This window comes from Schistocerca cancellata, chromosome 1 (genome assembly GCF_023864275.1).
Source record: "Schistocerca cancellata isolate TAMUIC-IGC-003103 chromosome 1, iqSchCanc2.1, whole genome shotgun sequence".
NCBI lineage: Eukaryota > Metazoa > Arthropoda > Insecta > Orthoptera > Acrididae > Schistocerca > Schistocerca cancellata.
Genome location: NC_064626.1, coordinates 895,878,135 through 895,950,223, shown reverse-complemented (window position 1 = coordinate 895,950,223; position 72,089 = coordinate 895,878,135).

Genomic DNA, 72,089 nt, shown 5'->3' with positions numbered 1-72,089 from the left:
ATTAAGGAAAGGCAAACCTACGTTTTGACAATGTTGACTGGAATACTCTCTTTCAAATTCTGAAGGTGGCAGGGGTAAAATACAGGGAGCGAAAGGCTATTTACAATTTGTACAGATACCAGATGGCAGTTATAAGAATCGAGGGACATGAAAGCAGTGGTTGGGACGGGAGTGATACGGGGTTGTAGCCACTCCCCAACGTTATTCAATCTCGATATTGAGCATGCAGTAAAGGAAACAAAAGAAAAATTAGGAGTAGGTATTAATATACATGGAGAAGAAATAAAAACTTTGTGGTTCGCCGATGACATCGTAAATCTGTCAGAGACTGCAAAGGACTTGTAAGAGCAGTTAAACGGAATGGACAGTGTCTTGAAAGGAGGATATAAGATGAACATCAACAAAAGCAAAACGAGGATAATGGAATGCAGTCGAATTAAATCGGGTTATGCTGAGGGAATTAGATTAGGAAATGAGACACTTAAAGTAGCAAAGGTGTTTTGCTATTTGGGGAGCAAAACTGATGATGGTCGAAGTAAAGAGAATATAAAATGTAGACTGGCAATGGCAAGTAAAGCGTTTCAAAAGAAGAGAAATTTGTTAAAATAGAGTATAGATTCAAGCGTCAGGAAGTCGTTTCTGAAAGTATTTATATTTAGTGTAGACAAATATGGAAGTGAAACATAGACGATAAATACTTTGGGCAAGAAGAGAATAGATGCTTTCCAAATGTGGTGCTACAGAAGAATGCTGAAGATTAGAAGGGTAGATCACATAACTAATGAGGAGGTATTAAATAGAATTGGGGAGAAGAAGAGTTTGTGACACAACTTGACCAGAAGAAGGGATCGGTTGGTAGGCCATGTTATAAGGCATAAAAGGATCACCAAATTAGTATTGGAGGGTAGCGTGGAGGGTAAAAATCGTAGAGGTAGACGAAGAGATGAATACTCTAAGCAGTTTCAGAAGAATTTATGTCGCAGTGGGTTCTGGGAGATGAAGAAGCTTGCACTGGATAGAGTAGCATGGAGAGCTGCATCAAACCAGACCTCAACAACAACAACCACCCATACTAACTCATAGGAGCTATCTACTTCAATTTCGCTATAAGTTAAACTACTTCTAATAGCAACAAACACGCTGCCGCCAACTGCATGTACCATATCCTTTCGTAACAGCGTTGGGTCTTTCAAAAAATTTTGGCATTATTTATTTCCGGCTTTAGTGTCTAACTTGAGCATCAGTGCCTTATATTAGCGCTTGTAGCCCTGGTACTTTCCCAACATAGTTACGATATTTTGTAACCGTTAAAACGTCCCCTTAGAACATTTGTACACGACTGTGGTTAAACTGACACCCAATATTTTTAGCGCAACGCAATCTGACTTTCAAAAATCCCTACAAAAGAGTGGCCCTGACCTTCCAACGGAAAGACAGTGCTGACTCTTGACATGCTGACAGGTAATGGGCCACAACAGAGCAAACCCACAGCAGAGTCAGTCGAAGTTTTGAAGAATATTGGTAGGTAGATCATCACAGAGCAGACCCACTGTAGTCCTGGTAGAGATTGTGGTGTTGGTGGGCCACCAGAGGTGCAGACCCACTGCAGTCCTTGTAGAGATAATGGTATTGATGGGTCATCAAAGGTGTAGACCCACTGTAGTCCTGGTAGAGATTGTGGTATTGGTGGGCCACCAGAGGTGCAGACCCACTGCAGTCCTTGTAGAGATGGCCAGCAGCCATCTGCTGCGACTGTGCAGGTGCACAATCACCATCGAAGAGTCTTGCAGAGAAGATAGCAAGTCCACAAACCACCACTTGTACACTCACGAAATTTTTGGATTTGTCCTTAGAACCAGCAATGCTGTTATCCAGTCCCTTGCTGAATTAGTAACACACGTGCAAACACTAACAGTCCCAACTTCTCACATATTGTGCATTACTATGACCAACAGAAATGTGTGCAGTGAAATGAATGCTTACAAGTTACTTAATTTGATGAACTGGTGTCAATTACAATATTATAACATGAGAATACAATTACAAATGTACAAAATACACCATTAAAAACATAACAATACAGATAACATTTGTAGAAATACAGGCTTTACAAAAGAATAGAAATATACATATACATCAGTGTTACAGGAATTATGACATGAGTACATACATAAAAGATCAGAATAACTTTCTAAACATCAACTTCACACATGAGCATTAAAACAGAACAGAATAAATAATGTCTAAACATCTTTACAAAGTAAATAACATATTATTAATGCCAACTATATTTGCGGATAACAGTATTCCTCATCATAGTGAATGTAGCTTAGTATTAGAAGAAAAAAAATTCTATGAAACTACACAGAGACAGGAAGAAAACAAATACACAAGGGTACACAAACACATAGTGGGATAACACAAAAGGAAAGGACAGGGTTTGTTTTCAGTGTAACATTTGGTATTGCAGTCTAACCCAAAACTTCATTCCATAGATCTTTCGTCTTATTTCAACCTTTGCTTCCACCAAAAAAATCCTATCCAAGCATGCTTTCTGTATTTTTCTCGTATAAGCTCTCAGTGCATTTCTTCAAATTCATCGCAACTCATTCTCTTATATAGTCTACCCCTTATTAAGCTAACTTAAATCTACTGAGCTCAGATGCTAAACTAAGGGACGAGGCAATGCACCAGCACAAAACAATTAACACGAACAGCAATGACAAAAAATTCAAATTGGCAAAGTAAGCAACAATATTACAACTAATATGCAATAAGCAGCAAACAAGAAAAATAAATCAGTAATAAACTGGCTTAGCAGAGTAACACAAAGTCAAATTCAGTAACACTATGCCTGGCAGTAACTTATACCTAAACATGACATAGCTCAAGCAGAAAAAATATTACAGTAAAAACAACAATGCAGATAAGGGAAATGTATATTCACATCTTAATGTCTATGTAATTAAAGTGGTGCACCACAACTTATTCTACGAAAAATATTACCAAGTAGTTGAAAAGAAAATTATGTATGCAAGTCCTGTGAAGGGAAATGTCTTTTTGTGCTCCTTGGTTTTTTTTAAAGTTATTATTTACTGGATCTGTAGGCATAAAATATGTATATTACTACATTCATAAAATTTTATTTTAAACAATGCTGCAGTGCGGCTAGAAACTAGATATTAAACAAAATGTGTAAATAAATACATAAAGCAAGCCATATGGCATTTTTCTCAACTAGCAAGACAATAGCCGTGAAATGTATCTCATCGTTTCATTAGGCATTTCAGTCAATATCATAAATTACGAGCTCCACAGTACGCTTTCAACAAGGAAATGTCAATAGCGAGGATAATGGCCTCCCTTTTTTTTTCTACCTGTGCTTCCGAAAAGGCACACCCTAATGGCTTGTTCTCCAGGCGTCTGACACAGCCGGGTGCCCACGATGCATTACGTGCAGGTGGTCACTTAACTTTCTTACGGAAATATTTACGACAGCAGTTTCCGCTACAGTGACAGTCTCATATACAAAATTTCACGGGTCGAGAATTTGCGTTGCAAATGTGTAGAAACAAAATCTTATCAATATAAATTTTCGTCGCCATTGTAATACATTCACGCATTTACATACATTTCATAACTCTTAAAGTACGATTCTTGGTTTCCAACATCCTTATTCACAAACCAGAGTCCCTAACCACTACTCATTATTCCTTACCTCATTATACGTATACATATTCGTCGACACTTCTTCAATATTTCATCATAAGAGAAATGTAGCATAATCAAATAACTCATATAGCATCAGCCTATTAATCATAAACATACCTCAGCAGCATAATACACATCGTTGTCGTAATAATAACATCATAACACCTCAGTCAAATCTCAAAAACGTCGTAGCTTTCTGCAATAATTTCAAAACCTAAAGAAAATTCTCTGCTCATTTCAGTAGTGTCATCTACCTCAAACGTACTTTAAAAATCATGATCTCATACCAAATACATCAATCAAAGCTCTCATAGTATCACAATGGGTCCGAAAAAATATGAACAGTTCACAAAGTACAGACAAAATACAATTTCATAAGTCTGAAGTAATCCAACTCTGTAATTGCGTAAACATGTGTCACTGACGTAATAAAAAAGTTTGTCTCTCTCAGTTAAATGATCAGATAGCTGTGTAATTTGTGTTAGAGAAATATGGTATCGATATGTAAAGTTGTATAAGCAAATACCATATTAGCTAGGGCTCCTTGTGCTTGCCAGACACATGGTACACAAAGTAAGCGTGTACCCCCCTGAGGATTAATGTAATTATACCCTCAGGTGTTATAGATTACAGCAATGGAATGAAATGTGTTACAGAAAACCTTTGTATCATTGTACTTCAAATATCTTTAAAAATAAATGTTTTAAGTACAAAATTAATCACTCAAATACGTGTCCTGTAGCGCTAAATGTGCGTCTTGCTGTAAGATAATCTCTGTGGAAGTGTCGTAGTTATTGTCCTCCGAAAGCTAAGTTCTGCAGAAGTCAATGTACTTACCTCATGATAAACAAAAGTGAAATGCTTTGCGTATAGATTTCTTAGTTATTACGCTTATTGTTGTGATGAAGAAATTACTGTGCTGTAACGTATTGTTGTGCTACGGAAAAGGCTGTCTTATTGTAGCTATACCACAAAAGTTACTATTAAACATGTTTTACTTTCCAGAAGAAGTCAGAAAAACTGTGCAGATATAAAACAGATACACCGCTAAAGCAACATTGTAAATTGTCACTCATTAGTAACGTCGTGATATAATCGTGTAGCTGTCACATAAACGAACCACTGTGTCATCTGGTATTATAACAATGCATTCGCAATTACTTTTCTAAGTTACCTATGCTCTTGACTGGATAGTTAGTTAGCTTTAAAACATAGTTGCATATTAACAGTTTGTAAGTGTGACAAAGGGTACTATTAACGTGAAGTGAAAAATTTTATAGCAAAGACTAAGTTAAAAAGCAGATTATCTCTCAATAAATGGTTTTACATGTGAAATGTGGTGTAAACCTTTACTCTTCCTAGTACGCAGTTTCAACTTTAACGCAATTATCATGCGGTATACGTCGGTGAGGAGTGCTAAAATTTTTCTCAAGGTTAGCGTCTATGTTATTTTTCTCTGAGCCAGCCGGCGCACCCGGCAGACCTAACTTCAACAAATTCACCGTGATGAGACGGCTCTGCCCTGTTTGAAGCTCGCCAGTTCTGATGAAATTCAGGTCTGTCGTTATGTCGGTAGTTGACATAGTTTCTTGTTTGTCGGTCATGTGGTGGAGAATTTCTCCTGGAATCGTAAATGCGTGGTGGACCGTTGCGTCAGAAGTTATTCTGTCTCCCTTGATAATAATTATTTTGGTTCCCATATTGTCTGTTTCTATGGTTGTCTCTGTCACATTCATTACTATGGAAAAGCGATCTTTCTCTGTAACTATTATTCTGCCAACGGTTGTCATATGGGTGGTGTCTGTTTTGTTCACGATTTGCGTTGTAAGAATAGCCTTGTCGTGTCCAGTTATTATTTCTGTCATCGCGGAATTGTGACAGATGTGACCTGTAATTGTAGTGTTCCTGTTTTCGCGTTCCGCGATTGTCAGTGTCAATTTCTAATTCTTGTAAGAGTCCCTGAAAAGCTTCAATGTCGTCTTTGCAACGTCCTGCCAAAATAATATGTCGTAAATGTTCAGGTAATTTGATTAAGCAAATGCGTATGAGTTCTGAGGGGCTGTATGGGTTTGACAGGTACTGATTCTTGTGCAACATGTCTTCAAAATATTTCACAAGACTGGAAAATTCAGATTGTTCGAAATGTTTCATCATTATGATGCTATGTTTTACTCGGTCTTGTGTAGCTTGAGACCAATATGCTGAGAGGAACGCATGGTAAAATTCTCCTTCACTGTGACAATCGCGAATGACCGATCGCATTCTTACAGCTGGTTCATTCTCCAAGTAGCCACACATAAATTCTAACCTATGCTCCAATGACCAGTTGGGAGGAAAACAATGAGAGAATTGATGGAGCCACGCTTGTGGATGAATGTCGTTGGCAGAATTCTTAAACGTTTTGAATTTACGTGTAGTAATAAACAGCTTATAGTCAAAATCATCGTGTCGGCGAGTAGCATATCGGTCATTGTTACGCCGTGTCGGCGGTTCCATCTCAAAATTCGGTGCACATTGCCAATTTCTTTCATAACTTCCGAAATGCCTGGGTTATTATTTTGTGGCTGTTCCGTATTTCTATGTCCCTCTTCCCGTATTGGGGCGCGAGTGTCCTCTGAAATACGTAATTCTTGTATTACCTGTGTCAGCTGATCTTGTACTTCCTGGATTTCTCTTTGGTGTTGCGTATTAATTTGATTCTGATTTTGTTTGAATTTCCTAATTTGTTCGCACTCTTCTGTGTCATTAAGGACTACTGGTTTTGTGTCATTCAGATTATCATCCACCTTCGTAGATAAATTACACTGTTCGACATGGGTTCTATTTCTGATATTAAAGAATGTGCTTCCAGACCATTTTACCATGGGAAATTCAAATATGTAAACAAAATTTCGTTGTCAGGGATACTTTTTATGTAATATGTATATATATGTATATTCACAATTCATGGCAAACACAGAGACGTTATAGAGAAATACGGGTATGTTGCCGCATCATGTAGTGATAGAACGTGATAATTTCTTGTGCAACAGCAGGTGGGAAGAATCAGACATCATTAGGTTATCCCCCGCCACACCTATGTCATTAAGACCACCTGAAACATCTCATTAACTCGAACGGCGACAGCCGGTCGCTGCCTCGGCAGTAAAGCTTCACGCCTCCTAGGGGCAGGTGCATCGAGTTTACAACAGTGGTGTTAGCCGCAATTTGTGTCAGTCTTAACGAGTGGGTGTTTTGGCTGACAAGTAACTGTCTGTCATATTTCCGAGCACGATTGAATTTTTTAGTTCCTGTGTGTAAATTGATTGAGTCTGGTGCTGAAGGTAAAACGACTGCTTGTCTTTACACATCAGCATTCCTCTAGTTCCCTACTATTAATTTGATACAGGTGTATTACCAAAGTGGTATTTTTAAATTTGCAGAAATGCCACGTCGTCGTGGATGTCGATATAAGCCGGACAACTTCTGCTACATCTGAGGGGAAGTTCACTTTTGCTAGAAATAGGAAGAAAATTTCTTCAGTCATAAAGAAAGCATACAAACATTACTTTGGAGTAGAGGTAGAAGACCAAGATAAAGAATGGGCACCACATTTCTGTTGTGCTACATGTTACTGCAAACTAATTCAGTGGTGGAAAAGTAAAGGGAATGTGGCGTTGTTTGCTGTTCCCATGGTTTGGAGGGAGCCTAAGGACCATGTTACTGATTGTTATTTCTGTCTTAAAAAATTCAGGGTTTTACAAACAAAAAGTCGAAGAGGCACATTGTTTACCCAGGTCTGCCTTCAGCGAGAATGCCAGTGCAGCATTCCGACAATCTTCCAATACCTTCAAGAGCTCGAGGTCAAATTCCGAGTGACAGTGAAATAAGTAGTACTGAAGAAATCACAGATGATGATCCTTTATATCACTGCACAAGTGAGTCATCGCCACATTTGTTAACACAGGCAGATTTAAATGATTTAGTACGTGATCTAGGACTAAGTAAACAAAAGGCACAGCTGCTTGGTTCAAGATTACAAGAGTATAATCTACTGCACCAAAGTACTAAAATCAGTGTGTTCAGGCACAGAGAACATGCCTTTCTTTCTTATTTTTCAACTGACGAAGCAATGACATTTTGCAATGACGTTGCTGGCCTGATGAAAGTGCTGAACTTCACTTATATCTCACAGGAGTGGAGACTTTTCATAGATGCATCGAAAACAAGTCTGAAGGGTGTTTTGCTCCATAACGGAAATAAAATATCCTCTGTTCCAGTAGCTTACGCTAGTTTGACAAAAGAGAATTACGAATTCGTACAAAGGATGCTAAATTCATTAAAATACAATGAACACAAATGGTAAATATGTGCAGATTTCAAGGTAATTGCTATGGTACTGGGAATGCAACAAGGCTACACAAAGTATGCCTGTTTTCTTTGCGAGTGGGATAGTCGAGACCGAAATTCTCTCTACGTAAAAAAGAAATGGCCTAGGCGAAGATGGAAAGTTGGCGAAAAGAATGTACAACGTGAAAGTCTGGTAGCTCCTGAATATATACTACTTCCATCGCTTCACATCAAACTTGGCCTGATGAAACAATTCGTGAAGGCCATGGATCCAACAGGCTGTGGGTTTGCATATCTAGCTACCAAATTCTTCGTCTTTCAGCTGCAAAAATAAAGGAAGGTGTATTTGTGGGCCCACAAATCAGGGAGCTGCAGGAAGATGCAAATTTTGAAGCATGTTTAACTGATAAAGAAAAAACCGCATGGGACTGTTTCGAGATGGTGTCGGAAAACTTCCTCGGAAGAAGAAGAGCTACTAACTACAAAGCAATGGTGAAGGATATGATCAAAGCATATCAGGATTTGAGGTGCAATATGTCTTTGAAAGTACATATGATGGACTCTCATCTGGACTACATCACAGAGAGTTGTAGTGACGTATCGGATGAACATGGGGAAAGATTCCATAAAGACATTTCTACCATAGAAAGGCGCTATGAAGGGAAGTTGGTACCTTCTATGTTAGCAGATTATTGCTGGAATATCATTCGAGAGAAGAAAGATTCACAATACAAGAGAAAAAAGTGATGTGCATTACAAGGCAATGGCTCATTGTTTGTCAATTTTCTGTAATTTCTCATGTCAAATAAATGCTTCAAAGTGTATACACAAAGGTTACTGTGTTATATGTTAGATTCCACCCTCCATTAATGTGATGAACTTATAACATCATAAAGGTGTGCATTTGTTTGTCGAATTTCACCTCACGTTTGCTGCACTATATCAGAAACTGAAAAGAGTAATAAAATTGCGATTACTTATAAACTATCCCTGACAGAAAAAAACCAAAAACAGTTTTCAATTCAGCACTCAAAATACAACTAGGATCACAATATTTTTTATCAGAAATAGAAAAAAAAGGTTTTTTTTGTAGAACAGTGTTATTTACCTGATCCGAAAGTTCAACTACTTTCTCTGATAATGAACTAATTTCCTCCGTGTGTTTTTCTGAACCAAGTTTCAGAGTGTCCATTTGTGTTGAAATCGTATCTACTGTGTCCTTTAAGTTTTCTTGAGTTTTTGCAAGTTGCATAACCAAATCGGCAGATGCAACTGAGTCAATTTTAGCTTGCAAGGTGTCGTGATTTTCATGAACAATTGTTTGGAGTTCTTTTATGGCTGCTTCGTGATTCTGTAATGCATTTTTATGCCGCGAAAAAATAGGTTGAAAATGCTCACAAATTTGTGTTTTTACATCATTACAGACTTTTTGACATTTCGATTCAATGTTATGTAACTCAGTAGTTAAATCTTCACGTGTTTGTTCAAGCTTATGTTCCACTGAGTCTAACTTTTGAAGCTTTTGTTCCATTGTGTCTAACTTTTGAAGATTTTGTTCCATTGTGTCTAACTGTTGCTGTGTTTGTCTCTGGTGTTGTTCCATTGTCTCTAGCTTTTGAAGATTTTGTTCCATTGTGTCTAACTTTTGAAGCTTTTGCTGTGTTTGTCTCTGGTGTTGTTCCATTGTCTCTAACTTTTGAAGATTTTGTTCCATTGTGTCTAACTTTTGAAGCTTTTGTCCCATTTGTTGCATTAATTGTAATAACAATGCACTGGTGTCTGAAACATGTTCCTCAGTGCTATTCGGCAATACATTTGAACCGGCAATATTCGCAGTTTGAAAAGCAGAAAATGTATCTTGACTTATTTGAGAAAAGGGTGAGGACGCAAAACCTGAATCTACAGTATTTGCAAGATTGTGTCCTGTCATTTCGGATTCCTGAGGCAAGCTGTTGCCGACCGATCGATCGATAATGCTTCCCTGTTCACTAATTGTTTCACTGTCTACACCATTGTTTGCAGCCCGCTCCATTTCCCTATGTACAATTACCAAATTACTACTTTGAACATTAGTTAATTCATTACTCGGTGGCGCTAACACACTGCTTTCGTCTTCACTGTCATTTCTCAGTTTACTTTGGAGCCTAGTATTACGTTTTTCACACGCCATTATTGTCACAATATTTCACACGACAACACAGAAAACACAATTTGAAGAGCAAAAATAGGGGTACACATTAACATAGCACTGAAAATAATATCTAGTTAATTGCAAGCGCAGCTGCGAAATACTTGGTGCAAATCTACATGCATGCCACAACTGTTTTACTGTACAATAATGAAAGACTGCAACTACAAAGGGGATTCTCAATACAATTACACACTAGCAATAAACAAAATCTACACTAATTACACAAACTACATGAAAAAATCAGAAGATTCCAGTGAGGTATCCTCGGCTAAGGGTCGACATATGAAACGTCCCCTTAGAACAATTGTATACGACTGTGCTTAAACTGACACCCAATATTTTAAGCGCAACGCAATCTGACTTTCAAAAATCCCTACAAAAGAGTGGCCCTGACTAACATTAACCTATACCTTTCACAAATCACTTACCTCACAAAAATCTTCGTTACTCGAACTACTGCAATACAGCGAGCGCCACTACTGCCAGCTAAATAAAAGATTCAAACTACTGAAGGCACTAACTACAGATAGGGATAGTTAGCAAATGAAAGATTTTAATAGAGAACAAACAATGTATTTACCTTAATAGTCATAATATATATAGCAGTTCATAATATCCAGTATAACAAATTTCAAAACTCCGCCATCTCTCTCCCCACATCCACCACTGCTGGCGGCTCACCTCCAACTGCGCAACGCTACGCGCTGTTCACATCCAGCTGCCCAACACTACAATGGCAAGTATTACAACAATGCAAAGCAACCACAGACTGCACACAGCACAGCCAGTGATTTTCATACAGAGGTGGCGTTACCAATAAAAAAACCTAAACAGCCTACTTACACCGTTATGCAGACGTTTCCTATAGCTATGTTCTTCCTGTGTTCGACGTTAACCCATTGAGACTGAAGCCCATACTTTGTTTCCCCAGGGCCTTCTAACCTAAAAAACCGCCCAGTCCACACCAAACAGCTCCCGCCACTTACGTGTAAAAGACTCCTGATCTGTTTAGAGGAAACCGAAACCCCACCACCCTATGGCGCTAGTCTATGAATCTGTAGCCTTCATTGACCCAGAACCATCTGAGCCTCTGATTCAGAACCTCCACTCAGCACTATACCAGAGGTATGCAATCAGTGCTGTCGACTATTCTGCAAATGGCGTGCTCTGCTTTCAATTCACAAGCAGGACTGGCAGCTTTTACCATCTCTGATAGCCGCTCTAAACCCGTGAGAATCTGTTCCAAGCCAAAGCAACACATATCATTGGTACCAACATGGGCCACCACCTGCAGTTAGCTACACCCTCTGCTCTTCATGGCATCCGGGAGGACCATTTCCATGTCTGGAGTGACTCCACCCAGTATGCACATGGAGTGCACATTCACTTTGATGCTCTCCTTGGCAGCCATATCCCTTAGGGGCACCATAACGTGCCTAACATTGTAGCTCTCAGCTACCAATAACCCCATCCCCTGCCAAGATCTTGCAGGCTGAGAGGCTTTCTCTGAAAGAGGATCAACGACTGCATCTGACTGAAGGACATTGTCAGTCACAAACAGCACCTGGAACGTATTTGTCAGAGTAATAAGTGAGGCCTTATGTTCGCCACGCCAGGAAGTCTTATGAAGCCTGCCACAGTCTGAGAAACCTCTCACTCGACCACAAGTGAGGGATCAACCTCAGTGCGAGCACTAACTGGGCTGGTCACCAGTGCGGACCAATCAGTGGAATCGTGAGACCTGATTGGAGTCCATTGGACCTCAACGACTGATCCACAGCTATGATGCCTTTCTACTGCAGCCTCAAACTGTGTAACTGAAGCCATCACAGCCTGGAGTTAGAGCGAAGTGTCACACCAACTCAGCTCGCATCCGAGGACAGTAATCATAGTCTATCAGTACTCTCCCATACTGGAAAACTACACAACACAGACAAACAAACGACTATCGAAACATGCTGCGGAACACTACTGCAAATACTGATGAGAACACAAGAACTGTGTCTAGTAAATTAGATTAACACACAGAGATTAAAAAACTAAACTACCAAAGCACACATGCAAAACTAAACAGTTCGCTCTTGGTTAGGAACTCGTAAAATATCACAATAGGTTACTTCCTTGTTGTTGCTGTGTCTAGACTGGCAGTTGCTAATGACATGGGCACCATGTCCACCCCAACATGCAGTTTGTTTTTCCTTGACACGATGACATCTTTCAGCAGGACAGTGCAACGTGTCATACAGCTACAGTGTTTCAAAGGGCACGAAGAAAAGTTTACCGTTCTCCCCTGGACACCAAACTCCATGGATTTAAACCTAATCAAGAATGTGTGTGAACAACTCGATGTTCACTCCATAGGTCCTCGGCCGAGAAACCTAGCGCAGCTGGCCGCAGCAATGGAGACGGCACAGCCCCACATCCCTGTCGGTACCTTCTGTCCCTCATTTACCATCTTTCTGCACATCTCGCAGCGATTCGCTCTGCAAAAGTTCTTTATTCAGGCTTCGGAACTTCATCACATTAATGTGGATGGACAGTGTATTTCTGAAGGGCACAACTGCCCTATAGGATCATGTACGTAGCAGCGTGTAACTTTCTGTCATGCTGTTTGGAGCTGATGAAGAACGTTTGTGAACGGTATGTTATTCTACCTTTCCATCATATTTTATCATTTGATGCACAGCAACCCTGGCGACGTGTAGAAAAGTGTAGAAAAGTCTCCTTCACTGTCATGTCAACGTATACAGCCCCTGATATACCTCCTCGACCTTCGCGCTGTTGTATGAACAAGACTGCGGAAACATATTCCCATCAGACCAAAATCCCTTCTCTCCCACTCCATCTCACAGCTGCCTTTTCTGTTTTCCAGTAGCAGGAACTTGACTCTGCAGTGATCTCCCTAACTATATCATAGAACTGAATAACATCTCTGGCTTCAAAAGACCGTAATCACATATCTACTGAAACAAGAATAACGAGTGCCTTCGTTCTGTACTCACACGCTACCCCATTATAAGTAAGTACCCCACTTTCCCAATAGACCTTACCCATTTCTCGGAGCTCCTCAGTAGTGCCGTCTGTCTTTCTTTCCCAGAGAACTTTCTGAGCCGTAAAACCTCACACACAAATACATTCTGTATATTCCATTCTCACTATTATTATCGTCCGTAGCTGGTGGTCTAGTGGCTAGACTTGCTGCCTCTGGGTCATAGGGCCCCGTATTCAATTCCCGGCCGGGTTGGAGATTTATTCTGCCCGGGGACTGGGTGTTTGTGTTGTCCTCATTATTTCATCATCGTCATCATCGTTCGTGACAGTGGCTAGATTGGACTGTGTAAGAATTGGAATTTCGTACGGGCGCTGATGACCCCGCAGTTGAATGCCCACACACCAAACATCATCATCACTATTATTATCGTTATTAGCAGTACAGCTACTCAATGCTGTTATTTCAGGTAATGTTAAATACATTCAAATGTTATTTTAAATAAGTTTTAGTTGTATTACTACCGTTTATTACTATTAAAATATGAAAATAAATAATTATCGTCAATTAACTGTGATTTTACTTAGACAATCGATAAATACATAAACCACAGATACTAGTCGATCAGAGGCCACCCAAAAACACAGCACCAGTAAATGGTACATAGAGTATAAATGACCCCATTTGATGACACAGAAGTGAATACCATTTGACAAAAAGATACAGATAATTCATGTCATCCCACAGTTAGTCACAAATTATACAAGAAAGAAAAAAAATTGGAGACGAAAAAATCTAGTAATAAGCAGACTGACAAGTACACCGATTGTACCACACATTTCGGTAATATTTCCCACATAATTTCAAACAAATTTTAAGACACCATTTCCCACGAAAAATTAATGCCATTTTACTGACTAATAGTAAAACATTGTCCAAGAAATATTTAACGTCTGGCTTTCGCAGAACTGCCTGAAGTGACTATCCTAATCTGTGAAATAGTGCTGATACATTTGTGTTGACTGACAGTTACTGCTGACAGGTGATTCAGTAATTCAAGATGATGGTTTAAGGGTTTTACGAAATAATTCTGTGCATTGTCTCGTTTTTTGATAATATTTATTTTGATAATAGTGGTGATGCTGATGAAAAAATTGGTGATTCAGCTTGGTTAATCTTTTGCAACAAACAACAGGTCCGTCGCAAAAACGTTAAATCAAAAATAATGGGTAATTCGAATCACCTCCTAATGTTTACTCGTTCGAATACGTCATGGAATTTCTGGCACTAATATTGTAGACGTGCCTGTGCAGATTGTCGTAAGCGAAGCTCGGCATTTACCGCACATTAACCGCAAGCCGCGAGCAACTGGCAGCTTTTGTGCTGTCCTGTTTCTTCCAATTCTACTTTCCTCGTGTCATGTGCCTTCCCTTTACGTTTAGGAATATAGTGGGATGCATTGCCAAATATGCACTGCGTTCTTTGCGAATAGGTTCACGTAATTTAATCCCTTCATGCGGTCCTATTTAGAGAAAGTTCATTCAAATTGCATACAACTATGTCTGAATGTCCCCCTGAAATATTATCCTAGGAAGGTAAGAGCCAAAGCATACTTAACACCTTTCGGCCTGTTCTGGATCAGGTTTCTCTCTCTCTCTCGTCGCTATATTATATTGTAAGAAGTGCTTTTTAATCATATCCCATTACTGTTGTCAGTTAGTGAGAATACTTCCATTTAAAATATCCCAGAAAAACTCTTCAACCTCCGTCATCGTTAACTGAACTTGAAATAATTTTCCAGGAAGGATTGTACAAGACTCCCTAGAAAATCATAGAGGACCTGTATTTATACATTCCGAGTGAGAGCTGTTTTCAATGCCAATGGTTCTCCTTCACAGTATTAGGCATGACATTATGTTGTATTTTTAATGTTTCCATATTTTTCCCACCTTCTATATCTCAAACTGACGCTGGCTAGCCCGGATAGAAGTTTCTCGGAACTGCTACAAATACAGCAGAAACAAGTAAGCCCTGTAGCGATTCCGCAAGAATGCTATACTCGCAATATCACTGCGTAGTAATGAACGAGTGAGAAATTTAAGAAATGGTTAAACTTCGTCCATCTCTAATTTTTATGTGTGGCTGTTCGTGATTATGCTGTTGTACTCAATCAATACGAATAGAACATAAGCTTCGTCTTGTAACGCTCTTGGTCCCCTGGGTGGACGCCTATTCCGACGCTTCCTAACTGTTCTAATCGGGAACTGCCGTGTAGCCGAAATGCGTATAAGCCGTCACGGAGGCGTCGGTGCAGCTTGGGACGCCGTCTCCGGAGTAATTAGCCCAGAACGTGGCGGCTGTCGGAGGCACATTCCTCGCTCCCTGGCGTTTATTAGCGGCGTCACTCAGCGGCTCGACACGGCAGCAGGGCTGTCGGCGCAGCGGATTTCGCTTCACAAACGTCCCTACTGCGTGACCGGCGTGGGCGCCGGGGCCCGTCTGTGCCGCGTGTCACCGGCACAACGAGTACTGCCCACATCCTAGAGAGGGGCCTCGGGGACTTTTATGTCAGCATCTAGCTACTTACTGATGTCTTAGAACGAGAGTCCAGATATACATCACTATAGCCCAAAAAAAGTGTGCTCCAGATAGCGGGAACAGCAACTGAAAGAGTTGAAAACAAGTAAGTCGCCAGATCCGGAAGAAATCCCATTTCGGTTTTACAGAGATTACTCGACAGCCTTGGCCCCTCTACCATTTATCGCAAAACTCTCGCCCAGTGCAATGGCCCAGGCGAATGAAAACACGCGGACGTGACTCCTGTATGTAAGAAGGGTAAAAGCACCCGCAAAATTACAGACCATTACACCTAATATCGATTTACTGCAGATTTATTGAACACATTCTCAGTTTATATATACTCGTAACAAATTGCCTTGAGGTAGGGAAGCTTGTTTCCCTAAATTCGCACAGTTTTAGAATATGGTTCAAATGGCTCTAAGCACTATTGGACTTAACATCTGAGGTCACCAGGCCCCTAGACTTAGAACTACTTAAACCTAACTAACATAAGGAAGTCACACACAACCATGCACGAGGCAGGATTCGAACCTGCGACCGTAGCAGCAGCGTGGTTCCAGACTGAAGCGCCTAGAATCGCTCGGCAACAGACAGTTTTAGAAATCACTCAGCTTGCCCTTTTCTCACATGATATCCTGCGAAATGTTGAAGAATGGCAGCAGGCAGATTCCATGTTCCTAGACTTCCGGAAAGCCTTTGACACGGTGCCTCACTGCCGGCTGCTAACGAAGGTAAGAGTATACCGAATAGATTCCTAGATATGTGCGTGGCTTGAACCCCGTTAAGTAACAGGATACAGTACGTTGTCGTCGGCGGCGAGTGTTCGTCAGAGACATGGGTATCATCAGGAGCGACCCAGCATAGTGTGACTGGACCGCTATTATTTTCAGTATACATAAATTATGTGACAGACAAGATGAGCAGCAATCTGCAGCGTTTGCTGGTAATGCATTGGTGTACGGGTACGAGGCGTCGTTGATTGACTGCATGAGGATACAGGATGACTTAGACAATGTTTGTGATTGGTTGAATGAACGGCAGTTAGATCTAAATGTATAAAAATGTAAGCTAACGCAGATGAGTACGAAAAACAGCCCCGTAATGTGCTATTTGATAAAATCACTCCGGTATCTAGCAGTATCGTTGCTCAGCGATATGAAATGGAATGAGTATATAAAGATGGTAGTGGGAATGCCAATAGTCGATTTCGGTTAATGGGGAGAGTCTTACGAAAGTTTGTTGAATTATAAAGGAGACCGCATAATGTACGGTAGTGCGACGCGTTTTTGAGTGCTGCTCGAATGTCTGAGACACCGACCACGGCAAATTAGAGGAAGACACTGAAGCAGTCAGGTGCGGGCTGCTAGATTTGATTCAGCAGTATTACGGAGACATTTCACGAACTCAAATGGTAATTCTTGCAGAGAAGATGACGTTGTTTTTGAGCAATGGTATTGAGAAACCTTAAGGAACCGGCATCTGAAACTGACTGCAGAGCTATCGTACTTCCGCCAGCGTGCATTTCGCGTAAGAACCAGGAACATAAGAAAAGAGGAATTAGGGCTCGTCTGGTGGCATGCAGATAATCGTGTTTCCCAAGCTGTGTTTGCGTGCGGAACAAGAAGAGAAGCAACTAGTAGTGGTGCAAAGTATCCTCTGCTACGCACCGGATGGTGGCTTGCAGCGATGTGTGTAGATGTAACTCTAATCTTAAGCTGCTGGTAATATGCACATTGGAAAAAATGTTCAAATGTGTGTGAAGTCTTATGGGACTTAACTGCTAAGGTCATCAGTCCCTAAGCTTACACACTACTTAACCTAAATTATCCTAAGGATAAACACTCACACCCATGCCCGAGGGAGGACTCGAACCTCCGCCGGGACCACCGCACGGTCCGTGACAGCAGCGCCCTAGACCGCTCGGCTAATCTCGCGCGGCTGCACATTGGACAAAACATTTGTGACCCCTAGTAGACATCACGCTTTACGCCTTACGACACCAGCTTTATCCTCAGTTCATCGAGAAAGAACGTTCACAAGTTTCTTCAGGTATACCATATCCACCCAAATCAAGTAACATGATTACACCTCTTAGAACTACCATCCTGCTGGGAAGATGACTGTCATGTTCCAACTGCTGGTCCAAATAGCTGCAAATATTTTCGTTGGTATTAAGGTCGGGTAATGTAGCGAGCCAATAGAGGCGAGATAGGCTGCCTAAGTGTTCGGAAAACTAGGAACGTTTGCGTGCAGCGCTGTGAACACTGCTGTTGTGCCCTTGGAAGACCAGAAAGCCACATTACACACATCACGATGTCGAAGAGGAAAAGGCCAATCTCTGTCACCGAGAATACTGAATAAATATCACGGATCACGTTCGCTGTAACCTAAATGCGTAGGTGAAAATCATGAACGACAGCCATAACACTTCGCGTAGCCATAACCACACTGATCTACACCCACCACACGCCTCCTTGGACCGTGCGTCGGTTGAAAAGGGGCGAAACGGAGACACGTCGGGACGCACTACGCGCCTCAGATTAGGTACCGTCGAGGTTCTGTGTGGTTTATCCCACTGAAGACGTGCCCCGTGCTCCATTATGTATTGCTGAGAGTAAATGGCCTATTGCAAAGTCCCCCACTCCAAATGTCTAGTACACGCAACTACCTATGCAATATTCGCTTGAAAATTGGTTGATATGGAGCTGTATTCATTCACAGCAATAATTATAGTCGGGAAAGAATTGATTGGTGAGGACATCTGCAACTAAATAACATCTTCTTAAAGTAGGGTTGCAACAACAATTTATTTGTTTAACTTCACGACTGGTTTCACGGCATTAAAGCTCCATCCTCAGGTGCTGTCAATTAATTAAAAACAATGATACATGCGTGGCCGTCAGACCAGTGAGTATTTGGAGTCATGATTACGCCCTTCTATGTGTAAGACTGTTACGACCAGCTAGAGGAGAACGTGACCAAGACTAGTAAGTTCGTGAAACCGATCGGGCAGTTAAGCGAATGAATTTTTATCACAATTGAAACGGACTCTTACTTTACAAATGCTGTCGGGCTTAAAACTGGTTGTCGTGACAAGTTCCTCGTCTCCGGTCGTTGCCAGTTTGGATATTTTTACGGCCACTTGTCTTACACTGCGAGTGGTACACCATCCCGCGTAGACATTTTAGAGAGCTCTCAAGATCCGTCATAAATTGGGAAACTTTGCTCACAATATCGACATGGGCAAGTCCATAAAGAAAGCTTTCTTTCTGCCATTCTGTCACTCCTGTAAGTCTACTTAGGATTTTTGGAGAACGATGAGCACACGCAGCCTGATCCACCAAGAGCTGTTCAACACTAAAAATAAATATTTTCCTTACATTTATTTCTATTTGAATTCATTTTAAGGAAACACTTTACAAACTCACGTAGTTTGTAATACCATGATCGCCAAATGAGGGCTGATGCAGTTGTTTCCCTATTGTTTTAAGTTTTCCCAATTTATTTTTATTTCTCTATTTACTGTTACTAAAGACTGAAGTGAAGCATACCACATGCATGTACTATTTAGTGCGACCTGGGTTCATAAGTAAGACAAAGTAGACACATCACGAAGGAATTATCGGAATGGATTGGAAACCGATAGATGTGTTGTACATGTAGAGGCAAGTAAATGATTTCAGAAAAATTGGTATTGATATTTAATTCAGGAGAAAGAGATTCAGAAATTTAGTAAGTCAATAACGCGTTCGTCCACCTCTGGCCCTTATGCAAACAGTTACTCGGCTTGGCATTGATCGATAATGTTGTAAGATGTCGTTCTGAAGGATATCGTGCCTCTGTGTGTATGTGTATGTGTGTGTGTGTGTGTGTGTGTGTGTGCGAATGTATGAGTGAATGAGTACTATATCTCTCTTTACTACCTTTGAACTAAAGATTGCGGCGAAGCATAGTCCTGTATTGATGTCTTATCGACCTAAAACTTGAGGCTGCTGAAAGCCAAGCGACGGCACTCGAAGACAGGAAACCAGACGCACAACATAGGTAGGACACCATAGATGGCAGCGCTTGGGTTACAAGAGGTAAACAATAACTGTAAAACCTTGTTAAATTCAAAAGCTCCTGCTAACTTTCCCGAGGTAGAAGTTTCAGTTCAGAGAATTATTGGTAACTCCATGCACTGCCTAGACGTCGTTGTAAAGTATCATAGTAGATGATGGTTGGGAACAGGCACGTCTTAGCTTGTGCAGCAAACTTGAAACTTGCTCCCTAGAACAGCAACGTTAGTATCTTCACACAGGTTAGAGGGAGATGGGAAATTAACATAAGAGTTGGAACTACAGCCTCACTCCAGAGGAAGGAGTCCACCCATCGGAGGGGGCAAAGCGACGTAAAAGACTGTTGTTACTAGTCACATTAGGATGGGTATAACATAAATGTTCAGGGAGTGCCTTCTATTGGGCTACAATGATTACAGACAACATTCTTCTGACTATCCTCTGTTTGACTTGTCTATTGACGTTTAACCTTAATGCTTGGGATACATGCTGATTTGACATGCATCTGTCTGTCCGCCAATTAACTTTGCAACCTTAATACCTGTGACGTATATTGACAGTGTATTACCGATAGCCTCTTTATGTGGTTACGCAAGTTGCCCAGAGACTGATGTAAGTGGTTGTCTTGCACCGTTCACCTCTTTGCCACATTAGCCGTAGTGTATGTATGTACCATACAGGTAATCCACGCTTTGTTTTACGACTTAAGTATTGTCATCATGTTCTTCCATGCAGGTTTATGTTTTGTTTTATTACATAAGTACTATCCTCTCATCTCCAGACCATATTTGACGGTATTCGATGGAAGATATATGGCTAGGTCACACATATTTTTTGTGTTTTGTTGTTGTTGACCGATTCGTCTGGCTAGGATTAGTGGATTACATACGTATTATTAGGTATGATACGATTTTTAATCGTTACCTAATTCTTCGGTACAACGATGGATATATATAAAGTTATATTTTCCACCTTTGATGTCACTGATACCTTATCATACGGTCTACGAATACTATATGTTATGTGGATGTATGTCATTAGTTCCTGGCATTGACTAGAGTTAAATAGCAGTTGTCATTTGATATTTGTTCTTCTGCGGTATGTGATATATGGATGTATTCACACATGAATGTTGTTCACCCTGAACAGTATCTTGTGCTTTTTTTCACATATTCTGTATATGTTATGACACAGGTGATTTTTGAAATATTTTCGACGCTCAATTAACGCTTCTGACGTAAGCATGCCCATCTAAGATTCGCGCTTCAACATTCTATAACTTTGACATGACATATAGATAGATATATTTATACTGTCATTTTCATAGCTCTATCTATATTGACACTTAGATTGTTCTGATGCTGTCCTTTATCAAGGCCTAAACTGAATATCTCGGGTTTTGTACATTCTGTGTATGGTATGACGCAGATAGTTTGCAGTCTTTTGATACGCTCTTGGACATTCGTTTTATGCATATGACATAAATATTCCCATATACGTTTTTCACCTGAGTATTTTATAACTCCGACATGAATATATTTGTACTGTCATTTTGAGAGCTTTACCTGTGTTGAAACTTAGATATTGTTGCTGCTGTTCTTTTGCATGTACTACTTGCACATAGATGAATATTTCTTTAGTTTACTTATTTCTGATGTTTTTCTTTCACACATCTATCATTTTCTACAGTTGTTTTGGTAGACTTGTAGGTTTCTTCAGGATTTTGCAGTTTAATGTGTCATCTAACTGGCCAATTTTTATTAATAAATTTACTTTAGTAATATTTTTAATAATTAGTATTAATGTTATTTTATTAATAAATAGTACATTTGTACAACGTATAGAGTAGAAACCCGTTATGGTGTGCTATACACAATTCTGTGTTAGGTACTGATAATGGATGTATTTGTAGGTTTTTACGAGTGTCATATGAGTATTGTTAATTCACTTATACAGTGTTGTATTTTATTCATATTCTGTTTTTAAAATATCTTTATATTTGCATGACTGGTCGATGGATGATCTTATCATTATTGTTTACACTCATTAGCCTGAAAATTGTGTAATAAGTCAACGAAACTGGTTGCAATATAACAAAATAAAATCAGAATGACGGCTGGAGGCGTTTGATTTTATTATGTATATTAGGAAAGGTAGTGACGTTTAGCTTTCAGCTTTTGCTAATACAATTGGGATTTGTTATGGTGTAAAAGCCAGGAGCATCCCTGCCTACAGAGCAGGAGAAGAGGCAGGAGCCGTACGTGATTGGATAGAGGCACCTGGTAGAGGCAGAGCCTCACGCCAGATTGGCCGAAGCCTGTTGTGTGCCTGCGGGTTGGCGGGCCGACTACAAACAGGGAGAAGCCGTTCCCTGCCACAGCACTTTAAAAATTCTGGATTTTCGTGTTTGAACGAGTTCTCAGTCAGATCGCTGGAATGCCACCCACTGGGTGTCACTCGACACCAGCCTCGGGTATGTTCCAGTGTATGTCTGTTGTCTCACCTGGAGTGCTACTCAAGTGTTTGCACTTTGTGATGCTGCTACTGAATATTACTTCTGTTAGCTCTTACCCCACGGTCTCGGAAACACTTCTGTTGTGCCAAAAGTCGAATTCTTTTATTTTTCTAGTGCTCAGAAATAGCCTTCCGTCTAGTAGTTAGTGTAAACGCAATAAGCAAGAGTTTCTTGAGTATCGCTGCGCTGGAATAGCCGTGCGGTCTAAGGCGCTGCAGTCGTGGACTGTGCGTCTGGTCCTGGCGGAGGTTCGAGTCCTCCCTCGGACATGGGTGTGTGTGTTTGTCCTTAGGTTAATTTAGGTTAAGTAGTGTGTAAGCTTAGGGACTGATGACCTTAGCAGTTAAGTCCCATAAGATTTCACTCACATTTGAACATTTTTTTTTCTTGAGTATCATGCAAGTACCCTTATCGAGTCATAAAATCCGGACCTGTCGTATGTTCCCTGTGACGGCGTTTGGCTCTGATCGAATCAATCCCCTGCCCTCGCTGATAGTTTTTCTTTCTGCATTTGCCTGAAACCTATCAGAAATTGCAGACTGGCCGAACACCGACACCCTCCCCTAAGCCTTAGGATCAAGTACGCACTCTTTATCCTGTGCCAGGACACGGCAGTACCACGTGCTTGAACTCTCCCGCATGACCTTCCTGCACACCGGCGTCTCAGCTTCTTTCCCTAAATCTCGTACCCGCGGAAACCACGGTCAGATCTCAGAAACATCAGGTAATTTCACTTACAGATACCACTGTTCAAGATCACCATTGGCTACTGTCTTTACTGAGTATATATACTACAGATCATACGAATTTAGCTCAGATTCGGGCTCAATTTACCGGAAAACTGCGTTCGACTTGAGGCATACTTTCTATGCTCGAGTGTTTTCCATGACCACTGCGCTTTCCAACAGAAACTGATATTGGTTTCGTCGTCCTGTCAGCTACATATAATACCGTGTTGAATGAAAGACTACCCTTACAACAAACTAGACACTCTTTCCAAAACATGCTTACCAGCTTAAAACATCGCACAAAAGAAAAGCATATGGACATTCCCGACGATGATTTGCTAAAAAAAGTATCGTCGCATTTTATTTATTTTTTTCCCGACAACAAATATTCTTGTGCTTTCATCTTGGAAGTCGCAGGTCACAGGCTATATTGCAATTCCATAACACAGTAGAAACTTCAAGGAGTCTGTCGGGGAACTGAAAAGACTCAAAACAAATCACATAAACAGTTCAACAAATGAATAAACTTGTTGTAGCTGGGATTCATAGTCATAAAAATTTTTTTGAAGGAGACCATCTTCACGGCAGTGCCTGTTATAAGTTTTTATTACACTATTGCAATTTCGGCCTAATGTCTTGTATAATCTACACAACGTTGAGATACATAATGAACCTGTAAAATAATTTTTTAAACATTCTGTATTTTTCAGTAGCACTCGATAATGGCCAAAGGCCGAAATTGCAGTAGTGTAATAACAACTTATAACAGTCACTGGCGTGAAGATGATGTGCTTCACAAAAGTTCAACAAATGGTAACTAAACGTAAGTATCACTAAAGTGGAAATGTGCTGTTTCCGTCCAGAAGACGGATCAGCGTCTCATGAGATAAAAATTTCTATTAATGAGGTCACAAATTACCTGGAAAACAATTTGAATAACACGCTGAAGAACATGCAGCTGGTGATTAACCTTGACAAGAAGTATCATAGAACCTCATCCGAAGTAGCGTCTTTGTTTCCCTTGTTCTGGTTTTTTTTTCGATCTGTCAGAAATCGGTGTGAAATGTTTACGCGAGGATTCGTTTTCCAGAGAATAACTTAGCATTATGAGTCTCTCAGGTTTAATGACGACGGCCTGCAACACCTACAGCCATGTTTAACGATCCTATCAGGGAGAAGGTGTGTTTGTAAACTCTTTCCCGTCGGCAGCGCCGCGTTTCAGGCTGCCAGCCGCAGCCCGCGTATCGCGTGGCTTGTGTGAGAGGCGTCGTCTCCTGTTGCAAGGCAAAGGCGAACAAGCGCGTAAGCGACACCTCAGGATCGGAGGAGCTGTGTACCCTCTTCACGATGCAGCAAATAATGGTTTTGTGTGACAACTTTGAGCGCCTACGCTTACTGGTAGACTGATAGCAAGGACCAAGTGTTGCTCATATTTTGAAACAAAGTTGTAATCCATTTTCTAAATATTTTCGTTAACATGTAAGTCGCGTAACTCAAAATGTAGCATAAAACAACGATAAAAGGAAGCTCATCTTGAGATCTTGTCAGTGAGGGCTAAGAGCGATCGGCTTCTAAGATCAGTTCTGCAAAGTGCAGTGATAGGTAACCGGCTGACACGAGAGTGGTTGGGTAAAGTTTTCATTGATGAAAATTCCTTACTGAGAAATAGAAGGTTACCACAATATAGATCCACATTTGACACAGAATTGCGGGTAACTGAGTGAAAGAAGGTATGTAGGGTCGTCGTGCCAATGTATAAAATCTACGTCTACATTCACACTTCACAATTCATCTTATGATGCATGGCAGAGGGAACCTTGTACAACTGCTACTCATTTCCTTTCCAATTTCTCTCGAAAATGAAGCCAGGGAAACGCGATAGTCTGTATGCCTTCGTCCGAGCCGTAATTTCTGTTCTCTTGTCTGCGAGGTCGTTAAAGGAACTGTATCCTGGCGCCACGCGAAAATGACACTAAACTAAATTATCTATACAATCAGCCTACAAACGATGAGCTGCTGCTATTGCTGATCTCGGCTTTGTTCTAGGACTCGAGCTCTACTGCATAGTTATTATTTGCAGACGGCATGGAAGCAATTATAGAAAGCAACACTAGCGACTACTGCAATGGAAACTGCAAGGTTCAAAAAAATGTTCAAATGTGTGTGAAATCTTATGGGACTTAACTGCTAAGGTCATCGGTCCATAAGCTTACACACTATTTAACCTAAATTATCGTAAGGACAAACACACACACCTATGACCGAGGGAGGACTCGAACTGCAAGGTTAACTTTTAACATGAGTATACCCTAGCGTGTATGGGACGTTTTATTGTGACATTTGCGTGTAATGGTAACAGGGCATCGAATCGGAATATCAATGCTTACCTACAAATACACTGCGTACAGCCTGACCGCCATCGCACGGGTATTTGTTACTCGCACAACAACGACTGAAATGTAAAAGTATGGTAATAAATTAAAATCTAACTATAGTTATCCATAATGTAGAATTCCAGAATTCCAGTCATAGAAAATGAATTTCAGTTAAATAACTTTTAATTTAAGCTGATTTTCTGCAGTAATAATTCGATACTATCTCAACCACTGCAGTTACTACTGCTTTTGAGCACAATAAGAACTTGATTTAAAAATCAACAGTAAATTGAACTAGCTCTGCTTTCTTTTAACTATTAATTTTACTTTTTACTTCTCGGAATTTATGGTGAAAGGACAGAACCCGACGGATGGTTAACGACTCAGGCAATGAAGTTTCTCTCGACATGTTTATTCTTTGATTAAACACGCTATAATGTTCCAAAAACTTACTAAGACTCTGGCGTACCTATCACACAGTTGCAAAATACCGGCTGGATCTTATTTAGAGATTCGTTGCTAATGGTGCGAAGTAGTATCCATCTAGTATTTGAGAACTTAGTGACTTGCAACAAACTTTACACGTAATTTCAAACCTTTACGAAATTTTTCCTCGCTTATAACGCTCATAAAATGATAAAAGGAAAAAAGTTTTTCGCTTACTACATTTTTGCTGTTTATAAAGAAGAACTGTCAAATCAGGCATTACGTGGTTTCAATTTGCTACTTCTTTGCTACTAATTCTATTCACAACACATTTAGCAGACAGTATTCACATACGCCACTGAGGTTCCCTAAAAATTATATCACTGTACGACACAGGGGGGGGGGGGAGGGGACGAAGAGATGGACACAGAAAGAGAAGAGGAGAAAATGGACAGGGAGAGGTGAGAGAGGAGAGTGTGCTCCCTGCCGCCGTTGGATAAGCAGCTGCAGCAGCAAGTCGTATACTCCTAGCTCACTCATTTGTTACATAGTTTAATTCTTAATTTCTTTGCGTGTTTTTGGTACTTGCATTGTTTAATTCATAAATTTCTGGCGTATTATAGTATTTGAGAGTTGTAGCATCGCGTTTTAGTACCTGAATAGTGTAAATTCGCGTAGTCGTCTGTCATCTGTTTTTGTTTTGAACGGCCAGTGTCGGTTGGTCACAGTCAGTGTGCTCCCTGCCGCCGTTGGATAAGCAGCTGCAGCAGCAAGTCGTATACTCCTAGCTCACTCATTTGTTACATAGTTTAATTCTTAATTTCTTTGCGTGTTTTTGGTACTTGCATTGTTTAATTCATAAATTTCTGGCGTATTATAGTATTTGAGAGTTGTAGCATCGCGTTTTAGTACCTGAATAGTGTAAATTCGCGTAGTCGTCTGTCATCTGTTTTTGTTTTGAACGGCCAGTGTCGGTTGGTCACAGTCAGTGTGCTCCCTGCCGCCGTTGGATAAGCAGCTGCAGCAGCAAGTCGTATACTCCTAGCTCACTCATTTGTTACATAGTTTAATTCTTAATTTCTTTGCGTGTTTTTGGTACTTGCATTGTTTAATTCATAAATTTCGGGCGTATTATAGTATTTGAGAGTTGTAGCATCGCGTTTTAGTACTCGAATAGTGTTAAATCGCGTAGTCTCCTTCCGCCGTCGAGCAGTGTGTCAGCAGTGCACAAGCGGCAGCATTACTGCATTTACTAGGCAATCTTGTATTTTAATAACCGTTTCAATTTTGTGTCGTTTTGTTTGCGCTCTCTGTAGATTAGTTCAGACGTTCTTTGCACAACAGTTTTTAGCATGGATAGGGACTGCAACTGCTGTGTTCGGATGCAGCCTGAGTTGGCATCCCTTCGCTCCCAGCGTCAGGCAGTGTTGGCTTCGGTCACACAGCTTGAGGCTGTTGCCAATGGGCATCACTGTGGGGGTCCGGATGGTGGTTTGTCGGGGACGGCCAGCTCGTCCCACGCATCCCCCGATCGGACTACGACTGTGGTTGCCCGGGATACTGCCCGCATTGAGGCTGATCCCTCACCTGTGGTACAGTGGGAGGTCGTCTCAAGGTGTGGCAGGGGGCGAAAGACATTCCGGAGGGCTGAACGGAAGGCCTCTCCAGTTTGTCTGACGAACCGGTTTCAGGCTCTGTCTCAGGCTGATACTGATCTTCGGCCTGACATGGCTGCCTGTCCTGTTCCAGAGGTTGCCCCTCAGTCTGCAAGATCCGGGCAGTCGCAGAGGGTGGGCTTACTGGTAGTTGGGAGCTCCAACGTCAGGCGTGTAATGGGGCCCCTTAGGGATATGGCAGCAAGGGAGGGGAAGAAAACCAAAGTGCACTCCGTGTGCATACCGGGGGGAGTCATTCCAGATGTGGAAAGGGTCCTTCCGGATGCCATGAAGGGTACAGGGTGCACCCATCTGCAGGTGGTCGCTCATGTCGGCACCAATGATGTGTGTCGGTATGGATCGGAGGAAATCCTCTCTGGCTTCCGGCGGCTATCTGATTTGGTGAAGACTGCCAGTCTCGCTAGCGGGATGAAAGCAGAGCTCACCATCTGCAGCATCGTCGACAGGACTGACTGCGGACCTTTGGTACAGAGCCGAGTGGAGGGTCTGAATCAGAGGCTGAGACGGTTCTGCGACCATGTGGGCTGCAGATTCCTCGACTTGCGCCATAGGGTGGTGGGGTTTCGGGTTCCGCTGAATAGGTCAGGAGTCCACTACACGCAACAAGCGGCTACACGGGTAGCAGGGGTTGTGTGGCGTGGGCTGGGCGGTTTTTTAGGTTAGATGGCCTCGGGCAAGTGCAGAAAGGGCAACAGCCTCAACGGGTGCGGGGCAAAGTCAGGACATGCGGGGACCAAGCAGCAATCGGTATTGTAATTGTAAACTGTCGAAGCTGCGTTGGTAAAGTACCGGAACTTCAAGCGCTGATAGAAAGCACCGAAGCTGAAATCGTTATAGGTACAGAAAGCTGGCTGAAGCCAGAGATAAATTCTGCCGAAATTTTTACAAAGGCACAGACGGTGTTTAGAAAGGATAGATTGCATGCAACCGGTGGTGGAGTGTTCGTCGCTGTTAGTAGTAGTTTATCCTGTAGTGAAGTAGAAGTGGATAGTTCCTGTGAATTATTATGGGTGGAGGTTACACTCAACAACCGAGCTAGGTTAATAATTGGCTCCTTTTACCGACCCCCCGACTCAGCAGCATTAGTGGCAGAATAACTGAGAGAAAATTTGGAATACATTTCACATAAATTTTCTCAGCATGTTATGGTCTTAGGTGGAGATTTCAATTTACCAGATATAGACTGGGACACTCAGATGTTTAGGACGGGTGGTAGGGACAGAGCATCGAGTGACATTATACTGAGTGCACTATCCGAAAATTACCTCGAGCAATTAAACAGAGAACCGACTAGTGGAGATAACATCTTGGACCTACTGATAACAAACAGACCCGAACTTTTCGACTCTGTAAGTGCAGAACAGGGAATCAGTGATCATAAGGCCGTTGCAGCATCCCTGAATATGGAAGTTAATAGGAATATAAAAAAAGGGAGGAAGGTTTATCTGTTTAGCAAGAGTAATAGAAGGCAGATTTCAGACTACCTAACAGATCAAAACGAAAATTTCTGTTCCGACACTGACAATGTTGAGTGTTTATGGAAAAAGTTCAAGGCAATCGTAAAATGCGTTTTAGACAGGTACGTGCCGAGTAAAACTGTGAAGGACGGGAGAAACCCACCGTGGTACAACAACAAAGTTAGGAAACTACTGCGAAAGCAAAGAGAGCTTCACTCCAAGTTTAAACGCAGCCAAAACCTCTCAGACAAACAGAAGCTAAACGATGTCAAAGTTAGCGTAAGGAGGGCTATGCGTGAAGCGTTCAGTCAATTCGAAAGTAAAATACTAGGTACCGACTTGACAGAAAATCCTAGGAAGTTCTGGTCTTACGTTAAATCAGTAAGTGGCTCGAAACATCATGTCCAGACACTCCGGGATGATGATGGCATTGAAACAGAGGATGACAAGCGTAAAGCTGAAATACTAAACACCTTTTTCCAAAGCTGTTTCACAGAGGAAGACCGCACTGCAGTTCTTTCTCTAAATCCTCGCACCAACGAAAAAATGGCTGACATCGAAATAAGTGTCCAAGGAATAGAAAAGCAACTGGAATCACTCAACAGAGGAAAGTCCACTGGACCTGACGGGATACCAATTCGATTCTACACAGAGTACGCGAAAGAACTTGCCCCCCTTCTAACAGCCGTGTACCGCAAGTCTCTAGAGGAACAGAAGGTTCCAAATGATTGGAAAAGAGCACAGGTAGTCCCAGTCTTCAAGAAGGGTCGTCGAGCAGATGCGCAAAACTATAGACCTATATCTCTGACGTCGATCTGTTGTAGAATTTTAGAACATGTTTTTTGCTCGAATATCATGTCGTTTTTGGAAACTCAGAATCTACTATGTAGGAATCAACATGGATTCCGGAAACAACGATCGTGTGAGACCCAACTCGCTTTATTTGTTCATGAGACCCAGAAAATATTAGATACAGGCTCCCAGGTAGATGCTATTTTTCTTGACTTCCGGAAGGCGTTCGATACAGTTCCGCACTGTCGCCTGATAAACAAAGTAAGAGCCTACGGAATATCAGACGAGCTGTGTGGCTGGATTGAAGAGTTTTTAGCAAACAGAACACAGCATGTTGTTATCAACGGAGAGACGTCTACAGACGTTAAAGTAACCTCTGGCGTGCCACAGGGGAGTGTTATGGGACCATTGCTTTTCACAATATATATAAATGACCTAGTAGATAGTGTCGGAAGTTCCATGCGGCTTTTCGCGGATGATGCTGTAGTATACAGAGAAGTTGCAGCATTAGAAAATTGTAGCGAAATGCAGGAAGATCTGCAGCGGATAGGCACTTGGTGCAGGGAGTGGCAACTGACCCTTAATATAGACAAATGTAATGTATTGCGAATACATAGAAAGAAGGATCCTTTATTGTATGATTATATGATAGCGGAACAAACACTGGTAGCAGTTACTTCTGTAAAATATCTGGGAGTATGCGTGCGGAACGATTTGAAGTGGAATGATCATATAAAATTAATTGTTGGTAAGGCGGGTACCAGGTTGAGATTCATTGGGAGAGTCCTTAGAAAATGTAGTCCATCAACAAAGGAGGTGGCTTACAAAACACTCGTTCGACCTATACTTGAGTATTGCTCATCAGTGTGGGATCCGTACCAGATTGGGATGACGGAGGAGATAGAGAAGATCCAAAGAAGAGCGGCGCGTTTCGTCACAGGGTTATTTGGTAACCGTGATAGCGTTACGGAGATGTTTAACAAACTCAAGTGGCAGACTCTGCAAGAGAGGCGCTCTGCATCGCGGTGTAGCTTGCTCGCCAGGTTTCGAGAGGGTGCGTTTCTGGATGAGGTATCGAATATATTGCTTCCCCCTACTTATACCTCCCGAGGAGATCACGAACGTAAAATTAGAGAGATTAGAGCGCGCACAGAGGCTTTCAGACAGTCGTTCTTCCCGCGAACCATACGCGACTGGAACAGGAAAGGGAGGTAATGACAGTGGCACGTAAAGTGCCCTCCGCCACACACCGTTGGGTGGCTTGCGGAGTATAAATGTAGATGTAGATGTAGAGATGGCCATAGGAAATGGACAGAGAGGGAAGAGGAGGAGATAGACAAAGAGAAGTAGGAGTAGCAGATGAAGAGAGCGGCGGGAGGAGATGGACCGAAAGTGGGGGTGGAGTAGGTGGACAGAGAGAGGGGGGGGGGAGGATGAGACGAGAAAAGGTGTTGGCAGAGGAGATGGACAGCGAGGAGAAAAGCGTAGATGAAGTACTAGAATTGGAATAAATATGTACCGTTGCAACTCCGGATACTCAGCTAGTACATAAATACGATCCACTATCATCTGTGGAATTTACAGATCTTTATGCTGTTTCTAGATCCTTATTGATGTACAGGCTCTTCTAATGTGCATTATCGTTGCATCAGGTAGTTTTCTCTGTATGAGACAAAGATGACTCAGTGAGCATCAGTAAAATGAACTGTATCTCCAACTGGTCGTTGCGAAGCCTTCCTTCTGGGCTGATTAGTTGCTTTTTTTGCTGTTCTCCATAGGTTTGCGATGGCGCCTCGATTCGCCACACTGACACCAGCCTCTGGTGCTATGGCAGATCTCGAGCTCTGCACAACAATATCTTGTAATGCCTAACCCACACAGCAAGTGGTAGTAGTTATTACAAATTTAAAATATATAATACATAACAATAAATATAATTTTATAGTTAAAGCTTCACGTTACTCCAAACATTGTTGATATTACCTGTAAATTAACTGACAATTAGGAACAACATCTCTCTTGATTTGAGGAATTTCCCGATGTAAGGTTGACAATTTGGTTACATCGGTAAATCCCAAAAGCAATGGTGGTTACTTAAGCCTGAAATACCGTAGGATGCTTCTCGATTACGCTTTATTTTCGTAACTGAACTACCAAAGAAAAAAGAATTGCAACTACAACTACACGTATTGTTATCAGTTTCTACAACAATAAAGATATGCTATAAAGCATCACTGTATATCAAGTCGAGTATTCGTCGATGGTAGATTCGACTTGTCTATGGAAGCCCGCGCAGTTGCTAAAGTCAACGTAGTGTGGATACCAAGTTACAGCCCCTGCAGAGCTTGTAGTTTCTTTTCCTTTTTGTTCATTTATTCAACCTACATGACTAATTCCATTTGTATATCGCAAATCAGTGCCCACTAGCTACTCTCTAGCGGGATCTGTCAACCAGAACTACAGAAATACACAGTGATACATCACACTGTCAACTGAGATGACGTAATGAAGCAACAACCCAGAATAAGTGAAATACGAGGTTTCTTTTCTTTTGAATACATTACGGGAAAGGCAGTGATCAATGTCTTATAAATATTTACTATTAAAAACAGTCTTGATCACGATTTATTTATCAAGGTGACCGGTTTCGACCAATACTGAGTGATTCTCCAACAGAAAGAGGTTCCTACTCAATGGTCTGAAGATGACCACAGTAGTGGTCGAAATCGGTCACCTTGATAAATAAATCGTGATCAAGACTGTTTTTAATAGTAAATATTTCTTTTCTTTTCTTTTTTTTAAAGTAAATACTCATCACTGAATGGAAAGAAAAGTGTGTATATACTGAAATCCCTAGGTTAGCAGGACAGAGCGGATGCAGTTATACACTCCTGGAAATGGAAAAAATAACACATTGACACCGGTGTGTCAGACCCACCATACTTGCTCCGGACACTGCGAGAGGGCTGTACAAGCAATGATCACACGCACGGCACAGCGGACACACCAGGAACCGCGGTGTTGGCCGTCGAATGGCGCTAGCTGCGCAGCATTTGTGCACCGCCGCCGTCAGTGTCAGCCAGTTTGCCGTGGCATACGGAGCTCCATCGCAGTCTTTAACACTGGTAGCATGCCGCGACAGCGTGGACGTGAACCGTATGTGCAGCTGACGGACTTTGAGCGAGGGCGTATAGTGGGCATGCGGGAGGCCGGGTGGACGTACCGCCGAATTGCTCAACACGTGGGGCGTGAGGTCTCCACAGTACATCGATGTTGTCGCCAGTGGTCGGCGGAAGGTGCACGTGCCCGTCGACCTGGGACCGGACCGCAGCAACGCACGGATGCACGCCAAGACCGTAGGATCCTACGCAGTGCCGTAGGGGACCGCACCGCCACTTCCCAGCAAATTAGGGACACTGTTGCTCCTGGGATATCGGTGAGGACCATTCGCAACCGTCTCCATGAAGCTGGGCTACGGCCCCACACACCGTTAGGCCGTCTTCCGCTCACGCCCCAACATCGTGCAGCCCGCCTCCAGTGGTGTCGCGACAGGCGTGAATGGAGGGACGAATGGAGACGTGTCGTCTTCAGCGATGAGAGTCGCTTCTGCCTTGGTGCCAATGATGGTCGTATGCGTGTTTGGCGCCGTGCAGGTGAGCGCCACAATCAGGACTGCATACGACCGAGGCACACAGGGCCAACACCCGGCATCATGGTGTGGGGAGCGATCTCCTACACTGGCCGTACACCACTGGTGATCGTCGAGGAGACACTGAATAGTGCACGGTACATCCAAACCGTCATCGAACCCATCGTTCTACCATTCCTAGACCGGCAAGGGAACTTGCTGTTCCAACAGGACAATGCACGTCCGCATGTATCCCGTGCCACCCAACGTGCTCTAGAAGGTGTAAGTCAACTACCCTGGCCAGCAAGATCTCCGGATCTGTCCCCCATTGAGCATGTTTGGGACTGGATGAAGCGTCGTCTCACGCGGTCTGCACGTCCAGCACGAACGCTGGTCCAACTGAGGCGCCGGGTGGAAATGGCATGACAAGCCGTTCCACAGGACTACATCCAGCATCTCTACGATCGTCTCCATGGGAGAATAGCAGCCTGAATTGCTGCGAAAGGTCGAAAGGTGGATATACACTGTACTAGTGCCAACATTGTGCATGCTCTGTTGCCTGTGTCTATGTGCCTGTGGTTCTGTCAGTGTGATCATGTGATGTATCTGACCCCAGGAATGTGTCAATAAAGTTTCCCCTTCCTGGGACAATGAATTCACGGTGTTCTTATTTCAATTTCCAGGAGTGTATTTGTGGAAAGAGACCAAAATAAGTTACCGTCAGTTGCACTCGACACATAAACTTTATTTGTTAAAACACACAGTCACACAAGCAAAAATAAAAACTCACAAGGTTTTACTGAAAGACCTCCTGTGATTTAATTCAGATCGGCTTAAGGCCACATCGAAAATCCAAGGCACAAGGCCTAAGAAAAAGAATTGAGGTACAGGAGTTCTTCTGGAGGTTTCACTTCTTTAGAAAAATAATTTTATCTTCAATATAAATAGGTTGAAAGTCGTAGCTTAAATTTTTACCATAAAACTTGGATGAAGGCCTCACATTAATCAAGAAAAGCGTTACTGATTAAGGCCGAGACAAAGATATTCAAAGTTAAATCTAAATAGGCTGAAAACTCGGCTGAAGGGCGCATATCAACAAAGCAATTTAACGGCTTAAGACCTAGGAAGAAGAGCTTTCAGTATGAAAAGGCTGAAGGCCTTATCTTAAAATATTTCGTGTAAAACATGGCTAAAGGCCCCATACTAAAGAATAGCAATCTTATCACTTAAGGGAAAGACAAGGATTTTGAATTTTAGTTTAAGAGGGATTAAAACTTGGGTGAAGGCCACACACCATGCAGAAAACAATTTTACGGCTGAAGGCCTAAAGGAAAGAGCTTCTAAATTTCAACTAAAATAGGCTAAAGGTTTTATCCTAAATTGCTTCACGTAACTCTCGGCTGAAGGCCACATACTTAACCCAAACAATCTCACGGCTTAAAGCCCAGACAAAGAAATTTCTAATTCTAATTTAAGCTGGAAAACTCGGCTGAAGGCCACATAAATACTAGAAAATATTTCTTACGGCTTAAGGCCTAGACAAAATTTTTCAACTTTTGATTTGCAAAGGCTGAAAACTCGACTGAAGGTCACATACGAACTTGAAACAAATTTTTTTTTACAGCTTAAGGCCTAAGAAAAAAAGGCTTGCAATTTTAATAAGCTAAAACTCGGCTGAAGGCAACACAGAGTACTTAAGACTAAAAAGGAAATCACTATGTAAAACACAAGGAGCGGCGCTCCGAAGGTTCCAAGGATCGGCCTGGGAAGATAACACTAATGCACGTTTAGGTGAGACAGGCAGCCAGACCGACAACCTCTTAATCGGAAGACAACCCAACCGAATGCCAGTCAACGAACCAACCAACAAGATCAGTTCTGCTCCACCCGACCAGGAAAACGACAACAAGATGTCAGTAGCACAACGTTCTGGATACTGGTACCCAATCCAGCGAAGTCAGAATAAACGCCCTAAAACCTCAGCTGTCGAACTACACGTCGTGTTGGACAGCATCAACGTGACGAGGAAAATACACTGCCAAAACTTACGTCAACGACCACGGCAGGTCACCGGAACGTCAACGTCCACAAGGCAGAATATACCGCTGGTACGCTTCATTAATGAAGGAATGAATTATATTAAGTTAAACACTACACAGGAAGACGGCTACAATTCTAGCCGACTTCAAAGCACGCACGTTGTTGCTCGCTGGATTCTCCCAGAAAGCGACAACCAGGATCAAACGAAGAGATATGATAGCAGTTGAGGCTTGATAGTAGGTTAAGTGAGCACTCAACTTAAGTGTCCAGGATCAGTTGGCGACGAACTTCGTAACCCTTGCAAGAGGCGCCTCACAACCCCAACCGCGCGTGCACGCCGCCAGCGGCTCCGACCTGACTATGCGCCATAGAGACTTCCTCGCTACTCTCTCCCTACCGACCGACTGCCGCACACACAGCACACACGGAAAATATATCCGCCACACCAAAGACAGTACAGCAGTACTAGTATCGATACACGCTGCTGCTGCCACTCACGGAGAGAAGACAGTAACGTTATAATGGTAACTGAAGAAGAAATAAGACACCACTGGACTGCAACCAATGATAAAAAACAAGGCATGACGCCACGGTTCATATACAGGGTAAGTTATGATCATCATGGTGCTGGTGATAGTCGTCGTCGTCAGGTAGAAGGCTGATGTTACATAAAAGTGCTATGTGTGAATTATAGCAGATAAAATAAAACTGATGTGATTAACGCAGAAACGTAATGTTTTTCATTCTTGTTAACAGTCGCACTACTCAAGATACAGTCGGTAAGGTAAGCAGTTATTTTATGATGATCGTACTCTAACGCTGATTGCGATGAACACAATGATAATGATATTCCAGAATGAACTCTCACTCTGCGGCTTAGTTTGCGTTGATTTGAAACTTCCTGGTTGATTAAAACTCATATAAGAATATACAGCCTACAGTTGCAGGTTAACTTTATCGTTTACCTAGGTTTCAACGTTAGTAATAACGTCTTCTTCAGAACATAAAATATTATTTAAATGTTTGCCTAAAACAAGCCATGTCCTAAGTCAACTTTATAAAACTTGATGCGTAACCATAAGGTTTTGTCACTTCTATTAAACAAGTTGTAGGAAATTCACTTTAAGCCCGTTGTATGGGCCTCGTCGTGTCAAACAATATCAGTTGCTGTCGCTGCATAAAATGCACTGTTAGATGGCACTTGAACCTGGGACCTTTGTCTTACATTCCGCTGAACAGCGAAAATTCATTCTGGAAAGAATCTCGTAGTCCACTATTAAGCTGTGTCTCCACAATATTCTGTCTTCCAGGAGCACTTCTGCCGCATGGCATGCATGTGAACTTCTGTGAAGTTTGTAAGGTAGGAGATGAGTTACTGACCGAAGTAAGGCTGTGAGTGCGGGTAGTAAGTGGCGCTTGGATGACTCAGTCTGCACTTGCCTACAGAACGCAATGATCCTAGTGTTGAGTCGCAGTCCGCCCGAAAGTATCGATAGTGATACTATTTGTGAGACCTAAACAATTAATGTTACTTGATGGAGTAGATTCCTGCTACTGTACGAGGTTCATTCAAGTTCTAAGGCCTCCGATTTTTTTTCTAATTAACTACTCACCCGAAATCGATGAAACTGGCGTTACTTCTCGACGTAATCGCCCTGCAGACGTACACATTTTTCACAATGCTGACGCCATGATTCCATGGCAGCGGCGAAGGCTTCTTTAGGAATTTGTTTTGACCACTGGAAAATCGCTGAGGCAATAGCAGCACGGCTGGTGAATGTGCGGCCACGGAGAGTGTCTTTCATTGTTGGAAAAAGCCAAAAGTCACTAGGAGCCAGGTCAGGTGAGTAGGGAGCATGAGGAATCACTTTAAAGTTGTTATCACGAAGAAACTGTTGCGTAACGTTAGCTCTATGTGCGGGTGCGGGTGCACACGCGCAGCCCTTCCCGGACGTTTTTGTTGCAGTGCAGGAAGGAATTCGTTCTTCAAAACATTTTCGTAGGATGCACTTGTTACCGTAGTGCCCTTTGGAAAGCAATGGGTAAGGATTACGCCCTCGCTGTCCCAGAACATGGACACCATCATTTTTTCAGCACTGGCGGTTACCCGAAATTTTTTTGGTGGCGGTGAGTCTGTGTCCTTCCATTGAGCTGACTGGCGCTTTGTTTCTGGATTGAAAAATGGCATCCACGTCTCATCCATTGTCCCATTCATGCTGTCGTTGCGTGTCAACATTGCTTGGCAACATGCCACACGGGCAGCCATGTGGTCGTCCGTCAGCATTCGTGGCACCAACCTGGATGACAATTTTCGCATTTTCAGGTCGTCATGCAGGATTGTGTGCAAAGAACCCACAGAAATGCCAACTCTGGAGGCGATCTGTTCAACAGCCATTCGGCGATCCCCCAAAACAATTCTCTCCACTTTCTCGATCATGTCGTCAGACCGGCTTGTGCGAGCCCAAGGTTGTTTCGGTTTGTTGTCACACGATGTTCTGCTTTCATTAATCTGTCGCACCCACGAACGCACTTTCGATACATCCATAACTCCATCACCACATGTCTCCTTCAACTGTCGATGAATTTCAATTGGTTTCACACCATGCAGATTCAGAAAACGAATGATTGCACGCTGTTCAAGTAAGGAAAACGTCGCCATTTTAAGTATTTAAAACAGTTCTCATTCTCGCCATCTGCCGTACGGTGATGCCATCTCTGGGACGTATTGACAATGAACGCAGCTTCATTTTAAAACAATGCGCATGTTTCTATCTCTTTCCAGTCCGGAGAAAAAAATCGGAGGCCTTAGAACTTGAATGCACCTCGTACTTCATATGACAATAGAACATTCCTGGCATCTGGCAGCACTGTTGTCGGCTTTCAGCCACGAAGTGTGAAAGGCTTGTGACAGTACAAGCTGGCTCACAAGGCGAAAGGCTGAGGGGTGAGTGTTTTGACGGCTTCCGGCGGTCAGTCCGGCATGTCCGGTATGCAAGGCAAAGCTGATGGTTGAGTGATCAGATCCGGGTTTTATATCTGCAGAGGGCGTGACATTGCGGCGAAACCGTCACTATCGTCACAAATGTAACTATACAGGACAACAAATCCGGGGAGCTGAGCCCCTGGAAAGGACAAGACTCATGTAAGAGTCAATCTGCGGGAGAGCAGGCAGTCTGCACACCACATGGAAACAAGCTTGGAGATAAACACAAAATGCACCAGCGCAAACGACTGAACACTAGCACATGGGAACACAGCACGGCGCGAGGTGAAGGCCAGGTCCGAGGCACTGAATTTAGCATAAGATCTAACAGTCCTGGCTCATCTTCTTCCATATATATGTCCACTGGTGGGGATACTAAATATCTCCCCCCTGAAAAGGCCACATAGAGTCGAAAATGGCCCAGTCTGCCCCCAAACTAGTCAAGTCTGGTTCAGCTTACGCCTCTGGAGTGGTGGAAGATTGTAGAGGCTGGAGGAATGGTTGGACACCTGCAGCAGTGGCCGTGAGGTCTCATCCACGGCTGAGGGCGGAAAGGGGGCCGCCAGCTCCAACACCGTGGATTTACAGGAACGATTCCTGCCCGTGTCCTACTGCACAGGCCAAAGTACGACGATGGAGAGTGCAGTGGGAGCGGCAATGGTTGTGCACGCAATTAGGAGCCTCCTTACAGTAGGAGGACAGTGTAGCGGCACCACCGTTTAGGATAGGGAAAGTTAGTTTTGTGACATATTCTGAGCACACGATACAGCCAGGTGTTGACTGGATTGCAGTGAGTTACACATACCAAAAGTTGTTGTTGTTGTGGTCTTCAGTCCTGAGACTGGTTTGATGCAGCTTTCCATGCTACTCTATCCTGAGCAAGCTTCTTCATCTCCCAGTACCTACTGCAACCTCCATCCTTCTGAATCTGTTTAGTGTATTCATCTCTTGGTCTCCCTCTGCGATTTTTTCCCTCCACGCTGCCCTCCAACACTAAATTGGTGATCCCTTCATACCTCAGAACATGTCCTACCAACCGATCCCTTCTTCTTGTCAAGTTGTGCCACAAACTTCTCTTCTCCCCAATCCTATTCAATACCTCCTCATTAGTTACATGATCTACCCATGTAATCTTCAGCATTCTTCTGCAGCAACCCCATTTCGAAAGCTTCTATTCTCTTCTTGTCCAAACTAGTTATCGTCCATGTTTCACTTCCATACATGGCTACGCTCCATACAAATACTTTCAGAAACGACTTCCTGATACTTAAATCTATACTCGATGATAACAAATTTCTCTTCTTCAGAAACGCTTTCCTTGCCATTGCCACGCTACATTTGATATCCTCTCTACTTCGACCATCATTAGTTATTTTGTTCCCCAAATAGCAAAACTCCTTTACTACTTTAAGTGTCTCATTTCCTAATCTAATTCCCTCAGTATCACCTGACTTAATTCGACTACATTCCATTATCCTCGTTTTGCTTTTGTTGGTGTTCATCTTATACCCTCCTTTCAAGACACTGTCCATTCCGTTCAACTGCTCTTCCAAGTCCTTTGCTGTCTCTGGCAGAATTACAATGTCATCGGCGAACTTCAAAGTTTTTATTTCTTCTCCATGGATTTTAATACGCACTCCGAATTTTTCTTTTGCTTCCTTCACTGTTTGCTCAATATACAGATTGAATAACATCGGGGATAGGCTACATCCCTGTCTCACTCCCTTCCCAACCACTGCTTCCCTTTCATGTCCCTCGACTCTTATAACTGCCATCTGGTTTCTGTACAAATTGTAAATAGCCTTCCGCTCCCTGTATTTTACTCCTGCCACCTTCAGAATTTGAAAGAGAGAATTCCAGTCAACATTGTCAAAAGCTTTCTCTACGTCTACAAATGCTAGAAATGTAGGTTTGCGTTTCCTTAATCTACCTTCTAAGATAAGTCGTAGGGTCAGTATTGCCTCACGTGTTCCAATATGTCTACGGAATCCAAACTGATCTTCCCCGAGATCGGCTTCTACCAGTTGAGAAACTGTAAAGAATTCGCGTTAGTATTTTGCATCCGTGACTTGTTAAACTGATAGTTCGGTAATTTTCACATCTGTCAGCACCTGCTTTCTTTGGGATTGGAATTATTATATTCTTCTTGAAGTCTGAGGGAATTTCGCCTGTCTCATACATCTTGCTCACCAGATGGTAGAGTTTTGTCAGGACTGGCTCTCCCAAGGCTGTCAGTAGTTCTAATGGAATGTTGTCTACTCCCGGGGCCTTGTTTCGATTCATGTCTTTCAGTGCTCTGTCAAACTCTTCACACAGTATCGTATCTCCCAATTCATCTTCATCTACATCTTCTTCCATTTCCATAACATTGTCCTCAAGTACATTGCCTGTGTATAGACTCTCTATATACTCCTTCCACCTTTCTGCTTTCCCTTCTTTGCTTAGAACTGGGTTTCCATCTCAGCTCTTGATATTCATACAAGTGGTTATCTTTTCTCCGAAGGTCTCTTTAATTTTCCTGTAGGCAGGAACAGTTGCGATGGCAAATAGATGCCACAGGGCGTAGAATTGCCGGAGAAGGCACACACACAGTAGTTTGCATGGCGGAAGTTACAGGCAGAAGGGGCCACAGGCCAACATAGCATGTTACATGTACATGACACAAAGTGGCGCACTTGGCAAAAAAGAAGCGCACAGCCGAGTATAAATATGTTTTCTAACGAGATTCATTGAATTGTGGCAGCTCTCCTGGACGGCGAGGCATGTCACACCACTGGTTACACACAGTATCAGATGGGGAGCCACTGATCCAGTCCCTGTAGGGTCGCTGGTTTAACCTCTGAGGCCGACGCCGGGTCCACAGCCAGCCAGTGGTGGGCCACTCTTCGGCTCGCTCCCAAATCACGCCGGAGACATCCCAAGGCGAGGGCCGCAGGTTCGGACGCCGGATTACAGACGCTCGTTGTCACCGCGTTCTTAGCCATGTTGGCGAGAAGAAGGATGCAACTGGCGGCCTGCGGCTCACACTGGGCGGTGCTGAGTCGGCAGGGACGCAGACCGCTGAGCCAACTCCCGGCATCCTGATGGCGCCACAACTCCGCTGCTGTACAAGGCCGGCTAAGCACAGCATTGCATCACATGGGCCGCTGGGGTGTTTCCTCAGCATTGCGGAGCCCTGTGATAAAGACCTAGAAGAACAAGTGCACTGTAGCTAAAAAACAATAAATCACTTCATCTCCTGGCATCGCCCACTACATTTGGTGTCTTCCTGCTACATTTGGTCATCCTTATACATATGGTGGCAGAAGTCGTCACTACATTTGGCGTCAGAATAGGCGACATCGCCTGTCCAGTACGATGTTGGAGCCCACCACCTGCATTATGGTCCCAAGATGTGGTGAGTTTTGACCTGTTTTCTTTTCATTGTTGGACGTTTTCTTTCTTGTTTGTGTTATGAGTATGGCTTCTGGCAAGCCACATTGTAAATGTTCTGCGTAGTCATAATAATTACTTTCTCAGAATAAGTGTTAGTGTATTTGGGGCAGTAAGATTTATTATTTTTTTCGGGGCATTTAATTACTTTTGTATTGGTTTATGATGATACAGAGCTGTAGGAGGAAGTCGGGTTTTTCTTGTCATTCAATGTTTTGCTTTGGGACTAACTGGGAACGAAAGCAACACAATGGAAGGGGCAGGGAGGCGAGGCGTGTCGGAACCAGAAGAGTTACGTATTTTTTTGGAAAAAAGTAGCACAATTGACAGCAGATAATACGCAGTTGAGAAATGAATTAACATCTAGAGGTGAGCGGGAAAACGCATCGGATCAATCGTTGTTGCCTAGGATGCCACAGCAGGAGATTGATCCAGCTGCCCAGATTGATTATTCCGTTTTCCGGCAAGGCATCTGAGAATATGCATTCGTTTGTGGAGGACTTGGAAATTTAAGCTGTGGTGAATGGTTGGTCTGATGAACAGTTGTTACACGTTACCAAGATTAGCGAAGCGAAAATATACGTAAGGTGTTCTAAGGCCTAAGCAAGGCAGGATAGTTTAAGCAGTTAAAGGAAGGGCTTTTACAAAGGTACAAGAAACAGAATAGCGCTCGATACTTTAAAGAGAGGTTAAGTACAATGACAAAGAGACAGGGGGAGATGATGGATAAATTTGCTGACAGGATAAGGGAAATTAATGAATATACTTACGAGCTGGGTCAGAGCGATGAAGCGAATAGTGTTATGTTGCAGGACGCCGAGAAAAGGGCACTTGATGTATTTTTGACAGGGTTACCAGCGCATATGTCACTAGCATACTTACGAGCTGGGTCAGAGCGATGAATAGTGTTCTGTTGAAGGAGGCCGAGAAAAGGGCACTTGATGTACTTTTGAGAGGGTTATTCTGTATTCGGCCATACAGCTGGCAATTCAATATGAGGAAACTGACGTGGCAACAGGGGTACGAGGCAAACAGTGATTATAGCGGGTTTAAAATGTTGTAAGGGTGGTAGTACGGGACATGTGCAGAGGCAATGTACTCAGTCACCAAGAAATAGAGGAAGGGGTGGAAATCAGCAGCATGGAGGATTAAAAGTGGAGATAGGAGAAGTGGACAATCGTTAAACGGCAGACCCACCTAAGGGAGCTCCCGTTTAATTTCAATGCTACGAATACGAATATAGACGTCGAATGTTCAGTGGTAGGATCCATAGGAAATAAAAAGTTCAAGTTTTTTCGGACACAGGGGTGCAAGTGTCAGTGGCTACTAGGAATATAATGGGACAGAGGAAGATTAACCCACCACGTTATAGGTTTCGTGGAGAGGAGTATAAGGAGGTCACGCCTTTGGGGTCGGTGACAGTTGACTTTCGCATAGGGAAAGTCCGATTTAATGCATGCATGGAGGTAGTACAATGGGTAAGCAAGGGCTACGACATGATCCTAGGAATAGATATCTTGCATCAACATCATGCCGAAATTGACCTTGGACATCGAACTGTGTAACTTGGTGGAATGTTATTTCCGCTAGGGGAAACTGTTATCATTTCAGAACTGTCTCAAAGGCGTTCAAAGTAATGAACAAAACAATTGCACCGCGTACATTAGCATTAAGACTTAATTCGTATGAGTGTGTGTCTAGTGGCACAGGGAAGACTCTATGGGTAAGTGTGGAGTCGAATCTACGGTATGTGTTATTGAAGCACTGGAGGTTAATGAAGTTTTTGGGTTCAATGGGTTGTTTTGTGAAATGTAGTGTTGTACGCGTACAGGAGAGGAACGACGGGCGAGTTGTTCCCGTGAACGTGGATAATTTTAGCGCTGTGGAGGCTAATTTGACAAAAGGAGTTTTAGTAGCAAATTTCTATGTGACAGATGACGAAGACTGGTGTTCGAGAGGCAGACTATGAGATCAACCGCTAACTGCCAATAGAACTACAGTGCGTGACAAAATTAAGCATTTGAAAGGAGGAGAAAGAGAGCATATGGAAGAATTATTGTGGGAATTTAAGGATTTGTTTTTCCACAAGGGCCGTTACCAGCTACTCCATTAGTTCAACATAGGATACCAACAGGGAATGAAGCACCTGTTTACCGTAAACCATACAGAATACCGAGGTATTTGCAACCGATTGTGGAAGATTTCATTGATCAGCAGCTTGCGAACGGTATTATAGAGCACAGTAATAGTTGCTGGAGAGCAGGCATTGTCGTTGTACCTCAGAAATCTACGGAAGGAACTAAGAAATACAGGTTCTGTTGTGACTAACGATACCTCAATAATAAGACAGTAATGGACGCATACCGCATCCGAAACATACCGGAGACTTTGGATCACTTAGGACAGTGGCAGTACTTTTCTACGATTTATTTGACAAGTGGTTATCATCAGTTAGAGGTGGCTCCAGAGTATCGTCCAAAAACTGCTTTCTCTACACCTGGAGGCCATTACCAGTAAATTAGAATGCCATTCGGTTTGAAAAATGCTCCGGCAACGTTTCAGAGAATGGTAGACAGTGTCTTGAGGGGTTTGAAACTGAAAGGTGGCTTTCATTTGTGACATTCATTTCGAAGATTATTCTGCATATTTGGTTTAAATAAACCAATATAATGGTTAATTAGTCTTATTAGGTGGATTAGAAAGAGAGATACGTGATGATTAGACACATATTTGGTAATGATAATATTTAGTTGCATGCTGTAGGTGTAAACAAAGTGGATTTGCCAGTGGAGGCGGGGAGGCGAAGGCCGGTGAGCGCCGGAAGAGCATTGTGCAGGGGCCGGGTATCCCAGGGGATGCGGCCGCTGACCTGCAAGCATCAAAAGGAACGCCGCCGGGTGCCAGGTGAGAGAGAGAGGGGGGAAATGTCGAGCAGACAGAGAGCGTCCAACGTACGCGCTGGCGCCACCCGGTCGCGCGCTGTTTTGGCAAATGGGCTGAGCTCTGGTTGGGCAGTTCATAAGAAAGTGCGGGGAACGCAGAGGGTCAACGCCCGCTGTTTGGACAGAGAAATTTTTGGATAGGTGGGGAAATTACAAGGTTCTTTTGAGCAGTTACCAGTAGAGGTGGGCCAAACGGTTATTCTGGAGTAACCGTTATCACAGTTCCAGTTATTCTTTGATAACCGTTATCGTTAACCGTTATTAATAACTGCCAAGTTATTTTTCGCTAGCGAATACCGATAACTCCGACAGTTAAATAACGACATAGTTGGAATCCATCAGTTAGATATCAGTATAACTGCGAGTAGTGTGAAATAGCAGGAATGTCGTATGAATCGTGTCATAACCTTAGCTTATTAACTCCGGGTACATTTTAGTTGATGTTAGAACGATTATTAGTGTTTCATATTATATGTTTGTAGGTTATCGGTCGCCATTAGAAATATTATCTTCGCAGCTGCGACAGAAAGTACGCGGAACTTCGCCAAAGCACTGTTTAAGTAAAATGTTAACAACGTGCGTTTTTAAGTATAAAGTAATATGTAAACTGAGTACTGTAGGTTAAATTCGAAGCTTAATTTCTTGTGCTGCTCACATAATAGAATAAAGTGTACAGCCTCATAATACAACAAAAAATATACGTAATGTGACAGATTCGTTTACTCCTGTGCTGTAAAAGCTAGTCCTATTGGGGAAAGTGTGAGTACGCTAATCCAAGTTTTATGTCAGATTTGCAAACTACTCGATTTCTCCAGCGACAGCATGTTTATAACATATGAAGACATGCAGATCGAAAAGGTTGACAGTGTTACATTTCTGGGACTACAACTCGATAATAAATTCAGTTGGGAAGGGCATACCACATTTTCTCATTCTGTTATTTCATAAGGGAGCATATTCTGTGGTAACTTATCAAACGTAGCAAAAGTTTTTCGCATGTAAAAGCGTGTAATAAAAATCGTTTGTGGTATCAATTCAAGAACATCATGTAGGAACCTGTTCAAGGAACTTTGTATTCTAACCACTTCTTCCTAGTATATTTATTCCTTTATGAAATTTGTTACAAGTATTTCCAACCAATAGCTTAATACATAATATCAGTACTAGAAATGGGAACAGCAATCTACATAAAGACCTAAAATTACTTACCTTGGTCCAAAAGGGGTCCAATATTCAGGAACATGCATTTTCAATAAACTGCCAGCAGGTCAGCAACCATTAAAAACTTGGTTTCAGATAAGGCACGGTTTACAGTGTGTTTGAAAGACTATTTGATACAGAAGTGTCTGATTCCACCCGTCATCAATATGCCGGAAATGGCTATTTTAAGTGTGTCTATGACGTCACTACATACACATGGCAACAAACACGAAGATACATATAAATAATACAATAACATTTCCCACCAAAAACACAATCAAACCAATGGGACAACTGCAGGAAGTTGGGGGTTTTAGGGTGAGGACAAGTTAGTAAAAAAAACACACCATGATCCCAAAACACAAAATGAAGAACAAAAAGAAAAAAAAAATTACAGCATTCTGCTACACCAACAAAAATCTGCAGGAATCGGACACTCCCCTTGAACAATATAGGTCAACTATAGATGACCATACCAAAACACCAATACCCACAACTAAAAGTACGAAAATTGGAATCAGACATTTCCCTTGACCTATATAGGTCAACCTCAGATGACAATACTAAAACATCAACACACACAACTATGAAAATGGGAATCGGTAATTTCCGGTGACCTATATAGGTCCACCACAGCTACTGATGCCAAAAAACCAACACCTAGAACTGCGAAAAATAAAACCACAATCCCAAAAGTCCACAAATCAATCATCCCTACATAAATTAAATCACATTCAATACATCATAAATACACAAAACATCACAGCTAGAAAAAAAAATTTAATTACCACCAGCAAATTCCGGCACTGCAACCTAGATCGACACCCCCCCCCCCCCCCCCCACACACACACACACACAAACCAACTCATAAACACCGTGCCGTAATGACATTCACACACCACAACACCTTTACGTCGAAGCAGACGGGTGGAATCAGACGCTTCCATCGACCTCTCCTACTCTGTAGATGAATATCGTAACAGAGACTGATAGACCAGCTTAGGTAAAAATTCTGCTATATTTCAGTTTTGACAGCACTTGGTTGCAACAGTCAAGATCGGGTATTCTGTGTACGATAAATTTATTAAAAGTACGTAACTGTGTTTTATTCTGTCAGTGTACCAATTCTGTAAATATTAGCAGTTACTGTGATATATTCACATATTTTGACAATCTCCTGACAAATGATGAGGATAATAATTATTATATTCCACTGTATTATGTTATACTTTCTGACATGTTATTTGTCATTCGCGATGGCCAGCGGCTATTTCCGTAGCAGTACGAAAATATTTGTTCGCTCCAGTTACTATCCTCTCTGGAAATATCACCTGGAACTACGACCTTTAACTGGAGTCACCGTGTCAGGAACGTCTAGACACACAGTTATTCCGTTACCAGCTTCCAGGTTATCTGTGGTGGTAGCCCGATAACTACCAGAGAACTAGAACTACGAGCCAATAACGATAACTGCGAGAGGAGAATACAGGTCTCTGACAGTTATTTCCATAGTCGCTCGAATTCCTAAGTAACTTTCCTTCTACTACCCGTCCAAGCTAAATTAACACGTAAGGCGGTGGCTTAAGGGAACGACCGTACTTGTTAATGCCTGTACTGCAGCTCCTATCAGCCACGGCTCGGACATTAACTTTATTTAATTGTTTATGCTAAAAGTAACGAAGGCCCTCGAAATAGTACACAGTTCTTATCAACAGATGGCGCGCAGTCTCACAGTTATTCCCATGGTCTATAGAACGCCTTCCAAATGCGCAGTACGATCTTCGGTCAACAGATGGCGCGAAGCACTGTTGACACTAAACAGTTATTGAAATAACTGCCAGAATCAGAGGAACGGTTATCCCAGTAATCGTTACTTCTCAGTAACCGGTTATTTCTATCAGTTACGTTATTTTTTGCCACCTCTAGTTACCAGAAAGCGCTAGACAGGCTGTAATGCGCATGCGCAGCTACGATGACGTAGGCAGCCCCTGCTTGGTGCTTGCTCTGCTCATACGCTTTTCGTCGTATTTCTGGTGGGGCATCACGTGACCATGTGTACCCGTGCCGCCCGTGCACCATGTTGTCGAGAAGACATACTGAGTTGCACTTGGAGCAATTGTTTTATCATATCCCACACAGATAAAGGATGCAAATAAGGAAGGAGTTCTTGGCAAAATATCATTTCAAAAATAGACTCCACAGCTCGAAGTACCATAAAATTTTGCCAAGGGGTGACTTTGACTTTTTTTTTTTTTTTTTGTACTCTGCAATGTTGTTATGTACCATTTCCAACATGTTTACATCTACACAGCACTGCAAAAAGCTACTAGGATGGAATACAAATTACTTGCAACAAAAAAAGAGACAGTTTCTTGTGTAGCTTACACCGGAATAAAGGACAATAAATTTCATGACTATTTCAAAATGTGAAAAAATTAACATGGTTGTCTGTGAGGCAAAGAAACTATACAACTGACAGTTTATATTCTACTCTAGGAATAAATATGAAGCCATGTGGGGAGTTAAAACGATAAAACATGGTATGCTGCCAGTCTAAAATTTAGCATAGAATGGCATTCTATAAATTTAAGACGTAAACACAAATTAAGAAATAACTTCAGGCCCATTGGAAGTACTAGCTAGACAAGTGCCTTGTGATCGAAAAACACTTTCACAGAAGGCAGATCTATAAAATTCTGCTACAGCTGTCATTATATTTGAAACAAAATATTTAGTTCAAAACTACTGACCAAATTTGCCTACTCAGCTTCAAGTCAATGTTTACGTATGTTCGTACGTATACAGCATTAGGAGATCTTGCAGTGTCATAAAAGGAACAGGACATCAGAGACTACTCCAGCAGCATCGGAATTTCACAAACCATACTAAAATGCTTCATTCCGCTCTAATTGCACATTTCTATGTCCAGATGGACTCTGAAGTATCTGATATTCAGCTTTTCATGTGGTTCTCGTGATACCAATTTTCTTGGAGGTCCAGTACTGTATTCTCATGTTTGATTCTTTATTATGGTATAACATCATTCGTCCCAGAAAATGAAAATTTGCAGTTTAAACTGAACGAGGTTGAAAGTAGCCAATAGCGCGGAATGAAACACTTCGTTTCAAATAAACTAACTGCCTCAGCGGAAAAAAAAATTAACTGAAGCAAATTTCTCTATAAAACGGACAGAAATAGCTTCATTAAGACATTAATGGTTGATCGCTAATAAAGTGGAAATAATATAAAATCATAAAACTGAAACTACTAACTTATTTTGGTCTTTCATGGTTATGAGAATGTACATTAATTCACTTGATGGCTCCCGGCCACAGAAATCTGTTTTGTTTTCATTTGACGTGGGAGCTGTAAACGAAGACACGAAACATATACACGGCCACGGGTTACGTGGGGAAGGACCCCCCCCCCCCACTATAACTCAGCTTGCTCTGCGCATGCGCGAATCTGGCAGCTTGGGCGCGCCGGGAAAATTTTTCCGGGTAGCTTCTGGCTACTTGCTGCTACTGCTCATACAGCAAACAGCCACGCTCCAAGTAGCCAGAAGCGGGAGGAAGGCACTGCTCATACGCGAATTCAGCTCTGCGCATGCGCACGAGCCCGCTGGCAACTGCTCATACGAACCTTGAATCACCCCGCGAGGGAGATGTGGGAGGCCTTTGCAGCGTCGGAATTGGCTGATTAGAGTTCGGCGGCAAGATTGTCGCAAGAGCGTCGTGCAGAGAGCGACAGGTTGGAGAGCGTCTTGTGTCGTGAAAGCGGACAGTCGCAAAGTTCGGTAGCTCTGAGATAGGGACTTAGATTCTGAATACTGTGCTGTGTATGATCTAGAGTCTGCAGCTACAGTAGGACATCAGCGTCCACGATAGGCATTGCATTGACTACTAGTATAATTGCAGTTGATTCCGCCTTATAGGCTGGCAGTCGCCATTGAACGTAGTCAACCTGTGCACAGAGATATCATACTGGCATTGCACGTTAGTACAGGACACACTGAGCTGCACCTTAAAGGTTGTTGAGCCAGTCTTGAAAGCGTTGTATACCATTTACAGGAAATATAGGGCATGTGGTATTAGTAGTTTCTGAGTAGTTTATTCTGCTCAAGATATTTGAGAGACATATCTTAATTCAGCGACGTCACAGCTGCAGTCGTCGCCCCAGCAGTATCCACGGAGCCAGCACGCTGGTAGACGGTATTGTAAAACTTGCAGCAGCGGCAGTAAAGTTCAGAAATAGTTGTTGTATCGTGTTCTTGCCATCCACTGAGCATCTGTACAGTTTTGCTTACGATTCGTTATTGGTTATTTGTCTTTTTGCATGTTGTTTGGTTTGTTTCTTGGTGGTGGTGTCCGAAGTACGTATTATTTCAGACACAACAGAGATTATAAGAACGCAGTCAGATCGCATTTACCATTTGCTTATCCAGTGGCATAATTAAATCTAACTTCGCATCAACTTAACATTAAGAGCTGAGAGCCAATCTTATCAGTGTAGTATATCTAAGAACAGTGTACAATTTGTTTAATTTGCTTTCATTCATGATTTGTTAAATATGATCTAATTTCTATCGTGAGATAATTTACAATAAATATAAGTTATTTACAATATCCCTTTTGATTCAGTAGTAGGTGGTAGTTAGCCGTAACTGTCACATTAATATAATTTATTCATGTTCAATAACGGCCACGACCCCTATAGAAAGCTTCCAAAACCACGGCAGTGTTTGGTCTATATGGATGACATTATAGTGTTTTCAGGTAGTATGAAACAACATAGACAGCGGTTAAGGGAAGTCTTTATGAGGTTAAGAGCAGCTCGTTTGACGTTGAGCTTGGAGAAGTGTCATTCTGCATTAGAAGAAGTAAAATATTTGGGTCATATTATCAGTAATGACGGAGTGCGAACAGATCCGAGGTTGGTGCGGGCTGTAAGGGATTTTCGGGAACCGAAAACAGTTAAGGAAGTGCATTCATCGGAATTTGCAATTTCTATCGAAAGTTCGTGAAGGGTTTTGCAGATTTAGCACAGCAGTTGACGCGATTCTTACGGGAGGGTGTGAAATTCTAGTGGACAGAAGACTGTCAGAAAGCGTTTGACAAACTGAAAGAAGTGTTAATATCAAGTGCGGTTCTTGTGTTTCCAGATTTTTAAACGGAGTTTATACCAGCATGCGATGCATCGAATCATGCATTAGGGTGTGTTCTTAGTCAAAGAATTGATGGTAAAGAACATCCTGTAGCCTATGTGTCTAGGCAGTTGAATGCAGCAGAGAGGAATTACTCAACAACAAAAAAAATGGTTCAAATGGCTCTGAGCACTATGGGACTCAACTTCTGAGGTCATTAGTCCCCTAGAACTTAGAACTAGTTAAACCTAACTAACCTAAGGACATCACAAACATCCATGCCCGAGGCAGGATTCGAACCTGCGACCGTAGCGGCCTTGCGATTCCAGACTGTAGCGCCTTTAACCGCACGGCCACTTCGGCCGGCGAATTACTCAACAACTGAGAGGGAAATGCTTAGCGTAATCTATGGAATCACATATTTTAAATGTTATTTATAAGAGAGAAGATTTCGGGCAGTGACAGATCATGCTGCGCTGAAGTGGTTGTGGGGGTTGAAGGATCCGTCCACTAGACTCGCTCGATGGGCTTCGAGGCTTAGTGAATTCGACTATGAGGTGGTGCACAAGCCTGGGAAGAAGCAAGGTAATGCGGATGCACTAAGTAGGAAGGTGGAAAAAGTAGAAGTCTTACGTTATGACCTAGCAATATAGCAAAAATTACAGGACGCGGACAACGATTGTAAATTATATCGGACTCAGACACAGTTTAATATGTACGACGGTATTCTTTGCAGGGAAACGAAGTTAGGGCGAGGGTTGTAGTGCCAGCGAAGTTGAGGGATGAGATTTTAAAGAAAGCACATGATCACGTGTTATCTGGTCATGGAGGGTGTAGAGCGACGAATAGGACAGTGGCGGAGAGGTATTAGTGGGGAGGTATGAAAGTAGATGTGGATCAGCATGTCAGGAATTGTATACCATGTGCGCAGAGAGCTGATTTGAGTCGGAAACATATACAGCTATAACGATTACCGGAAGCAACATGTCCATTCTCTTTGCTGGGGATTGATGTCTTAGGACCTTTTAGGCGAACACCATAGGGGAACAGATTCGTTCTCACAATAATAGACCATTTTTCGAGGTATGTGGAGATGGTGGCTATGCCAAATCAACAGGCGGCAATAGTCGCGCAAGTGTTATTAAACAACTTTATTTTGAAGTTTGTTGTACCGGAGACCATAATTACTGACCAAGGGACCAACTTCATTTCGGATTTAATGAAGTAACTGTGTAAATTGTTGAACGTAAAGAAGTTGAGAACGAGCACGTTGCATCCACAGGCCAACGGAAGGACAGAACGGGTACACAGAACAATCGGGAAGACGCTGAGTATGTATGTGGATTGTCATCACCATCAGTGGGACAAGTATTTGAGGCTTATTGTATCCGCATACAATGCAAAAGTCCATATAAATACCGGTTTGTCTCCATACGAGGTAGTGTATGGGCGAAAAATGCCGTCTCCTTTTGATTCGATGAAGCGGGCTCACAAAATTCAGTGAGCCAGTGCTTTCGCAACCTACCATATACCACCGAATAGGCAGAAGTGTGTGAGTTTTTTTCTCAGGATACACCGAGGCTTGAAAAATGCTTAGTCTGCGAATTCAGGCTTGCTGCTACCTCATGAACATGTGTCATACTGCCAAAAAAAAAAAAAAAAAAAATGGTTCAAATGGCTATGAGCACTATGGGACTTAACAGCTGTGGTCATCAGTCCCCTAGAACTTAGAACTACTTAAACCTAACTAACCTAAGGACATCACAAACATCCATTCCCGGGGCAGGATTCGAACCTGCGACCGTAGCAGTCGCGCGGTTCCGGACTGCGCGCCTAGAACCGCGGGACCACCGCGGCCGGCATACTGTCAAAAGCTCTACAACATTAGAGTACAATTCTCTAACATACGGACACCAGCAAATCAGTCTGTCTGATTCGACTGGTAATACGCAGTTAGATCACGCAATTGAGTGCACCTGAATAATGTAAATGCTCATAGAAGGATGGGCGAGGACAGTGCAGGAATTCTGGTGATGTGTTTTCTCTTAACAACGGTTTATTTGTGTGAAAAATCAGCTACAGTTACAATCAATTACAAGAAATGCCCATTACTTTACGGCTAATTGTATTAAAGAACATACAAAACTTGATGGCAGCTATTCTGGACCATTAATTTTGGTACCGTTTGACAGCATTTTTAGGCGTGATGGCATTTTTTCGTCATTTTGCAGATTTTACCAAGATGCCATTAAATTATCCACACACAATGTCTTACGTTAATATTTACCTCACATTTTGCAGAAAATGGCATTATGTCATTAATTTACACACTGCAGTGTCGAAGTACCTTATGTCGTAAATTATGGCAACATTGCAGCCATTTTTTAACCAGCATAATTCTACTGGCATGGACTTCTCATTACAGAGGGCAAACCTAGAATGGAATAAAAATAACATTAATTTTTTTATTATTATTATTACTATTATTTATTAACAAATTCCCACAACCTGATCCTCTCACTACAGATGGAGATCCACGGCTATCGGTTGGGAGCAACAGCACATGAGTAATGAATAATTCTGACTGTTCAGATATTCTCGAGCACAGTTGGGTTGGAGCTAAATTGTGATGGCTCTTGGTCAGGAGCGGCGGACCCACACAATTACTTGCTGAGAGCATGATGACATCGATGCATGATTGGCATAGAACTAAGGGGAGGTGGGAATAGGAGGGGAAGGGAGGTCACTGACCTTCAAGATAAAAAGCACAAATTCCTCCTCTGTAATCCGACTTCGGAAATGCAGTTCCTTGAACAGTGACACCTGAATTTCCGAGACTGGAAAGTGCTCACATCAGCTGTTTTAGTACTGGAACCGGCCCTGCTACGCTACATACGATGAGTGTATTCCTTTTTCTAGCATTCTTATAATGAGGAGGGGCTTGAGCTTTCAAATGATGCATCATATGTTTAGATTACTCCAATGGTTTCATTAATTTTATAATCTTGTATAGTTAAAAAGAATAGTAATTTTCAGAATAATGTGACCCAAATCATTCTTGAACTTGTGATGAACTCATCTCATTACCACGATTGCTGTGGTCTATACATGGTTTTTCTTTGTTTTTAGAACCTGTAACCTAAATTCGATGTCCATCTTAGCTTCTATTGTGCCGTCTCCACCCCTCCAGCAAGGCGTCCACACTTTTGACGTCTGGAGAGACTGCGGTAGTACACCCACCAGCAGACTTCGATATGGAAGCAACCTGGCGTCAGTCTTGCGGCACAATAGTGCGGCAAGCTGTCAGTGGCTTCATAGACAAAGTGTAGCGAACTTTAAAACTTGTGATTTGGTCATTTATTTCATTTCACAACCATACCAAGTGAAAAATCATGCTAATTGGCAGTAAATTAGATTATTATATAAATGTTATCGCATTTACTTTTGAAAGAATTGGTTTATCTTGTTTTAATCTATTGGAGTTCTAACGTTTGATAATGACCTAAGGCCGAAATCTAGATGTGGAATAAAATCTGTTGTACAGTAAAATGGAGGTCATGTCTTTCAAATGTTTTATATGAATGTGGCTCCACACCAAAATAAAATCAGTAATTCATAACGTTCTAACACAATACATGCTTCAAAATCCTGCTGCATATCGACGTTAATGATTTCAGACTGTAATTTAGTGGATATTTCCTACTGCCTTTCCTGAATATTGGTGTGACCTGTCTCTAGGTACGCATCCTTCATCGAGCGATATGATTGTTAAGCATGGAGCTATTACATCAGCGTACTATGAAAGGAAGCTAATTGATATATCTCGTAAATTATGGCAACATTTCAGCCATCTTTGAAGCAGCATAACTCTACTGGCATGGACTTCTCATTACAGAGGACAGACCTCGAATAGAATAATTTATGTTGATTTACTACTCCGAGGGTATCTACGTCTAAGTTACTCATGCAGGCAGCTGTTCTTGATTCAAAGTTTGCAATATTTACGTCGTCTTCTTTGGTGAAGGAATTTACGGTGTCTAGTAACTCTGCATTAGCAGCTCTGTCATCGATAGTATTTCCATTTCTATATCGCAAAGAAAGCATTAATTGTGTCTTGCCACTAGCATACTTTATATGGGACCAGAACCACTTTGTGGAAACTATTGTAAGCATCTCGCATTGAAGTCCGAGCTTAATTTTGATCTTCGCCAATCTTGACGATTTTGGGTTAGTTTAAATTTGGTATGCTTCTTTTAACGTTTCTGCAACATTCTTCTGACATATTTTGTGTACCAAGTGGGATCAGCTCCATCTTTCGTCAATGTATTCTGTATAAATCTATTTCTGCCGATACTATTTCTTTGAATTCAAGCCGCATCTGGTTTACACTTGCATTTTTAATTGGGAAGAGACGAGATTGTCTCTCAGGAACGCGTCAAGCGATTTTTTTTTTTTTTTTAGTAGGTGCGTAAAATTAGACTCAAGGTTTCTTTGAACCTTACAGCAGCTGTATCATGTTAGTTGGGTGATCGGTGGAAGGATCCAGTTACTATTTTATCCCGGTTTCCAAGAATGAATTCCTCCCATACTAACTAAAAGGAACTTTTTACTTCAGTTTTACTACAATATAAACTACTTCTAACAGCAACAAAAACCCGATCGCCAATTTTATTTAGCTCATCCTTTCTTAACACCGTCGTGTCCAGCGCAAAAATTTCGGCTGAACTTATTTCCGGCTAGTCAGTTTTCAAGGCCTATAACCATTTGAGCATCAGTGCTTTCTGTTAGCTCATGGAGCTCTGGTACTTTCCCAACACACCTACGGTAATTTATAGCTGTTATACCGATGGTTCCTAGATCTATGTTCTTTCTGTTTCCGACTTGCACCCTTTCAGACTGAAGCCCTTTTTGTGTTTCCCCGAGGACCTCTAACGTAAAAAAGTATCCAGTGTACGCCACATAGCCCCTCCTATCGGAGTGACTGCCTTGTGCATGCAATGGACTCCTGACCTATTCAGCAAAACCTGAAACACCACTAGCCTGTGGGACGAGTCGAGGAATCTGTAGCTTACACGGTCGCAGAACCGCCTGAGCCTCTGATCCAGACCATCCACTTGGCTCTGTACCAGAGATCCGCAATTGGTCCTGTCGACTGAGCTGCGAATGATGAGCTCTACTTTCGTCTCGCAAGCTATACTGGCAGACTTTACCACTGCTGATAGCCAGAGAGTATCTCTTCCAATCCAAAGCGAAACACATTGTTGGTACTGAGGGGAGCCACCACCTGCAGTTGTGTGCACCCTGTGCTCTTCTGGCATCCGGAAGGACCCATTCCAGGTCTGGAATGACTCCAGCCGATTTACACATGGAGTGCACATTGGTTTTCTTTCCGTCCTTGGCATTGACATCCCAAAATGTAAATGTCGTGTGACTAGGGCCTCCCGTCAGGTAGACCGTTCGCCGGGTGCAAGTCTTTCGATTTGACGCCGCTTCGGCGACTTGCGTGTCGACGGGGATGAAATGATGATGATTAGGACAACACAACACCCAGTCCCTGAGCGGAGAAAATCTCCGACATGCGCTATGAAACTCTACTATAGACACTGACGGCAATGCTAGAAGATTGTCTAATAGATTAGATAAACACGCACAGATTGAAAATCTACGCTTCCAAATCACACAGGTAAGACTTAATAATTCGCTCCTGATTAGGAACTTGTAATATGTCACAAAATCGGTTTACTTTCCGACACAAACGAAAACCCGAGAGCTGTGTCTATTGAATATTTAATTAACGCGCAGAAATTCAAAAGGTAAACTACCAAAACACGCAGATGAAACTATATAATTCGCCGCTAGTTAGGAACTCGTAAACTGTCAAAAAAAGATTACTTCCCTGTCGCTCCATATGTCTCGGCTGGTTTCTGCTGCCTGTAGTATCATGATACAAAGTAACGTTTGTAACGCCTCCGCTCGGGCGGACGTTAACTCTTTAAAGCCTGTACTATGGTAAGTTGACGGGCTTCACCTTGTAAGAAAGGATTTTAGTAAATATGTTGACCGCGTGTACCTGAATGGAGACAAAATCAGACTTACACCCACTCAGTAACAACAATGATACGTCAAGCAAGTCTAAAGTGTAACTACACGTTAGGACGGACAAGAAACGTACACAGCAGATGCTACCAATTGTTAATAATACGGTCGCCAGCCTACTATCTGTACTAATTTGGACAAGCTATAAATACACAACATTACACTATAATGTTTACTACAGACTGCGTTTTGTCTATTGATCCGACTGAAATCGGGCATAGGTTACCCTAGAAATAGCACTTTTGAAACACACATACAATGTCAATTTTAAGAAGGGTAAAACACTGATAAATTTAGGTTTTATATTGACTATAACTTTGCTGGTCAAATCAGTTCAGTACACTTCAGAATTCAAATGAATAGAAAAGTAAAAAGGGGGGAGGGGACCCTGAAACTATTATGAGCACTGTAGTGAAAGTTTGATTATTGAGAGCATTAAGCATTCAAGATTTCCAAAATATGATTTACCACTCTTTTTGTCTTGTTTCCTGCTCATTTAACTACCGTTATTTTTGTCTCAATTTAAATAAACTTCATTACTAAACTAATTTCAACATTATCTTCCAATTTGTCATACCTATATTACTCGTCCAGTATTCATTAACAACAAAGTTCTTTAAACATCATTTTAACATTGGGAGGTCTGCAGGTAATTATTATTAACATAAACTTTAAATCTTCATCTTGAGACACTCGAATTGCACAACATGTGGAAAGGACCCTGTCTAGGTTAGTTGTGAGGATAATTAATTGATAGGACAGTTCTGGTAAAATTTAAGTTGTTATTGAACAGTATGTAGCAAAAGTAACACTGGTCCACACGAATACAGTACTAAAAGTTTCAACCTGTTCGTATCGATGAGGCGGACGGCAGGCGGCGAGATGGCGAGGCACAAAGCACACATGCAATTACAGCAATGGCTCTTGAAATATTGGCACTTCACTTCTTCATGGCGTCGCAATGCTTTTCCATTTAGTGCCTATGGAATATTGTCATGCTGTATAGACGTCGGAAACAGCGCATCCGAGGCTCAATGAAACCACTTTTTCCAGGAGAGCCTGCTCGATCCAGCACGTGTTTCTCAGATCGATGCTCAACTCCGACTACTACTGCTGAGCCCGTTATGCCGTACCGCGCCCGTGTGCGTTTTTCCGCGCTCGCCTGCCTCTACCTTTTACCGCTCCCCTACAGACAGGGTATTCACCAAAGGTTTTACATTCCACATATTCTAATACATTGCCTATGTATGGACCAGGCGTACAAATACAACTTTCACATCTTACAATAGTTTCAACATTAGGTACACTTCCCTTCGATTACAACATTACTTGAAATTTGAGATAAATATTAAAATTTACATCGAAAATTGTTTACAGTTGCTTTAACATAATAGCATGAAACCAAAACGAAACGAAATCAGAATATCGATTAGGCTAATTTATTGAAAATCAGGGGAAAAATTTATTATATGTACCATAGTATAGTGTTATTGTTGTTACACGTTGGCTGCCGAAGGCAGGCACCGGTGCCTGTAACTTAGACGCTCTTCAGCGCATTTGGATGAAGTTTCCGGACACTGGCCCCTCTCCTCGATCTATTCCTTAAGACACCCACTACAAACCCTCGAAGTTTGTCACACATTTCTGGGACACCTTGTATAATGAAATTAAGACTGTAGATAAGTCCAAAAAGAAATTTGTGGTGGGTAATTTTGTTAGATTCAGTAGGCATAAAGCAGTATTTGATAAGGGTTCACAATCCAAACTGATCAACTGAAATATTTAAGGTAATTACAAGCCAAAAATCAAAGCCAAAACATATGTTACACAAGACACCCAATGACATAATATTACTGGCTCATTGTATGAACACAAATTACAGAAAACTAACTATCCAAAAACCTACCTTGCAGATTAAGTGTTCAGGAAGCAGAGAAATAAGGCATCTAGTTTAGGCACAGACACAACAACTGGATTACTGTAACATGAAATCTCGTTTATTACATTACCGCTATTCAATTCTTTATGAAAGCAATGGAGTTGACATCTCACTACCATCCCTAGCAAAAGTTTTGTAATAACAGCCACTGTATAATGAAGAAATTCATATACTCTAGCAACCAGATGTCGTAGAGCACTGACTAGCACCATAAATTAATACCAGCAGAAATCTCACTGCTGTAGTTATTACGTTGTCACAACCTTTGCCAACAGTCACTGTGTGATGAAAATAGTCCACATCAAACAATACAAATTTTCGTAGAGTAGTAACTTATATTAAACGATTATGTCTGAAGAATTCTCAGTGTGGAACATTAGCTACACGATCATATTGTGAAAATTTCCACGGTTACCATTTTTACTCATCAAAATATGTCAACGCCTGAGGAAAAGCGTACAGCAGCAGAAGTCAATGGAGGAGGTCTGTAGTAATGTGTTGAAGAGCATCAAACCTCGATGAGGAGATGGGGACATCTCCATACCAAGTACTAGATATCATCAGACTCTTTCAGGCAATTCGTTCAATGTAGCAGTTAGTCCACGATTTCACCCTTAAGTTGCACCATCATTATGGAGAATGTGAAGTGATGGGTAGCCCTTCTTCCTACATTGAGAACGTCACATGTTGGCAACAGATTCCTCAACGATAGTTTTTTTTTCAGTACCTTTAACCAGTACGGATGACTGAGCTGGTATGACTATGTGCCTGAAGAGCATTCTCTAACGGCACACCAGCTGAGATGTCACGCTGATGGTGGTTCTTTCTTAACTGTGCAACTGATGCCATATTCAGTTCATTATATAGTGCTGTGCAATTTATCACGTAGCATATGGAGGTGACCGCATCTCTACCGCACAACACGCTGTATGAAAACTCTCTGACAACAAAACCATTGCTGGTGATTTAATAGAACGTGTCCGAATAACTGAAATGTAGATGATTACCAAGTTCTGAGCACGCTAGTGACTGAATTATGCTGAGAGCTGTTATGTAAGGGAAACTATGTTGAACAGATTTGCAAGATTACGTGCGTGGCCCTCTGCCCAATCGCTGGTTGCACGAAATATTACAACGAAGTGCATTATGTTGTCTTCTTCTCTCTTCGAGATTTCAACATTGTACAGTCCACTCTCTGTTGTATGAGGTACTTCACGATTTGTAGCTAAAGGTAAAGAAAACATCTTTATCATAAAGTTCGTGGAAGTATCAGTAATTTATCATAAATAGTATGCGTTCAGTATAGAATAATCTTTCAGATTAAAAGAGTGAAGTAAATTATAGTAGTCTTTTGCACTAAAGTTCTATCTGGTGTGCTTTTATGTAAAGTCCGTAAATTTTCTGCTTTAACAATTTTGACACAAGTAAAGGTAGAGCCTGCAACCCTTAGAAATGAGTTTGATTTATAAATCTATGAGTATCAGTTACTAACTGTACCAGACAGAACGCACCAGTTTAACCATCACACTTCGTTGGCTAGGTAAATGTGAAGACAAATAACAAAGCCGTTATAATATGGCTCCATTTTGAGCACTTTTAAAACTTGCTTGCGTCATTTCTTGTATGGTAATATCATTTTGCCTTCTTTTCCAAGCAACTGAATTGAGAATAGAACCCTAACGGAGAGCAATGAGGGGAAAAGTATTCGAGATCCGATCAGGTCACGGAGAAATGGCGACTGTGGAGCAGAATCTTTACACAAGTACTATTTAATTTTTTTCAGAATCTCCTCATAGTTTTGCTGAGTATGTCGTGGTAATTTTTGTTAGCGCTGGTATCAGAATTCTTGTAGCATGATACAATAATCACATCAGTCCTCAAATATGCTGTTAATGTATGATTAGCCCTTAGTAACATTACTTGATACGATCATTTGCATTTGTTGTATATTTATTAAAAATTATTAAGTTTTTACCGTCCATATGTGTGACAAGTGATAATCACTAATTTGGAATTTTTTAGAATTTTATTGAATTTTACGAACTTGTGCTCAAATGGCGGAATAGAGGTAAGACCAAGTGGTAGGGAAGAATCTGATATTGTGAAGGAAGTACCGGTACAACAAAATGTAATGCCTATGATTCCTCTAGAAGTGATGTTTAGAGACCTAAATACCATGTTAGACAGGGTAAAGGACTTTAGTACTAAACCCGATGCCATGTCTGTTAAACAATAGATTATGGCTACTAATTAAGACGCTATGCCCACTAAACAGGACACTATGGCAACTGAGTTATCTGATTCGCCAAAAAATAATGGTGTGATGGCTACTGCATTTACTCAATTATCCATTAAGCAGGATGCCACGGTAACTGCATGTAATGAACTGTCTCGCAAGCAGTATGCTATAACAACTACATTCAGTCGATTATCTGATAAGCAGGATGCTATGCCAGGGAAAGAAGAGGAGATTCAGTTGGTCAGGAAGGCAGGAAGTAATATCACACGAACTAACAGCCGAAACAGCTCACTGAAGTTACCCTAGAAGTGCAAGCCAGACCAGGTACACGACTTGCTGAAAATATATCAAATAATTGAGACCGAATTATCAAAAATCGTTCAGAAGGTATCATTGAGAACTGTTGACTAAGCTGCTAAACAAGGTAAAGTTCGAAATTATTCGGTCGAGGTTTCTAAGTAGTTACTAAATAAGGAATTTATCTCGTGGACTGCTAGGAACGAAGAACTGCTTACGCAATTAGCAGAGATTAAGTTGCAGGAAGTAATGAAGAAGGTTTCTAACAATAGTGCAGGGGGAAGAAACGCACCTGACTGAGATGTGGACAAGCAATGCATTTAAACTACCGAGAACAATGGGGGATCAGCTGAATAAACTGCAAAAGCAATTAGCTGAGATTAAGAAATCAGGAAACGATAATAAATTTACGACATAAGTGCCAGAGGAAGACTTTGTGCCAGATATAACACGAAATGGGGGCTTCATTTTCAAACCGAAGTGACAGCTTTTGCTCCACACAAGATGACGTTGCCTAACGAAATAAGAATGGAAGAGAATCTAATTCGATTTCGACATTCCGAAGTATTTACAGCTCACTAAAAGAGTCTCCGCCCCATTGTCTTTATTACAGCTTTTCATGGAGCGATGCCGAAATCGTGGTCTGAGGCACATAAGGTTATGTACAGGTGGGCAACAGAAATTGCTTAGAACTGCCAAACATATAGTAATTTTGAAAAGGCATTTTTAGCGATGGAGATGGGAAGTGTTTGTTCCTGAACATTTCTATTTACTACAACGAAATTTAAGAAAATAATTCAATATTTGAATAAGACCAGGTACTGAAACAGTCCAGTACCTGAAACAGATGATGTTCGAATATTAAAAGCTAAATTACCTATTCCAATAAGTGTGTCCAAGTCTAATATTCAAGAATTCCTTTCAGTGTTATATTACACAGAGTTGACAAATGACTATGTTAAGGCGTTTTCACAGAATATAAAGCTCTATAAGAACAATAAAACCCATGGAAACGGAGCGAGGTGGCGCAGTGGATAACACACTGGACTCGCATTCGGGCGGACGATGGGTCAAACCCGCGTCCGGCCATCCTGACTCGCGGGTTTTCCGTGATTTCCCTAAAATCACTTCAGGCAAATGCCAGGACGTTTCCATGAGTCTCAAAATAAAGAACCGTATCATGAAAGTTTTCGTTTGGAGTGTGGCCCTATATGGATGTAAAACGGACAATGGGAAGAGAAGAGAAAATGACTACAGGCCTTGGAGATTTGGTGCTATAGAAGGATGATGAAGATCAACTGGAGGGACAAAGTAACAAAGGAAGAGGTGCTTAGAAGAGTATAGAAAACCAGATGGAGGCACATCCAAAAAAGAAGAGACAAACTTGTAAGGCACATCCTAAGACACAACAGTTATCATTGTAACAATAGCAGAAGGAGCTATTGAGGGAAGGAATCGGCGGGGGTGGCGAAGGATAGCATACATGCAACAGATCATTAACGATGTTGGACGTAACAAGTACGTGAATATGAAGAGGAAGGTAGGCAGAAGAGAAGAATGGCGCTCTGCTGCAAACCAACCTCAGGGTAGAACACTGAAAGAAGAAGAAGAAGAATTCAATCAAGTAACTGTAACACGAAAGTCTATGTGAGCTCTGAGTTATGTATTTGCATATATAGTTGAGTCTCTAAGATTTCTATTTTTTCTCAAAATATTTGTTAGTATTAAGGTAAGTTCCGACTTTCAAACCAATGCTCACGTGTGTTGCAAGGGCATTAAGATTGTTTGTATTGATGCCAATACCTGCATATAAATTTTCATCCACCAACTAATGATGAGGGGAAATACCACTAATGTACGAAAGGTCTGACATATGGATATCAAATAAGAGATAATATAGTGTAGGGTGCACCTAAATCTAGCTACATAGTTACAGTAGAATATTATTGAGGTTCTAGTAATTGGTTTCATAGTTAGACAGAGGATAATTTGTACCAGGCAATATTTTGTGTGTCAATTGCAAGAAAGACTTGCAGCACACAGAAATAACTGTGCGTCCATCATGTGAGTTGCCAGTGAATTAACACGAGAAATTGTCTGTGAGTAAAACGCATGTTTAAAAATTAATCCACAACCTCCCAGAGTTTGTCGGTTTAAATACTTTTCGGTCGCAACTTGCGCTTTGCAGCTGGCTTAAAGATTAGAAATTTACTGTGGAGATGGGGTCCTCTTGATCAAAATATTCCGGAGGTAAAATAGTCCCCCATTCGGATCTCCCGGGGGGGGGGGCTACTCAGGAGGAAGTCGCTATCAGGAGAAAGAAAACTGGTGTTGTACAGATCGGAGCGTGGAATGTCAGATCCTTTAATAGGGCAGGTAGGTTAGAAAATTTAAAAATGGAAATTTATAGGTTAAAGTTAGATATAGTGGGAATTAGCGAAGCTCGGTGGCAGGAGGAACACGACTTTTGTCAGGTGAATACAGGATTATAAACACAAAATCAAATAGGAGTAATGCAGGAGTAGGTTTAATAACGAATAAAAAAATAGAAGCACGGGTCAGCTACTACGAACAGCATAGTGAACGCATTATTGTAGCCAAAATACACTCCTGGAAATGGAAAAAAGAACACATTGACACCGGTGTGTCAGACCCACCATACTTGCTCCGGACACTGCGAGAGGGCTGTACAAGCAATGATCACACGCACGGCACAGCGGACACACCAGGAACCGCGGTGTTGGCCGTCGAATGGCGCTAGCTGCGCAGCATTTGTGCACCGCCGCCGTCAGTGTCAGCCAGTTTGCCGTGGCATACGGAGCTCCATCGCAGTCTTTAACACTGGTAGCATGCCGCGACAGCGTGGACGTGAACCGTATGTGCAGTTGACGGACTTTGAGCGAGGGCGTATAGTGGGCATGCGGGAGGCCGGGTGGACGTACCGCCGAATTGCTCAACACGTGGGGCGTGAGGTCTCCACAGTACATCGATGTTGTCGCCAGTGGTCGGCGGAAGGTGCACGTGCCCGTCGACCTGGGACCGGACCGCAGCGACGCACGGATCCACGCCAAGACCGTAGGATCCTACGCAGTGCCGTAGGGGACCGCACCGCCACTTCCCAGCAAATTAGGGACACTGTTGCTCCTGGGGTATCGGCGAGGACCATTCGCAACCGTCTCCATGAAGCTGGCCTACGGTCCCGCACACCGTTAGGCCGTCTTCCGCTCACGCCCCAACATCGTGCATCCCGCCTCCAGTGGTGTCGCGACAGGCGTGAATGGAGGGACGAATGGAGACGTGTCGTCTTCAGCGATGAGAGTCGCTTCTGCCTTGGTGCCAATTATGGTCGTATGCGTGTTTGGCGCCGTGCAGGTGAGCGCCACAATCAGGACTGCATACGACCGAGGCACACTGGGTCAACACCCGGCATCATGGTGTGGGGAGCGATCTCCTACACTGGCCGTACACCACTGGTGATCGTCGAGGGGCACAGAATAGTGCACGGTACATCCAAACCGTCATCGAACCCATCGTTCTACCATTCCTAGACCGGCAAGGGAACTTGCTGTTCCAACAGGACAATGCACGTCCGCATGTATCCCGTGCCACCCAACGTGCTCTAGAAGGTGTAAGTCAACTACCCTGGCCAGCAAGATCTCCGGATCTGTCCCCCATTGAGCATGTTTGGGACTGGATGAAGCGTCGTCTCACGCGGTCTGCACGTCCAGCACGAACGCTGGTCCAACTGAGGCGCCAGGTGGAAATGGCATGGCAAGCCGTTCCACAGGACTACATCCAGCATCTCTACGATCGTCTCCATGGGAGAATAGCAGCCTGCATTGCTGCGAAAGGTGGATATACACTGTACTAGTGCCGACATTGTGCATGCTCTGTTGCCTGTGTCTATGTGCCTGTGGTTCTGTCAGTGTGATCATGTGATGTATCTGACCCCAGGAATGTGTCAATAAAGTTTCCCCTTCCTGGGACAATGAATTCACGGTGTTCTTATTTCAATTTCCAGGAGTGTAGACACGAAGACCACACCCACCACAGTGGTACAAGTTTACATGCCAGCTAGCTGCGCACATGATGAAGAGGTAGAAGAAATGTATGACGAGTTAGAAGAAATTAACAGATAGTGAAGGGAGACGAAAATTTAATAGACTTGGGGGACTGAAATTCGATAGTAGGGAAAGGAAGAGAAGGAAAAGTAGTAGGTGAATATGGAATGGGGATACAGAATGAAATAGAAAGCCGCCTGGTAGAATTTTGCACAGATCATAACGTGGCCATAGACAACAGTTGATTTAAGAATCATCAAAGAAGGCTGTAAACGTGGAAGAGGCCTGGAGATACCGGAAGGTTTAAGATAGATTATATAATGTTGAGATAGAGATTTAGGTACCAGGTTTTCAATTGTAAGACATTTCCAGGGGCAGATGTAGACTCTGACCACAATCTATTGGTTATGACCTGTAGATTAAAACTGAAGAAACTGCAAAGAGGTGGAATGTAAGGAGACGGGACCTGGACAAACTGAAAGAACCAGAGATTGTAGAGAGTTTCAGGGAGAGCATTAGGGAACGATTGACAGGAACAGGGGAAAGAAATACGGTAGAAGAAGAATGGGTAGCTTTGAGAGATGACATAATGTACGCAGCAGACGCTCAAGTAGGTAAAAAGTCGAGGGCTAGTAGAAATCCTTGGCTAACAGAAAAGATATTGGATTTAACTGATGAAAGAAGAAAATATAAAAATGCAGTAAATGAAGCAGGCAAAAAGGAATACAAACGACTCAAAAATGAGATCGTCAGGAAGTGCAAAATGGCTACGCAGAGATGGCTAGGGGACAAATGTAAGGATGTAGCGGCATATATCGCGAGTGGTAAGATAGATACTGCCTACGGGGAAATTAAAGAGACATTTGGAAAAAAGAGGACCACCTGTATGAATATCAAGAGCTCAGATGGAAAACCAGTTCTAAGTAAAAAAGGGAAAGCAGAAAGGTGGAAGGAGTATAAAGAGAGTGTATACAATTGCGATATACTTGAGGGCAATGTTATGGAATTGAAAGAGGACGTAAGTGAAGATAAAATGGGAGATGTGGTATTGCGTGAAGAATTTGACAGACCACTGAAAGACCTAAGTCGAAACAAGGTCCCAGCAGTAGACAACATCCCATTAGAACTACCGAAAGCCTTGAGAGAGCCAGCTGTAACAAAATCTACCATTCGGTAAGCAAGATGTATGAGACAGGCGAAATCCCTGAGACTTCAAGAAGAATATAATAATTCCAATCCCAAAGAAAGCAGGTGTTGGCAGGTGTTAAAATTACCGAACTATCAGTTTAATAAGTCACGTCAGCAAGATACTTAAACGAATTCTTTACAGACGAATGGAAAAACTGGTAGAGGTTGAATTTGGGGAAGATCAGTTCGGATTTCGTAGAAATGTTGAAACACGTGAGGCAATACTGACCCTACGACTTACCTTAGAAGATAGGTTAAGGAAAGGCAAACCTAGTATTTGTAGACTTAGACAATGTTGACTGCAATACCCTCTTTCAAATTCTGAAAGTGGCAGGGGGTCCAATATAGGGAGCGAAAGACTATTTACAATTTGTACAAGAATCAGATGGCAGTTATAGGAATCGAGGGTATGAAAAGGATGCAGCGGTTGGGAAAGGAGTGAGACAGGGTTCTAGGCTACCCCCGATGTTATTCAGTATGTAAATTGAGCAAGCAGTAAAGGAAACACTAGAAAAATTTCACTAGGAATTAAAATCCAGGGAGAAGAAATAAAAACTTCGAGGTTGACCAATTACATTATATTACTGTCAGAGACAGCAAAGAACCTGGAAGAGCAGTTGAACGAAATGGACAGTGTCTTGAAAGGTGGATATAAGATTAACTTCAACCAAAGCAAAACGAGGATAGTGGAATGTATTCTAATTTAATCAGGTCATGCTGAGGGAATTAGATTAGGAAATTAGGAAATGAGACACTTAAAGTTGTAGATGAGTTCGGCTCTTTGGGGATAAAATAACTGATGATTGTCGAAGTATAGAGGATATAATATGTAGACTAGCAATGGCAAGAAAAGCGTTTCTGAAGAAGTGAAATTTGTTAACATCGAGTACATACTAAGTGTCAGGAAGTCTTTTCTAAAAGTATTTGTACGGAGCGTAGCCATGTATGGATGTGAAGCATGTACGGTAAATAGTTTGGACAAGAAGATAATAGAAGCTTTCGAAATGTGGTGCTACAGAAGCATGCTGATGATTAGATTGGTAGATCACGTAACTAATGAGGAGGTACTGAACAGAATCGAGGAGAAGAAGAATTTGTGGCACAACTTGATTAGAAGGGATCGGTTAGTAGGACACGTTCAGCGGCATCAATGGATCAGCAATTTAGTGATGGAGGGAAGCGTGGAAAGTAAAAATCGTAGAGGAAGAACAAAAGTTGCAGACACTAAGCAGATTCACAAGGATGTAGGTTGCAGTAGTTACTCGGAGATGAAGAGTAGCATGGAGAACAGTGTCAAATCAGTTTCTGGACTGAAGACCACAACATCAACAATATTTTTGCGTCAGAAAGAGTAAGTTATACGAGTTTATTGTTTCCATGTTTGACAATTTAATGTTCCTCGCTACATCACGCGGCATAGTGACTCCACGTGTCCATTCAGCTACAACGGAACCCTCCCTTCTTGACAACTGCTAGAGAATAGCTGGGACTAGACGCTCCATCCAGTACCTCCTTCATCAGTTAAGCAAGAAAGTTGGGAAAACCTATTGCAACGTCAGCCCTGACAAACAGTCAAAAAGAATATGCAATGCCACATTTCATTTATATCCATATACGCTATTTGTAACACTACAGTGAGCGTGAAAGACACAAACAATGCTTACATTCTGTATATACAGCACACTAAAGAAAAAATTGTACACTGTTCGTTTAAAGAACCTTTTCATCGAATCAAATGAGCAGTCTCTACAGAAACTTACCGATTATGAAAGTACTAACCCAACAAAATGATTTTCGTGCATATAGTATGTCAACCACTACTGGAATTAATTTTCTTGATTCAACCGAAAATGGTTTTGTACAGATTTATATGATATGTGAACTTTTTAGGGAGTTTATAATCAACACCACAGTTCGTGAGAACTGTTTATGAATTAAAATATTTTATATCTTGTTGCAACGAAATATATCATTGGGTAGTAGGTCTATCCCGTGGTTTCCAGCCCATTTTACGATAAGACCACACCCGAATGATAGGCTAGTACAAAAACGTATCCTGTGGCAACAAGAAAGATTCTACCCCATGAAAAATAAAAGGACCAAAATTTCAGAGCACCAAGCCACATAAATAAAAAATACTATCCTTAACTAAAATACTGAAAAATAAGACAGCAAGAAACTATGTACTAAGCGAAATTATGGAAAAAATAAGCTCCAACTTAACTTTTGTGTTACAGGCAAATGAAAACTGTTAATTATTCGATGTATCTACGTAAAAAAAGAGAGAGAACAGTTTCAACGAGAACTTTTGTATCAAAGAAAAGTGAATATTGTTAAACTTCTAACATCACTGGTATAATGAACGTTTTCAAACAATTTTTATATTGCAAACTGATCTGAAAACTGCTACGTTTCTGAAGATATTCTACGTGTTATACACCGTTAAAGAACAGTATTATGGGAAACACACAAAATAATTATTTGTATCCTAATGCAACACTTCTAACGTATGGTGCAAATACATGAAAATATTTCAAGTCCTGTAGATAATAAAGTATAACTGAAACCTTCAAAAATGTTAAAGAAAATAACTATTTGTATAATCATAATGGCCAGTGCGTGTAGTATAAATTATTATGTATATCTCATCAATGGGGTCATATGTACTAGAATGTGCATGAACCACTGAAATTTAATTAATTATCGAGTACTGTGCCAGCCAGTGATTGGATTATGCTGAGAGCTGCTAAATCAGGGAAGCTTTATTGAGCAAATGTGCAAGATTATGTCCGAGCACTTCTGCCCGCTCGCTGGTTGAAACGAAGAATCTTATCGAGATTTCGACTTTGTACATTCTATTCTCTGCTGCATAAAGTACTTCACGATTTGTGGCTGAAGGTATGATATGGTGCTTTCATGGAATAAATGTGTTGTCTTTAGATTTTTGTAAATCATTTATAAAAATCGCAACTTTAACCTAAGATCTGTGGAAGTATCCATAATTTATCGCAACTAGTATGGGGTAGGAGGGGTATCTGTTCAGAGGCCAGACAAACGTGTGGTTCCTGAAGAGGGGCAGCAGCCTTTTCAGTAGTTGCAGGGGCAACAGTCTGGTTGATTGACTGATCTGGCCTTGTAACAATAACCAAAACGGCCTTGCTGTGCTGGTACTGCGAACGGCTGAAAGCAAGGGGAAACTACGGCCGTAATTTTTCCCGAGGGCATGCAGCTTTACTGTATGATTAAATGATGATGGCGTCTTCTTGGGTAAAATATTCCGGAGGTAAAATAGTCCCCCATTCGGATCTCCGGGCGGGGACTACTCAAGAGAATGTCGTTATCAGGAGAAGGAAAACTGGCGTTCTACGGATCGAAGCGTGGAATGTCAGATCTCTTAATCGGGCAGGTAGGTTAGAAAATTTAAAAAGGGAAATGGATAGGTTAAAGTTAGATATAGTGGGAGTTAGTGAAGTTCGGTGGCAGGAGGAACAAGACTTCTGGTCAGGTGCCTACTGGGTTATAAACACAAAGTCAAATAGGGGTAATGCAGGAGTAGGTTTAATAATGAATAGGAAAATAGGAATGCGGGTAAGCTACTACAAACAGCATAGTGAACGCATTATTGTGGCCAAGATAGATACGAAGCCCACATCTACTACAGTAGTACAAGTTTATATGCCAACTAGCTCTGCAGATGACGAAGAAATTGAAGAAATGTATGATGAAATAAAAGAAATTATTCAGATAGTGAAGGGAGACGAAAATTTAATAGTCATGGGTGACTGGAATTCGAGTGTAGGAAAAGGGAGAGAAGGAAACGTAGTAGGTGAATATGGATTGGGGCTAAGAAATGAAAGAGGAAGCCGCCTGGTAGAATTTTGCACAGAGCACAACTTAATCATAGCTAATACTTGGTTTAAGAATCATGATAGAAGGTTGTATACATGGAAGAACCCTGGAGATACTAAAAGGTATAAGACAGATTATATAATGGTAAGACAGAGATTTAGGAACCAGGTTTTAAATTGTAAGACATTTCCAGGGGCAGATGTGGACTCTGACCACAATCTATTGGTTATGACCTGTAGATTAAAACTGAAGAAACTGCAAAAAGGTGGGAATTTAAGGAGATGGGACCTGGATAAACTGAAAGAACCAGAGGATGTACAGAGTTTCAGAGAGAGCATAAGAGAACAATTGACAGGAATGAGGGGAAAGAAATACAGTAGAAGAAGAATGGGTAGCTTTGAGGAATGAAATAGTGAAGGCATAAAACGATCAAGTAGGGCTAGTAGAAATCCTTGGGCAACAGAAGAGATACTGAATTTAATTTATGAAAGGAGAAAATATAAAAATGCAGTAAATGAAGCAGGCAAAAAGGAATACAAACGTCTCAAAAATGAGATCGACAGGAAGTGCAGAATGGCTAAGCAGGGATGGCTAGAGGACAAATGTAAGGATGTAGAGGCTTATCTCACTAGGGGTAAGATAGATACTGCCTACAGGAAAATTAAAGAGACCTTTGGAGATAAGAGAACCACTTGTATGAACATCAAGAGCTCAGATGGAAACCCAGTTCTAAGTAAAGAAGGGAAAGCAGAAAGGTGGAAGGAGTATATAGAGGGTCTATACAAGGGCGATGTACTTGAAGACAATATTATGGAAATGGAAGAGGATGTAGATGAAGGTGAAATGGGAGATACGATACTGCGTGAAGAGTTTGACAGAGCACTGAAAGACCTGAGTCGAAACAAGGCCCCCGGAGTAGACAACATTCTAGTAGAACTACTGACGGCCTTGGGAGAGCCAGTCCTGACAAAACTCTACCATCTGGTGAGCAAGATGTATGAAACAGGCGTAATACCCTCAGACTTCAAGAAGAATATAATAATTCCAATCCCAAAGAAAGCAGGTGTTGACAGATGTGAAAATTACCGAACAATCAGTTTAATAAGCCACAGCTGCAAAATACTAACACGAATTCTTTACAGACGAATGGAAAAACTAGTAGAAGCCGACCTCGGGGAAGATCAGTTTGGATTCCGTAGAAATACTGGAACACGTGAGGCAATA